Consider the following 69,241-nt stretch of genomic DNA (forward strand, 5'->3'; position numbering starts at 1 on the left):
AACATTCCTCCTTGCTCTTCGGTGCATATTGATTCAGACCTATCTGTACGTAATTTCAAGTGGAATGTGCAAACCAATGTCTGAATCCTTCTCCAAACCGCGTGCAAATAGGTCTGTCAGATCTGTCCATACAGAGAGCGAACACAATGCCTCTATGAAACATGCATGTACTCCATCAAACAATACACGGGTGTGAAATTCAGCATAGGATAGCTGACAAGACTAGGAAGACAAGACTGACAAATGTCAAAGGTCACGGACACGACGCTTGATATATCATGTTTAATGCTATAACCATGGTATAACTGCTCTGAAAATGCGTTGTAAAGCGCACAACCATATGGTATGACGGTATTATGCTTTTTGATGGAACAGCCGGTCAACATTTACTAGCATCTTCATTTGTACCGGCGTGCTATTTTGATTAGTGCAAAGCAACTTGGAATAGTTGTACTGAAACAGACTTAAAAGAGACCGGAGCGTCTCAATTAATTAAGGATTGCAAAGAGTTCTATTTGCTCATTCTGTGGAAGCATCAGCCGCCTAAGCATTTGTTCAAACATACCACGTTATGAAACCGGGGGAAAATCGATCAGCTCTTTAGTTTCGATGTTATATTGGCTAAGATTCAACTGATCTGCTGTCTGTCGAATGTCTTCAACTCATAACGAATTCCGTATGGAAAGCTCCAGGGTAGATCCGACCCACAACACTTTCGTCTCGCTTGGGAGGCATATGTAATACTTGCAAGACAAAATTTGTCTCAACGTTACTTTAACGGTGTTTTGTTTTTGCCTTTATTTTGATATTCAATCCTTTTTGCTTTATATATTGCATTTGAATTCAGTTAAAACGGTGTGATCATTCCTACTTTGGCAGTCTGTTACTATGATCAATGTCGTTCGCCATTTTCGAAAAACACTGTCTTGAATGTTAATAATGGAACATATTATTATACAAGATACAACAACATCCTCTCGACACATATATATTTTAAATTTTTACATTCTAATATCAAATATTCCTTGCAGCTATTGCAATTTCCTGATCAGATTTATAAACACTGAAATATCGTCGGCACCTAAACTCACACCTGCTAGTATTTCTAACGCTCTCCATTTCTCAGTTATGTTATCAAACCATCATACATTTTTCATGTCTTCTGTATTGTCTGAAAGTATATGCCTCCCAAGCGAGAATACGCCGTCAACTTGCGCCGTGTTTTTTGTTCATTGGCTGCTTTCACAAACGAAAAAACAAAACACAAAGAAAGAAAGAAAGCACTTTTTTTTTTTTGCCGCGTGCGTTCTTGGTGACGGAATAGAAATGAAGTAGTCTTGAGAAATTTGGTCTTTCGCTTTTTGCTTGCACCATTTCGGCAAATCTCTATTGAAAAGAATGCGACGCTTGTACACGGAGACACTAAAGGATGGTGTCAATGTATATTTACGCTAGAGATCCTGGGTTGGACCAACAGTGAAGGGGATAAGGAAGGTACATACTTGGGAAGAAAGGGATAAGGACGGGAAGAGACGAGATAGAGAGGGCATAGAGAAAAGGATAGTTCAGGTGCGACGAGAGGTGTATAGTTCATTTCCTTCTCGTCCCACCCCGTGAGACGGAATTAGAGTCCCTCTTCAATCGTGCCACTGTATTTCAATCAATACCAGCTCCGAGTAACACAAAAGTGGTGTTTAATCTATGTTTACCCACCTCCTATTGTTGCGCATCCACGTGCAAAGGAGGCTATACGCCTTTCTCACCGGGTCGTCCCGCACGTAATGCTGTATTCTTTCCTAGTGGTCTGCTACCTTGAGGAAATCTTGAGGTAATATTACAGTGTCCAAGATGGGAATATCACAAAATGCAAAGCTTCCGCTACCCTCCCCATCACACCCCCCCCCACAAAAAAAAAAATGACCCCATGATGTCACACATAGAAAATATCAACAGTAAGGAATGTCATTGATTTCGAAAATATATGGCATCTGCACGTTAATGACCGATTCCTTACACATTATCATTATGTGTCTGTCGTAATAAGAAGAGAAAATAACAGAACCATACTTACAAAAACTCAAAATTAAATTAGCATTTAAAGTAGTCAGACAATAAATCTAAAGATAATCTAAACATAATTTCTTTTAAAAAACCCACACTTTGAAGTTCTCACAAAATGATCATAACGTTGATACGACTGAAGCGAAACATGAATTTTCATTCGTAATAATACTTATAATCATATATGAGTGACGGATATATTTAGAAAGCTTGTCATTAACTCTCGGCTAGGCACAAATCCCAAAAATCATGTTTGTATAGTGTCTACATCAAATTTGTCATTACGCCTTCATATTCTTCATGAACAAAAAGAATTTATGAAGATATATATATATATTAAAAAATCTATCATCGTGTCTGGGCGATGAATCGATACCCGAGTTTTGTTTTTGTTTTTGTTTTTGTTTTTAACACAGAAGTCATTAGTCTCTTTCCGCTGAGGTTTTCACGGTAGACAATGAAGCTTTAACTTGCATTACAAGGAGCTTATTATTATTAAACCTTGTCGGACAAAAGTTGAAATTTGTTCGTTGACTCAATGCACATGATGTCTCTTGTCACATTTCACAATTACCTTTCTGTAAATTTAATCTGCAACAAGGTGTAAGTTCATATGTAACGCCGTACTGTGTTTTCGCTGGTTAGGATACCGTCGAAAAACAGTCGTTCAATATTTACACCCATGAGCTTGAAAAGAGGATTCCGTTCGTGCTGTTGCTACGATATTACGTAGTCTATATAGAAATGTCCGTAATGTAACACAGTCATTCTATATGCAGTATAACAACATGTGTGGTATATTATGTTCGAACGCATACAATATAAAATTGATAAATGGCGTACGTTTCATGGGACGCGACAAATTTTATTGGTAAGTTGCGAAAGAACGCGACATGGGCACTTGACAAATTGTGTGTGATAGATGTGGCTTGTTATTTGGAACCTGCCTAAGACTTTACCCTTCAGGTGATTGATGATTTTCGCTCAAATAATTAAATGCTGCATAACATGATATCATCTGCCGATTAGTAGCGTGAAGTCCAGCTTTTATTACACTGGAAGTAGGCAGCTAACTCTGAACTTTGCGTCAAAACTACATAGCCTGCCTAGTATATCAAGCCGAGCAAGGAAGTGGGGGGGGGGGGGGGGGGAGGTCGAGTTCAAGGAACCTAACTGGGTCGCGATGAATTATTCATGGTAAGTCAAAAACGAAATTGGCCCGACAAACACTCTGATCAAAATCACATGGTCATGTACTTCATATACAGAGCGAGAAAGAGAGAGAGAGCGAGAGGGGGGGGGGGGGTCATATCTGGAACAAGATAGCGTCACCTATGTACGGCTGACGGGGGGGGGGGGGAGGGGAGGGAGTTACTTTTCGCTAACAATCCAGAATTTATGACGAAGAATGCATGACATGTGAAAAACATATTCGCAAGATGGTTCACGTTGCAATTTTCCGTGACGACAGACGAAGGCGGAGAAAATTGCAGGCCTGAAGTCGAGTTCTTGCCTTTTCGCCTCCGTTTGTTCCTATATGGAGCTACAAAGCTCCACGGTTTGTGACAGCTTTTCTCATATTCGCTTCGGGGCAAAAATGACATAGACATAAAAACTGGAATGGCTTCCCCCTCTCATCGAGCGTGAAGAAAGCCTCCGATCAGCATAAATCATGTCAGACCCAGACGGTAACCTTTATGATCTTATGTGACTTCAGGACAATATCTGGCGGAAAAACGTGCCTAAACTGTTGCCAAGTTGAAAAGTAAGTTACAGGTTGTTTTCCCCGCGTACTGGTTTGTGGATACTCCACGTCAACAGTCAGAATGTTCGTATTTTATTATTTTTTTTTTCGGGGGGGGGGGGGGATGAAAGGGGAATGTGTTTTTGCTTCACGTACACTATACCATCGCAAAAGATCGTAAAGTAAATGTCTACGGATATGTCCCTTGTAATAATGGAAATGGCGCCTTGCCTATAGTAGTAGAACTAAAACTAAAAAAAAAGAAAGAAAAAGAAACAGCATTAATGACCAAAATATGAAATGAATTAACCTGATGACCGATCAGTCGACCAAATATGAAAGTGAGCAAATGTTATCATTTGAACGCTTTAAAGTGACTAATGAGATTTGATATTCAATGGAGGCGTGTGTAAAATTCTCATGGAATTCGAGAATAAAAGTTCGGTTAATGAGTGTAGCTTAGTGTCAACCTGTTGCACTTTCGTCTCCAAGACCCTAGCCACGGCATACATTGCACTCCTGCGTATAAACGTGAACTTTCTCTACCCCCAATGAGGAAATTCCTTGGCTGCTCTGATGGGTCAAAAGTCGGAACCTTTATAGACACATGGGCCCGAATTCACGAAGGTGGTACAATTAAATGAAACCATGGTTTAAACCATGGACAAAAACCATGGAGCGCCAAGTGTCGCACGGAATATTTCGTTACGAAATTGGTCATTTCGTCGACAAAATGACCGTTTCGTTAACGAAATTATCATTTCGTGGACGAAATGTTCATTTAGTTTCAAAGTGTTGTCATTTCGTTACAAAATAATCATTTCATCGACGAAATGACTGATTTCGTAACGAAATATTCCATGCGACACTTGGCGCTCCATGGTTTTTGTCCATGGTTTAAACCATGGTTTCATTTGTACCACCTTCGTGAATTCGGGCCAAGGAGTTTCCCAATACTGGCCCAGGTACCATTAATAAAAAAGTATGGTTTGATCTTCTTCTATTACTATCATCTGACACTAATATCACTTGAGAAAACTGGAACAACTTCATGCTTGATGATTAGTTTGAACGTTAAAAAAATCGTCAACCATCAACATCGTAGCAACTTTGTTCCTATTTTCTAATAAGAGATCCGAAATCATGACACCAACTCTCGCCAAATTGAGACTATACAGAAGTGGATATCTTTTTTTGTTGAAATGTCAGCTTCCATATGATTATTTTCATCTTACAAACTTCCCTCTTCAGCAGTTTGATTGATAGGAATGCTGTGTCTGAAACTGATTCCGCGAATTCCCAAAAGTGAACGAATCATTTTGGAGACACAGTTCAGATTTCAACTATACAATTGCAGTCGAGATCAGCGATTATCATCGGAGCACTGCATCTTTTGTTATTCACCGGTATCCCGAGAGTGTCATTTGAAGCTAGGTTCGTTGGCTTACATTTCATTTTATGTCATATACGAGAATCTCGGCAGAGCACAGTTGGTAAGATTGAAGAAAACGTTTTATTATAAATAGTTTCATAATGGCGTCGTAAATTTTGTGACAGGCTTTCTTTCCTGACGTTCCGAACGAGCTGGTTAAAGGAGCGCAGGTTCAGTGATCAGACATATTAAAAGAAATTGAAAAGTATCATATTGTATAAGCAAATATTTATGTTTTATTTATTTTCACCCTTTTCTATCTTAAAGTGCTTTGAACTTAACAGAACGAAAGTATAACAACTAAACTGCAGCAAAAGCATGGGGTATGCCTAGTGCCAAGCGTGTGTTTTTGACAAGGATATCGTATATGCATCGTAAATGCATATCAGTAACTCGCTATCTTAAATTTCAGTTGTCTCCCTCGTGGTGGAAAAAGCTTTGAATATTAGTTTATCATATAGGGCCTATATAAACAATCCTTGAAGACAAGATGCTTCAAGAACACTTGTGCTCCTTTTACTTTGAGCAGGAAGGATATCTCAAGAATGTTAAGGTAGGACCGCCATAGGCCACATCACGGCAGCACCGGCGACTCGTAATTCGAAACATACTATGAAACACTTTCCTTTACATGCCAGCTATATATACCGGAAATACCCTCGCTCTCATTTCATTCCATCTGCCATCCCTAAGTGGCACATTGTTTGCTGGAGTAAAAATATAACTTTCATTTTATCGAATGTTCATATATCCGACGTTGTTAGTACAATGATTCAGAATGTGTTATCAAACTATCCATCCAGACAATGCGAATTTTGTAGCCCTTTCAGTTTATATGTGTGTCTATATACATGCACACGATAATAGATTATGAAAATACAATCGTTTTTTGTTGATCACTTCACAATACCATATAGAAAATTAAGCATCGTGATTAGGTTGTTGATAAGTAATCGTGACGTAGAAACTCGATACCAGTTTATCAGTGGAGAGTGTTGTCTGTGCACAATGGTATATCATATATCCTGAAATCATCCAGTGAAAATATTGTCGCCAAGTGGTTCATGAGGTATATGTAGGCCTGTAGATTGTCTTTTAGATAGCTTTCCCGTTTCTTCACTTCTTTCTTGTTTCATGAACTTCACTGTTGACCGGTAATTTGCTGAAACCGAGTTGGGATTGCCTGCACGTTCGCTATGACCTTTGACATCGGCCTTTCACACGAGACGTCGTTCATCATATAGGCTACATCTGAACTAGATTTCTCCATTTGTCATTTTCTGTTTTGGCTCTTTTCCCCCTCAGCGAGATCTGCCAGTAAAACGAGAACACAAACAAGGCAGAGTTTGGGGAAAGAAGTTTATTTTAGTGGTCGTGAACGTGAAATCTGACATTCATAATGCCGCACGAAGTGCACGTAAATGTGACTGTTTTGTCATACCTGAAGATATTGTCCACAGATTCATGGAAGTGTGTAATACTTATATGGTAAAAATAAACAATTTCAAACAAAACAAACATGTCAATTACATCTATTGCTGATGAATACATCTTTCTGCCTAAATCACAAACATGATGATTATGCTGCTTTTATTACCTTCTAAAACACTACACACTAAAAAATAAAGGTTCAAATTTGCACCCTATTTGTCCCTATACAAGCACCCTGGGGTGCACATTTGTACCTTTTATTATACAAGTAGATAATTAAATATCTTAATATTTACATTCATACCTACAAAGATGCGGACATATCCATTAAAGTGTAAGTTTGATCTTACGAGTAAAACCTTGGTACTCGTGGTCCAAATGTTTAATTCACAATGTATTAATGTTTATGGTGCATGTTTGCACCCTCGATTAATAGCACAAAACTGAGGGTACAAATTCGCACCCCTGGAGGTTCAAAATTCAGCGTATTGCACCTCTAAGGGTGTAAATTGCTTATTGCGGTGCAAAGTTGCACCCATTAGGATGGTTGTATAGGGACAATTTTGGGGTTCAAATTTGAACCCGTAGTTCTTAGTGTGTAAGGTTTTTCTTACACGAATAGTCGAGTAAGATGCCATGTGTGCAGACTACCATTTTCTCAAACATCATGACTCTAAAATCTGTACACCGTGTATGACTAACATGAGCAAGCAGGGAGCAAGATATCTTTTCAGGATAACTAACAAAGGTGAGCGGTATGTCCCCGTTCCCCGCGGTCGTGAGTTTGATAATGTAAAAGTCGATATGCACAACACCGACTTCTAACAAATGGCTTAGACGTCAACGTCACGTACAAGACATCACAATGTCGATCTGAGAGGGTAGATAGCAAAGTCGTGAATTTATCTGATCCCTGCTGGGTCTGGCGCTTTCTCGCCCCATCCAAACCGCCGTCAGATGTGTTAGAACAGTAAAAATGCTGCTTCCATTCGTCGCGTACTTTGGCGCGTGACATTTACGTCGACTGAAGAAGGAAAACACCGTGTGACATCACACATTTACGAGTTCACCTTTTGGGAAAAGTGCAACTGCAGACACCAGGAAGAAGTTACCATACTTTTAATGAGAAGAGCAATGTCCCATGGGTGAGAAATCGGGCGATTGGATAAACTTTAACCCCTTCATGGAGGTCCTTGCTTTTGAGTACTGAATATGATTCTCAGCAGCATTTTACTATAGGTTCCTATAGGTAGAGCAACATTTGCTTGTCTCTCTTTTGCCGAGGATATGAATTATACCCCACCAAAAATTTTCTTTGAAATAAAAAAGGAATGACATTAGAAGAGGAAATCAGTAAAACTCGTGGCAAAAAATGGCGCATGATGTTCCGAAGGTTCATTCTTCCGAAAATTAGATAAGGTTCAAAATTCCGGGGGTTCGTTATTTGCTACTTTTTATTCATTTTGGCACATTTTTGGACTATTGAACCTTCGGAATAAAGAACCTTATAGTTCATTTCGGGTTAACGATCTTTGGAATAACGAACCTCATATAATTTTCGAATTGACGAACCTTCGAAATAACTCCATAAAATGTTCGATAAAAAATCTCCTTTTTATTTTTGGAATAACGAACCTCTTAGGTATAGGGAATTTGTGTGATTCGGAATAACGAACCTTATGTCATTTTCAGAAACTTCGAAAAAAAGTAACATCACTCGTTGATAGTTAATAGGCCTACTCTATTTATCACACTCACTTGATTTCCACTGACGAAAGCGCAGCCATCTTTGTATAAAATGCGCTTAGCCAAAATGTACATAGTTATGACTGCATGGTATCTTATCACCTTTGACACATTTGACTCAGGCTTTGAAATTTGCCGAACCTAAGGTCGGATCTCATAATAGTGAATGCGGAATGAACTGCCTCCTTAAAAAAGCTGTTGAATGCACGCAATCTCATACAGATATTATATTATTCGCATTCAATCTCAGAAAGCCGCCAAATATGATTTATGTACGTCACATGCCGTACGCCTGTTTAACCGCTGCCAGCACACCCCACGCAGCGACCGCTACCGTGCCCGCGGGAGCACGTTGTTTAAAGGCGTTGTTACTCATGTTTTCTGATTGCCACTGATGCCGGAACGTGTCTAACCTTCAAATAACAAACATGAGAACAAAATCACAGATCATTAGACTCATACGTTGTGTCCCTTAAAAAAAAACGCACCACGGATGTTTCCTTGTGGAAGAGATGAGCGCGTGTATTCCATGTCTAATTGAGGACTCTGTATTCATGGTATTCGCAAGCAGCAAAATTCCTTTAACTAGGAAGATTTGATACCCAAATCTCATCTAACAAATTAGATTCGTTCGTGATTTACCACTTAGGTCAGCTATCTTAAAATAGAATGTAACAGTGAAAGACATTACACTGCATTAGACAAAAAAAAAAAATGATTTACGCTAGATGCCAACGAAAGGGTTTATAGTAACCTCGTCTACAGCCACTATGTCTATTTTCCAATTGGTCTACTGGCATATCGTCTATTACCGATTAGTCTAATATCCATTTGGTTTACAACTCGTTTTGTCCAGTACCCATATTGTCTAATAGTCACTTTGCCCACTACCCGTATTGTCTAATACCCAACTCATCTAAGGAGCATTTCGTCTACAAAACAATTGATCTAATAGCCAAATCGTCTACACTCACAATGTCTATTTGCCATGTCGTCTAATATCTATTTTGTCTACTACTAGTTAGTCTACTCCCACCTCGTCTACAAGTCATTCAGTCTACATTCACTTTGTCTAGTTATCATATCGTCCAACCCTTAGTTTGTCCATACCCAATATGGTCTATACCCATCTGGTCTACTCCCAACTCGTCTACTCCCAACTGGTCTACTACCAACTGGTCTACTCCCAACTCGTCTACTCCCAATTGGTCTACTCCCAATTGGTCTACTCCCAATTGGTCTACTCCTAACTGGTCTACTCCCAACTGGTCTACTCCAAATTGGTCTATACTCGTCTATACCCAATTGGTGTACTCCCAACTGATATAGTTTTACTCTCAACAATTTACCCAAACTGATCATTTCCATCTGGTCATGCTAATAATGAATATACCACTTTGTCTAGTGTCCAGTCCGTCTCACTGTCATGAACTATTCATATCAAACCCTGCCCTTGATTAGCACAAAAATCAATATTAGACTATTCTAGTTGTTACGATGTGGGCGTGTATAGTTGGATGGATTATTATTCTTATGATTGTGTATCAAAGTTGAATGGATGGAGTGTTGAAGTTTGGACATATAAATGCTTATTTAGGGTTCCTCGCGAAACGTGTATTGAGTACATTGCAGGCAAGTAAATTATTCATCTTAGTAGTAGCTATATATTGGCATGAATCATATTTTTGTGTATATGTTTCAACCTTTTTTGGTGCATTTAACCGTTTACATACATCAGTACGTGGCAGACAGAATAAAAAATACTGATAATGTACTTATAAAGTGTTCCTTTTCATTTTTACCATTCTTATGATTGTGTATCAAAGTTGAATGGATGGAGTGTTGAAGTTTGGACATATAAATGCTTATTTAGGGTTCCTCGCGAAACGTGTATTGAGTACATTGCAGGCAAGTAAATTATTCATCTTAGTAGTAGCTATAAATTGTACATGAATCATATTTTTGTGTATATGTTTCAACCTTTTTTTGTGCATTTAACCGTTTACATACATCAGTCCGTGGCACACAGAATAAAGAATACTGATAATGTACTTCTAATGTGTTCCTTTTCATTTTTACCATACTTATGGTTGTGTATCAAAGTTGAATGGATGGAGTGTTGAAGTTTGGACATATAAATGCTGCATGATTGCTTCTGATATAAATTACACATAACACAGTAAGTTCACAGTAAGTTTTTCACACTGTGACATTATCTTTTTTTCCTAAAAAATTGTCATAATTAGAACATAAAAATTTAAACCAAATGGGGCACCAAGAGTGTTCAACCTATTTAACTGGGAAAAAAGAAAATGGATGAAGTAAACTTAAATAACAAAAAAAAAAAAAATATATATATATATATATATATATATAACTAGTAGTAGACCAGTTGGGAGTAGACTAGTTGGCAGTAGACGAGTTGGCAGTAGATATGGGTTGGCAGTAGACGAGTTGGGTGTAGACCAATTGGGAGTAGACGAGTTGGGAGTAGACGAGTTGGCAGTAGACAAGTTGGGTGTAGACTAGTTGGGAGTAGACGAGTTGGGAGTAGACCACTTGGGTGTAGACGAGTTGGGAGTAGACCAATTGGGAGTAGACGAGTTGGGAGTAGACCAATTGGGTGTAGACCAATTGGGAGTAGACGAGTTGGGAGTAGACCAGTTGGCAGTAGACTAGTTGGCAGTAGACTGACTGGTTATTAGACTAATTGACTATTAGACAATGAGTTGTAGACCAATTGGGTATTAGACAAAATGAGCTGTAGACTATTCTATTCATAGACCTTATGATTACTAGACGAAATGGTCAATAGACATAATGGGTGTTAGACGAAATGTGACTTAGACGAATTGGACATTAGATAAAATGGCTAGTAGACGAAATGACAATTAGACTAATTGGCATATAGACAAAATGGTTGGTAGACGAGTTGGTAGTAGACGAAGTGGGTTTAGACGAGATGGCATTAGACTAGGTGGACAGTGGACAGGGTGGGTGTAGACGAGGTGCCAATTTACCAACGAAAGCATTCGGAAGAGGGTGGTATGCAGAATAGACATTTGAATCTTATGTTTCAGTATACTTTCTTCGAGAATTTGTCGACGACATTTTGCCTGTTTATAATTAAGAGGATAACAATTAAAAATGGTGAATGTGTTACTCTGGAGTGTCAGGATGTAGGTAACAGAATATGACGTGTATATACTAAACGAAATAAACGAGAATTCCAAACATGTTTGTACGCTGCGACGGATTTCACGGTCATCTTCTGAGCAGTCCGGAGATTTCAGAATGAAAATCATAGGTAGATCCAAAGAGGGCCCTGTCCCATCCATATCGGATAAGAAATGAAAACACCTAGAAAAAAAAACATAAAAAGCCTTGACGCTAAAAGGCACAAAACGAAGATCCTGTCGGTAAGACGAATATTCTGCGACTATCCCCCCCCCCCCTCTCTGATCTCCCTGACCATGATGAAACAAGTCCAGATGGGACAACGTCGAGAGACTGTGCCTTCGCGTAAACTTTCTCCTCAACTCGCTCTTCCATTTTGCCTGGTCTACATTGGCGAGAATCGAGTTCTGGTGATGCGGACTCCGGCACGTCACAGCTGGCTCGGATCGAGAAAGGTCATCTTTAAGACACATGCATGAATGTGACGACATATCACCGAGAACTCAAGCAGCGGTAGAAACTCCGTTTGTCAATCTGGTTGCCTTGGCAACCACAATGTATTTATGCCGAACTCTCACACTCTCCGACAAGCTACACTTCAATGCCAATCGGCAAAACATTTAGCTTTTGCTTCTTCTTTTTTGTCTTTTGTTCACCTGCGGTAGTGTTCTCTCTCTCTCTTTTTCAACTCTTTCCCCGCCCCCTCTCTCTCTTCAGAAAAGTACGCTAGGCCAGTTTGCTGTGTTTAGTATATATCTTATGTTAGCTTTTGTTGAATAATCATTATCTGATAAGACAAATAATAGCATCAAGTTTAGAAAAACATACACCGGGTCCTTAAATCTATTAATTAAAAAAAAAAACACAAACAAAAACAGAGTAGAGTTTACAGATATATATATATTTTTTTTGTGTGTGAACTTATCGACAGTAGATATGATTGTTTAAACAGAGACATCTGGATAACATTGGCAATTTCGTGAAATGATAAATAATTTGTCAGATTTTGTCCCTAAATCGTGGAAAATATGGTTATAGATGATTAAGATATTGGAAAATTCGGGTAAGTGTGGTGTATACGTGACATAATCGCCATCATCTTTTTTGTTTTTGCTTTGTTTTTGTTTTTTGATAACAGCAACTCCTTTCTTTTTTTCTTTCAGAATTGATTTATTTGTCATATTTTGTTAATACCTACTTCCCGATTTTACAGCCTGTACCGGATGAAATTCTTATTTATCTGCTTTATTATTTCAATTTGTGTAATCGAAACTGGTGTTGTTGGGTATATAGTAGCCAAAGAGAATATAATCTCTTTCATAGTAGCTCACTGTAGACTCACTTACATCGCCTCTGTGTGATACATGTCAAGTTTGTTCCATGGATGAGTTAGAAAATTACGGCAAACACTCGATGTCAACATGTGACGAAATATTGAAACATTAAAGTTAGTGAAAAAACAACAACATAATTTTGTCATATATAGGTAATTGTCGTAAGTCCCTTTAGAAACACCACATCAAAACGCATTGATGGGCTTATTGTTGACAAACAGATAGCTGATGATAACAGAGTTATAACAAATGCCCGCGAATCTCTAGACTCCGAGTCGGTCACGTTGCGATTTGACCTTACCCAGTCGATCGATTCATCACAGCCACAAACCCTATTTGCCAGGTGTATTTTACGATAATACCCAACCTGCTGTCCCTCCCCCGCCCCACCCTTGTTTTGAACTGCTACGCAGTGTGGGGTTGGGCGCATGCATGGCTGATTGAACACACTGAAAAATATCCGTTGTTCAAATTATGGATGGGCACAAATGTCATCGTGAATATAAATATCTCACACACACACACACACAAAAAAAAAAGCATAATGGCGCAGACACGAAGAGCACCAGAACAGCATGAAGAGAAATCAATCTTAGACTGTTCCTCATACAGTAGAAGCAGTGGCGTATCTAGGGGGGGCAAGGGGGGCACGTGCCCCGGGCGCCACTCCTCGGGGGCGCAAAAACGAAAAAAAAAAACGAAGAAAAAAAAAAGAAAAAAAAGAAGAGAAGAGAACAAGAGCAAGAACAAGAACAAGAAAAAAACTCGCCCGGAAAGGGGGGGGGGGGGGCAGAAAACCAAATCAAACAAGATAAAAACAAAACATGATGATGACGCGGGAAAATGACAATGTTTATTATCTGTGTTCACACAAGAATTCCATGTTCTGTAAGTAAGCTGAACTACAAAAATTTTCGGCTCGCTCGCTGCACTCGCTCGCCAAAACTTATATAAAAAAGAAGGTAAGAACAAAACGTGATGATGACGCGGGGAAAATGACAATGTCTATTGTGTTCACACATGTCATTTTATATTTAGCAGGCAAAATGTTTCACAGAGCAGCGGCTGCAATTTCTTTCGTTCTGAAGCGATCGCCAATTGGATCAAAAGAAGGCGCCAACGGTTTCGAACAAACGGGGGGGGGGGGGGGGGGCGCACAAAACCCCAAGATAAGAACAAAACGTAATGATAAAGCGGAAATATACAAATTTCGGCTCACTCGCTCGTACTAATTTAGAGTATTTGTTTCAAGTCCTCAGTTTGTTGGTATAAATCGTTATCTATATTATAATGTCGTCACCATATCTTGATTAGAATTGTAACATTTAATAAGCAAAAAATGACAAGAATTCCATGTTTTGTAAGCTGAAATACAAAATTTTTCGGCTCGCTCGCTGCGCTCGCTCGCCACAATTTATCCAAAAAAAAAAAAAGAGAGATAAGAACAAAACGGGATGATAACGCGGTTATATACAAATTTCAGCTCAGTCCTCAGTTTGTTGGTATAAATCGTTATCGTCGTCACTATATCTTTATTAGAATTGTAAGATTTAATAAGCAAAAAATGACAAGAATTCCATGTTTTGTAAGCTAAAATACAAAAATTTTCGGCTCGCTCGCTACGCTCGCTCGCCAAAATTTATCAACACTCATTACATTTAAATCAATCTCAAAAGACCCCTTTTAAGTGCTTTAAAAAGCATATCATGTGGACTTTGTTTAAAGTCCCTACCGGGATGGGGTTGGGGTTGAACACTTTTTCAGAAATTAATAGGGGCGCAATTTTCGCGCTTGCCCCGGGCGCCATTTTCCCTAGATACGCCACTGAGTAGAAGTCTCAACAATGTATCGTAACTCGCAAAGATACCGTCAATGACGACATCAACAACAACAACATCAACAACAACAACAACAACAACAATAATAATAATATGTCTGCTTTTTAGGAGTACCATCTTTAAATCCCATACAAACTTGTAAACAGAAAAGAACTTGGAGAGCGCAGAGCTCCGACAAGCAGCTGTTCATGTCCTCCTTTACTGGGATTTCTAAAAAAATATAACTTCCTTGGCCGAGACAATTAATGAGGGTTTAAGAACAGACGAAGTACAGTATCATCAGGATAATCATAAATTCCATACGAAACAAAGATTTTGTTATGGAAAGATAAGACACATCAGAAATTTATTCATGAAATTCAAGAATGATGTCGGTAGTGTTCTTACCTTACTTCATCAAATTAATATCAAATTTTGGACGAATGTCCAGTCAGAATTTGTCATAGCAGTGCAAATCATGGAATTTGGCCATACCCCCTCACAACGCCACATTCAAAATCTGAACAAAAATTTCCAAACAAACAAAACTAACAAACTAACCACTGTCATGCTGACTGAATGTGCAAGGATTTTTCCGCGGGTCGACTGCTTATGTTTGTTTTTGGGCATCACGCACTGTCGTTTGCCGATGAGGGCGCCCCATAGAAAGTAGCGTGTTGGCAGCATAGCAACACGTCTCCTCGTCTGTCGTTAGCAGCTTCGCCATGAGACACGATAAAAGTTTTGCTGCCAGACGCAAACAAGTTTTCGGGTAGCCAAGAGACTCTTTCACTCACAGGATAAAAAGTTCATGAAGCACTAATACTTCCCATAAACATTTCCCACGCTCCCCGACAGTGACAAGGCGCATTATCATGACGATATTTTCATGATTACATCGAACTTTCAACAGCTGTAGTAAAGTAAACCTCTTCTATCGTCTAGGCGCTCGATTCATGATTTCTTTGGGGGAACATTTTCTGAAAATTGTTATTTTGATCCAGATGGCAGTTATCATGATCAAAAGTGATAGTCAAGCATTTAGCTATCTTTACTGCTCATGTTACTATCATGAGGTATTTTTGCCTTTCATTTTTGTTTCTCTTTATTTTGGTCCTACGTTGCATCCGTGCTCCTCATATTTACACTCTGTTCATTTGGGACCTACGCTTAACAAGCTCGCTTTTAAGTAGGTTCCGTCATATTTCTTTAGCGTTTTACATAGAACCAAACGTACGATGATTGACCACTATATGTTTTATATTCTTACATTAATTTACTGGACATCCAAGCCGGATATTATGATTCACTATGTTTTTATTATATTTGCTGTACATTCCTTCATTGAGAAGTATGAAAATAAATTGAAATTGAAATTGAAATTGAAAATGTAGGATATTGTTTTTTGCCTTATTCAACAATCCCTCCGTGTTAATGTTAATGTGCATTAAACCTTGTCAATGAATGACTAGATAAACTGATGTATTTAAAATAGTATAGATAAACAAGAAGTGTGAGGTATTGGTTTGTTTTTTTCTATTTGAGTTCTTCCATTGACTCTCTATGTGTTGTAGTCACTATTCTGCCGTGTTTTCTTACAACCGTTTCGAAACCGATATAATATGCACCTGGAAAAAAAAAAACTCACAGAAAAAATTGGGTCCGCGGAAGGTTTTACCTTTTGGGGGTGGGTGGGGATGGGGATGGGGTAGGGTGGGGGATGGGGTCAATGGTCAATGGTCAAGGTACCCCCACTATCGTTATATGTTTTGTGTGTTTTGTTTTCTTAATTTTTTTTTTTCGAAACCGACAAGTGTATGCACCAGGAAAATTTTTTTTTTTTTTTTTTTTTTGGGGGGGGGGGGGGTTATCCTTTTGGGTGGGGATGGGCTCAATGGTCAACGGTCAATGTACCCCCACGTTTTATGTGTTTTGTTTTTTTAATATTTTCCCCCAATTTTCCGACTTTTATCTTTGGTAGAGCCAAAAAATGTGTGTGTGTGTGTGTGGGGGGGGGGGGTGGGGTGGAGGGAGTGTTGCAGCCCCCGCAGTCCCGTTCCGCCCTCCTGAAAAGAGTTTTGTATCTAATCCACATGCAAATGAGTGGAAGCTGTCTTAATGAATAAGTTAAAGGGATCGTATAGTTTTGGTTGAGACCTAATTTCAAGTTTCTAATTTTTTTTTTTTTTTTTTTTGGTGAGATAATGAGAAACTCTTATGAAATATGAAAGAGCATGTAATTCTATGAGGAATTCAACGTTTATTTGATGAAAATTGGTTTTGAAATGGCTGAGATATCCAAAAAAAAAAAGAGCGATATTAATAAAGTGTGGGACCCACACTTTATTACGGTTGCTTTGTTTAACTTTGTTTTTGGATGTTTCAGTCATTCCAAACCCGATTTTCTTCAAATAAACTTTGTATTCCTCTTAAAATGGTATGCTCTGTACTATATCATAAGTGTTTTCTTGGTATCTCGCAAAAAAGTTAAAAGCCCAATTCTCACCTCCACCAATACTGTACTATCCCTTTAAGTGAGTTCTGTTGAGTAGCTTGTGAAATATGGCCTGTTGAGTAGCTCGTGAAATATGTAGCATGTTCAGTAGCTTGTAAAATATGTGCGATATCATAATTCCATAATTATTCCCAGACTGAGTGTAGGAGGCTTGTTAAAGCTCACTGATTATTACACTGTACAAATTGTACGATCAGGCTATGCGAAAATGTTCACATTTGTCGCATTCCTTTGCAAGGCCCTTCTGGTGTCAACACCCACCCCCCATTATCTAGGTGGCTATTATATAGTTCTTAGAAAATTATGAAACTGACACCTCGTTTGGCAAGGAATCTATTGCATTTGGATTTATCTCCTTATTATTATAGACGATGTTAGAGTTATCAGTTCCTCGGCATATCATATTTCAGTCGTTGTACAAGGACTAACTTGTTTACTTTTCGGTTTCACTGTGGCAATTATAGCAATACTTTGATTTGCATGCGATCTTTCTTTTGTCACATATTTTCAACTGCAGTCAACCATTGTGCTCCCATGATATATGGCTCCGCTATTTAAAAAGCGATGATTCGTGTATCGTTCACAGGAAAAACCCACAGTGTTCCATTTCGCGCCCGTGTGTATGTGTGTGGTATGGCGTCTTGGGATGCATGCCGTGTTATACCAACATACATGTATGTGGCCAGATCAGAAAGTGGCTGTGTCAGGTACGAGCTACCGACTGACAGGGCAAATACGTGACAATATGCGGGACCTGGAAATTTCCTCCCCTTTTATGCTAGGCTTGAATAGCTTAATGTTTACATGGATATGTTACATGTGTTCCCCGACGGATCTTCATAAATCTCGCCAGATTACCAGTGTGACGCAGACCCTCCATAATAGTCATTTCTCCTCAGGGGCCGGCTTGCCCCCACTACTAGAATCAAATGGTAAGGCTAGAAAATCCCGACAAGTCGTGTGTATCGGAAAGAAAAGCCCGTAAGAATGGAGCCTGGATTCCACCTGTCATATCAAAATGTCCCTCGGCGATCAAACTTCAAAGGTGTGTCACCACACAATGTCATGATGTGTTTCGAGAACTCGTCTTTAGGGAGCTCCATAATGTATTCACTCTGTCGCTCGTTTGGATAGATCAAACTGATCTCCATGTCGAACAGATTTTCTTGTCCCAGACATGCCAGAGAAGCAGCGTTCATGCTGAAAGGCCGATCTGCGTGGATTTTTAACATGACTGTAGGCAAGATCTCAAACGGGCTCTTACTTGTGAGTGCGGGAAGGTTAAAATGTGTTCACCTTTGATTTAACCCTATGCGTGTCTCCGGGAATATCTACACATGAACAAGTTGTCTATTCTGGTTTGTTGGTTGTTTGTTTTTGTAAGATTACATGGCTTTCATAGGCATGGGTAATGGTGGGATTTCAGGATAACATGGTTTAAACCTACAGTGAAAGCCTCAATAGAATGAAGTCTTAGTAAAAGCCTATATAAGAGAAAATAAATACGTTCAATTGTCCCTCAAAACAATTATTGTACAATTGCAGGTTTGATGGTATCAGTGGGTTACCAATGCGAATCATTAATTAAATAGAGACCCCTTTTTAAAACACATCAGTTTTGATTGCAAGTTATTCTAAATCATTGGAATAAATCACAAGCTGACAAGCATAATTCAACCGAGTAGATTTCGTGATTGATGAGTCTGTGTGTATGTGTATGGGTGTGTGTGTGTGTGTGTGTGTGTGTGTTTAATTCTATCATTGATAATGAAGGCATGGAGACAACTACATAAATATTCAGACTTATCGACAGTCGATTTTTATTTCTCAATATTCATTGAAAGCACTATTAATTGAATCAAACCCTTGCCCTTTTCAATAGGCAAACATTTTTGATAAGAACCATTAAAGCTTTCTCTGCTTTTGGCAATTTAATGTGATTTCCAGATTTCATGAGAGGAAGAAAAAACATGATTATTGTCTAATGTGGAATTTTGGCCAAAAATAACGCGAAGTTTCGCTGTTTTAGACGGTATTAAATCTAAAAAGATTTTCTTTTCTTATGCTGATACATGGAGATCCAAAAATTGTTCTTGAGGTTTTCAGGTAGGAATGTATTCGTACGTTCATTCCTAACATGAACTAAGCAAGCCTGTGATTTGACATTTACATCAAGTTTTGATGATAGCATGAGCCGTTTTGTTGGTGAAAAGTTTTGCACCATCCCTATGCGATGAATCGCGGCACAGTGTCATGATCAATGTTATGGTTTGGCTTTCGTGTTGATGTACCAGGTCTTTTTTTTCTGAATCAAATAACAGAAAATGCTGAGATTTGTGTAGGTTAGCTTTACCACCAAAAAACAACGAACGAACAAACAAACAAACAAACAAACAAACAAACAACTTGCCTTCTATTCAAAGTCCGAGCGATGAATCAACGGACATGCAGGTATGAATCAAAGCACTTGCAATCGGTATCCTCTTCCCACAGTAATACTCCATGTTTTCATGTAATTATCATTTCACCATTACATATACCATACCATTCACCATTTCACCATACAGGTTTAAGAGTCCATCACTAAGTCTTCATGAACAGGAAGATATGCCGTGTAAAGTGAATGATGGCATTATCACTACGTGGGGTCTATACGTAATTTCAAGTTGGTATAATTATCACAATATCACTCAAATGCGGTGACAAATACGCCTTAAAGTTTTACCTCGTCTTACCATGCTTACCATTAACTTCCGCCTTCGTATTTTTAATACAACGACATGTGGTGTAACCATTGTTATATTTCATTATACAGCTTTACAAGGACCAATCACTGTGATAAAGTTTTAGCATTCATCTCACACGAACCAAGTTCTTTCGTTTTTCCCCCAACAATATGAGTAAAAATCCACCTATTACCCTATTACCGGATCAGATGGGTGACAATGGAGGGGAGGGTGGAGCCACAGGTAGGGATACAGTTGGTCTCATTTTCTTATCATCGTCATGGCATAATCATCATCCCCATCGTTACATTCCACATCCCGGGGACTCGCAGGTGAGCAACATGACTGCGGATTAGATGTCATCGATCCACGGGAGTAAACATGACCCCAAATGTTTGGCGGGGTCAGAAGGAGAGCAGGGGGCGAGGATTAGGAACCTGTAAGACGATACCGCGAAGAGACATGAGCAAATCCAGCGTAAACACGTTTCCTCCCTCGCCCGCTCCCTCTTGAGGGTGACATTGTCAAAGAAAAAAAAGAAGACAACAGAAGCAGTCCCCCCCCCCCCCTCCGAAAGAAAGAACTTACAACATGAAAACCAGATTCGGTAAGACTGATTCGACATTTCGAAAATCTGGGCATCCGGTTTATTTGGGAAGCACTCATCGCCTATTATGTTCTTCGTTTGCTCGTAATTGAAGACGAATGATGAGGCAATAAATGTTTTAGGACATTTTTAAGATATAATGTTTAGTGTATGGTGTATGGTGTGTGTGTGTGTGTGTTTGCTTTCATCAGTAAACATTGATGGTTGTATGTGATATAAACTGTCTTGTATCCTGATCGAGAAATAGGGATAGTCCCCCTTTCAATCAATCTCTTGCTATGCTCTGTATGAACAGGGCCGGGCAGCGGAACCGGGGGGGGGGGGGGGGGGGGGGGGGGGAGGGGGTGGGCGGAGGGCCCGGTCCCACGTTTTTTTTTTCAGGAAGTGTAGGGTCTGACTTGTTGTTGTTGTTGTTGTTTGTTTGTTTGTTTGTTTGTTGGTTGGTTGTTTTTTTTTTCATTTTGCTTGTTTGTTTTGTTTTTTTGTCAGCCGGTTTTGGGAGGGAAAATTGCAGCAAAATCTGTCAAGACCTTTTTTGTTTTGCTTGTCAGCTGAATTGGGTGAAGAAGTGGCAGCAAAATGCCCCCCCCCCCCCCAATCCTGAAACGGATCTCTGTCCCTGTTCCCATAAAGTCGGCCCCTCACTTTGAAAAACGTAGCGTCGGGTCCTGATCGATACAAGAAAATTGATATCCGTCTACTCTCCACACTTTAATATCGTCATTTTCCCCCCTATGATATTCGTCGTTTGAGAATGGTAAGATGTGAAGTGCCACACGAAGCCAGTATTAGTGAACAATTCTGATTGCAGATATAAATTCTCGAAGAATAAAGCACAGCTTTTGGTTCTTAGAGCAGACACTAAAAGCGAATAAAGAGTCTAGTACGTAGTATAACATCCAATAAAGCACATGACATGGCACCAACGTGAAAAGCCAAGTAAATTGCCAACCATTCAATACGCAGAGCAAAATTGCCATCAATGTTTTGCTTGCGAGGTCAGTGCAATGTCGCCCTCTATTGATGATAAGTGAATAATGATGTAAACAAGATGGCGAAGTGTCAGTGGTGAAAGTCGTTGGAGTTGAAGTCCATTCTGCATTTTCATCCGTACTTCGAAGCCAGACATGACGACAGTACCATCCCAACGCAGGAATTAGATAGGATGCAGTGTACAGACGTAATTTTGCTGCAACTATGTCAAGATTGAAGTATACAACTCCAGAAATAGTCGTCGATGGAGACAGTGGCCGCGGCGATGCTGACTGGGTATCCGAAGCCAGCGGCAGCGATAATGTCAGCGGGTGTGTACATGTATCACTTGGTTGGTTAGGTTCGGTGTATGTACATGTAGGAGCCTACACAGCTACCCCACTGCACTGCGACTTTACCGGTATAGGAGCCTAGCTAGCTTTACATTTCTGTTGGGGGATGGATGGGAAATAGTTCCTTTAATATTTACACCACCCTACCCTTGTTAGCTTATGCACAGATGCATGCAGGGTCATAGGCTTCATGACTTGATATGTACTGTGACCTCTAAAAAGGGTTGTTTTGTTGATCAAATGAACAAAGTCAAAGGTTAGTTTCAATGATGCATTTGCCAAAATTTATGAGACTGCTGTTCCCCCCCTGTTTTTATCGCTGTTGTCTGCATGCGTCATAGCCCGTGTATACTTGTTGCTGTGGCCATGGCATCAGTGGATTTAATAACTATCACTATGTATGGGTTAGTGTATAATGCCCACGTACTGGGCTTTATGTTGTGTGGTTTGCTTGCACAGGCCAATTTCAGCCACCACTTAAGCAGGAGCACCGCTTTAAGAGGAGGAGAACTTGTCTCCCGACCCTTTCCGATTAAATGATGACCACTGTACAATGTATCATCAAATGTTATTCTAATAACTCTGTAAAATTAAATATACATTATAGGATCTCTTGTTACTAATGAGATGGGATGCTTTTGCATGTGTGTCATTTTGTACTTTTTCCGGCATTGATCACCGGATTTTACTTTGCAATTTCACCATGGTGGACATTGTCCCTTTCTACCTTATACCCATCACAGAATAAGACTGTTGTCATAATCTACATGTAATGTTCAGTTCAGTTCAGTTCAGTGACATTTATTTCCAGCAAATATAAAGTGTACTCGGGTACAGATAACAGTGCAATCAATTTGAACATGCTAGGGTCATACAGTCTCTATCTCGAGAAGTAAAGAACTTGTGACAAGTGTACCCTTTGTGGTATCATAGTAAATGGAGATACAAAACTGAGGCAAAGACAAAAAACAGAGACAAAGACATGCAAATGTACGTAGTAGACAGACGAAGAAAGAAACAGAAAAAGGGACATACCTGTACATGCATGCACTAACAGGTCTACATTGACATTGTCAGGACATATTAAAAGCATCGACTTACATAACAATAACAATGGGGACATAGGACATAACAAATGTGTAGTGTACTGGGATGCTAAGGGCATGTTAATAACATGGACAATGTACAACAATAGTATTATGACCCTTCTGATGTTATGAAAATGTGAAGCTTACATGTACTGTAGATGTATACAAGCACCTGGAAGTTCATAATAGGGCAAGAGATTTGAGTTCTGCCAAGTGCACCTTGCGTACACTCCATGTATACAGCCTGTATGTGTTGTGAATAATTTCAAAAGTATGTTTCCCTCCAAATGAAAGTTGAGAAAGTGAGATTCTTAACCCGTTTAGGACGGACTGATTTCGCTACAACACGCATTTCCAATTTGTACATGGTGTACCTGAGTATGCTCAGGACTCGTCTTTAACGGGTTAAGGGCAGTTTTGTATGCTTTCCTTGATAAAGCCATGTTTTCTCATCCCTCTCTCCTACTCTAGTGGCTTGGAACCAGCCTGGAGCAGCTCTGTGGACAAAGCTTCAGGAGAGCTGTTTTATCTGGAAGCGGGGACTCCAATCCAGTCTCCACGGCGACCGGATGAGGGAGTGTCTCCCCAGAAGGATGCGTCCTCCTCTAGAGCAAACAGGAAAGCCATCAGCCAACTACAGAAGGTGCTGAAAGTGAAGAGCAGGGAATCTTCTCCCCAGTCCTCCCCAAATGGCAGCAGGTTCTTCTCCAGAACCCCGCCCGGGAGAACTCACAAGGGTGCGATGCCGTCGTCAAGTCCGCATTCCCCCGCTGGCACGGGCAAGGATGTCACGCTGAAGGTGGGCACTTCTCCGGGCAGTGCCAAGGACAGCATTAGCACTCGCCTGAAAGCGTGGTTGGGGATAGTCCCCGGCAGGGGATCGCCGGAAATGCTGTTGAGGAGCGGTGAAATGAACGGAAGAGCACATCACAATGGAGGACCAGTGAAAGGAGATGATAGACTGATTGTAAAAGGACTCTTGCCAAGTGGGGCTGCCATGAAATCTGCTGAAATTGAAATAGGTGAGTACTTCTTCACTTATGTGTGACATTGCTTGTATGTAGTCACATATATGTAATTTTAATAATTAAAATGATGTTCTAATTTATATGATTCATTTCAAACAAAATATGTTTTTGCAGTAGAAGTGCACTTGTAACAGAATACAAAGCGAATCAAAATTCATACAGGTACAGGAAATCTTGAACACAGTGTCTAGAAGTGCACAACAGAAAACAAAGCGAATCAAAATTCACACAGGTACAGGAAATCTTGAACACAGTGGCTGGAAGTCGCACTGCCAAGTTTGATATTGCATAAATGTGCTTATGCTCCATTTACACCATGTACACACTGTGTTCCTGGCGGCCACGGCAGCCCTGTTTGCCTGACTCGTAGTGCGCTGTTGATGGATGAGACACTCTCCTGTTTCCCCCTCCTAGTCTTGTTCATTCCAGTCCTCCCCCCAAAGAACATATAGACGCTGTTTTCACAGTGTCTGGTCAGGCTAGACTATCAATATTTTCCACCATGTCCTGCTACGGACCACCTCCAAGTTTTGTTACAGCCTAGCGCTATCATGTTTTGTTGCATTCACCCTGTTTTGTTACGGCATACAAGGTGCCTCATTAATACCAGGACTGCCGTGGCAAATTTGTTGACAGTTTAAAAATCTGGCACGGCATCCACAGCAATCATGGCCTGTCAAGTTTGCCAATCCCATCTCACCGCGTTGTCTCATGTCCACAACGTTTTGTCCATGGTGGCCTGAAACATGAATGCTGTGGCTGCCGGGAAAATGGTGTAAAGGCAGCATTAGCACATTGCGTTCGCAAATAGAATGAAATATAATGAATGCATGCTTAGACAAGCATGTTCAAGATGTATGCAGAGGTCTAGTCCATGAGTTTTACAATACCGTACATCATGGATTTGATTCAAACTGCCTTTGGGAATGTATGCCTGTTTGTTGGTACTATTATCTACATTTTGTAAGTCTGTTTATCACACGCATCATGAAGCATTTAAAATACATCTACCATTCATTCTATTATTTTATGGCATACTAATGCTTCATTGGAAATAAAAGCATGGTGCCTGAGGAACCAGTTAATAAGAAAATATTCAGTAGCCACACTGCTCTCCCACTCATCAACATTACAGGAGTATCTCTCTTTGTGTACATACATAAGATCATGGCTTGACTTTTTATTTGTGTCAGTGCCTGCAGTCATAAAGCTTGTATTCAGATTCAGATCTGTTTGTAAGAAGTACACAGATCTTTTAATAGGAACCTGAGTTTTATTATCAGTTTGAACTTTGACCAAATATCTTTTTGGTTGCTAGATCGTAATGAATGCTGAAAAATATGGCAAACTGCAGAGTATGAAGATGAAAAGGAGAGGATACAAAAAAGCTAATGTAGCCATTTTTAGAGTACAGAGCAACAAAAGAAGCCTTTTATGATTTTAGTAGCAAGTATGTACATTGTAACTTCAATAACCATTACACATCTGTGAGTAAAGTACAGTGTATTGATTATGGCTTATGTAGGATATCAAAGTTCCCACAATGTTCTGACTTTACACTTATGTTTGCTCAAGATTGAGCCTTGTGATATAATGAATAAGCAATAAGGCAATCAATAAAAATCCTGTGAACTTGTTTCAGTTAGTGATTAATTGCCATTAGAATTCAAATCAGGCCTCTAAACATATGATTGTAGAGGAAAAGTCCTCCAGCAACAACAGCATCTACAAAATGTACATTGTATTGTATTCATTCAACCCACAGTAGATGTGAAGAACTTGTCTAAAAATTGAGTCAGTTGATCTACATGTAGTGTGATGATATAATTTAAGAAGTATGATTTACTAGTAGTTTTGGCAAGGGGATAGAGCAATAACAAAACATAATGCACTCTTCGTAACCTTACACTGTATGACATTGTATAGTAAAGGTATGCTGTATAGTGTGTACATACAGTCTAGTGTGTGCCATATCTGAAGGGAATGTTTAGACATACATAAAAATAGAAATGTAATGCCCATGCAATTCAGTTTTGATGGCATGTTATTACTTATTATATTCCACATACTAAGAATCTTGCTAAAGGATTGGCCAAGAGCTGATCACGTGATAAAGCTTAGTTTTGCCCATCACATCACCTGAGAAGAAAAGTTTGTTGCACTCTATGATGATAGTAATTTTGTTTCGCTGATCTCTTAGTCCACACAGTCCTAACGTGTGATATAACTTACAATTTTGAATACGCGCGAAATAAAAGTGTGTTGCACTGTGGTCTGTCATTTGACCTGGGTCAAGTGATAGACCACAGTGCAATGCACTTTTATTACGGTGCCGCGGTGCGCGGAGCAAATTCATTGTTTCGTCATCTACGCGCATACGTCTAAAGTAAACAACGTAGCCTAAGCCCTATAAGGACACAACAGCTTAGACGGTTTCAGATGTGGAATAAAATGGGAATATCTATGACCCTAGATGTGGAATATAAAGCAAATAATCAACTTTTGGTTTCAGGCAATGAGACAAACTATCACTTCCTCGGCAATCTGAATGTGTATGCTATCTTTCCTCTGCTGCGCTTCGGAAAGATAGCTACGTCCAGATCGCCTCGGAAGTGATAGTTTGTCCCATCACCTTCACCAATGTTGATTATTTGCTTACTGTAAAACAGTCCAAAATTTTTACACATACACTTTCAAGCAGAGTGGGATAGTGGTATGTGTACATGTACAGCTGTACTTGTGCATACTACACTGTATGTTCATTTTGAAAACAAAAGAAAGGGACATTGTTGAACTGCTGGTTTCTGCCATTATGTACAGCGTATAAAACATGATTATGTATAAAAGAACTGCTCCAGATGATAACAGAGCAGAACATTAACATTCAAATTGGTAGAACAGTTCTTGCTTTTAAAAAAATTCTTAAAAAATAATGTTTGTTCCACAAACACTGAAAGCGCCATTTAAATGTTACTTTGCATTTGGTGCTGTTTTTGTTTGTTTCCTCATGAACATTTAATGTAGATTTATCAATCACGTCTTCTTCAATCATAGTGTAGATCCCCCCCCCCCCCCAACAAAATTTTGTAACTCGAAGTGAGCACAGGGGGCCTTGAGTGGAGCCATTATACCAAACAAAACAGTCATTGCACTATGACTGGAATGTGCTTTGTGATCAAATATCACTTGAAAGCTGGCAGTGCACGACTCTGATGACATGGTCACGTATTCCAGCAAACATTCATGGATAAGGGTTGATGGTGGTTGAATACAAGTATATCAGTGCAACTTTTCAGTATTTGACAAGGGTATGGAAAGCACCAGGGGTTAAAGGTTATCCTGTGAAGTGTGAATTAATGTGTAATAGACTGCCAGGAATGGCAACTATGTGAGCTCAGATGTCAAATCTACAAAGTAGGCCTACTTGTAACTAGTGAAGACTAGGACCCCGTTTACAGTGCGGGGCCGGGCTCGGCCGCGGCTCGGCCGTGGCCGAGTCCGGCCTCAATTGCGCGGCCGAGCCTCGCAATTTTGTCCGTTTACACTGCTGGGCTCGGCCGCGCTTTTGATTCAAACCTTTCAATATTTTGTCGTAGTGGCGCTCTGCTTGTAAACAAACGCAATTTGGTATTGTCTGGTTTTCAGACCCTTTGCCGAATGAATTCCGTGGCGACGAAGTCGCCGTTCGGGCAAAGGCCTTTGCCGAAGGAAAAAATCCTTTGCAGGACAAAACCACCTTAAACTATACTAGTTTTCGACGTTGAGGGGGTTAATATCCTGAATAGCGAAAGATACAGGCAGAGGGTTTGGAAGCCAGACTAAAATTGGCCGCGCAATTGGCCGCGCATTTGGCCCAGTTTGCGTTTACACCAAGAAGAGGCAGGGCTCGGCCGCGGCTCGGCCGCGGCCGAGACCACCTCCAGAGCGAGGCCAAATGCAAGGCCAATTTTGGCCTCGCATTTGGCCTTTTGTGCGTTTACACTGAAGCGGGGCTGGGCTCGGCCGCGGCTCGGCCACGGCCGAGCCTCGCACTGTAAACGGGGTCTTACTGCCTGCATTATCTAGCACATATTTTCAGTTCTGCCTACAAGTACAATGTAGATGTCATAAAAAAAAAAGAATTGTAGTACATGTACAATTGTACATACTAAATGGTACTTCAGTTGTATTCTATGCTATAGAGGAAAACGGCGTTGTAGTGTGGAGGAGAAGGAAGAGGAGGAAGTGTTGGTACATACAATACAATGTATGTTTACATATATTTTCATTTGTATTAACCTACATAACAGTGTAACTTGATAGACTTTGGTTTCACCCATGGTAGTGTTGACATGTTTATCTACATTGTATTTTGTATTCTCAAATTATTTTGATTGTTCCAAACAAGGCACACTGTATGACTTGTTATGAACATGCATATAAATACAAATTGTAACTGTCAAATTAGACAGTGTAGCCAAAAATTTAAGGCTTTACATTGTACATTTTGACACATTACAGACATTGTGTGCATATACATCAAAGATGTAGGCCTATTTGGAGTAAGTGTGAGGAGCGTACACCTTAAAAGTGCAGTGGGACACTCACTGTGTAGGTACTGTAAGCTTGAACTGAAACAGAATCAAACCCCAGAAGACAAAATTGAGCAGAGTGCGGAATGGCACTTGAAGTGTTGAGTTACAGTGTATGAGATTCCTGATTATGTTGCTAAGGTGGAATCTTGATGACTGTTACAATGTTGTGTAAATCTAAAAGTCACAGAAGGGAAAAATCCCATGACATTTCATCTCACAGAAGCACTGTACAATACCCTCGGTACAATCTGTTTTATCTTGTTACAAAACATTACTGTAAAGTTGAAAATTGGTGCAGACAATTGCAGTGTAAAGTACACTGTGAACAGTCACTGCTTGATTGAATGCCACTCTGTGTGTGTCCATTCAATACAAAAGGCAGCAGTAGCTCAGTTTATTCACCACTCAGCCATTTTGAGGTCTAATGCACTGAGCAAACTTAACCCTCTATAGGGTCATATTTGTACAGCCAGAAGGCTTGATTTGTGTCACATAAAAAGCCAGTGTACACGATTATACACTACCAGTAGACTCTTATTTTGGTCTCTCACTGTTACACAGAATATAAACACACACTCATAGTATACATGTACATGTATAATGCAATGTTTTATAGATCTCTATACACAATAAGTACAAGAATTAAAGTACATTGATAACAAAACCTGCTGGAAATCTATAACCAGTGGCCAACAGAAAGTTTACGTCTACCTCACTTCCCCCAGTTTTAATCCTGATTGCTCAGAGGATGCTTTTTATCACGAGTACAGCATTGTTTCAATGTAAGCTACAAATGTACAGTAACTGGGTTTTCTCTGATCCATATACATAGTGTAACATGTACAACATCAGAAGGAGTCAAGCCTGTGACACCTTTTTATAACTGAGAGAGTGTTCAGTGCTCTTGATATATTTGTGCATAACAACATTCTTACATATGAAGATGGTGTAATCATTACAATTTACTTTCTTTTCAGGAAAGGTTCATTTTAATACACAGTAGAATTCAGTGCAAGACGTATGTATAGTTTCTCTGTGCTCTCCACATTGCAACTTTAGATAACCTTGTGTATTTTTTCTGTTTAAGTAGTCTTTGTTGAAAAAAGAACAGTGGATTTATGAAAATTTGATCAGTCTTGGAACCTTCTACAGTAATGCTACATTTCAATACACTTTTGACTTCTCTCTCTATAGGTGATTGTATCTCATCAATCAATGGTGTCCCTGTAACCTACTCCTCAGTGGAGGCTGTTCTAAACTCAATGGAACCAGTCAAACAGGTGAGTGGAATTTGTGACTTCCCATCATGTTTGTGGTTTTTATGCAATGTACATTAATGATATGAGGCAAAAAGAAAAAAAAAAGTAAAATGGAACATTGAAAATGCATCAAAGATATGAAGCTTTTTTGCCCATGAAAGATCTGTAACGGATGTCATCATTTATGTGTACTCTTTTCCTCTAGCTGCTAATCTTCTAGAAATGTTAATAGAATTAATATATGTGCAGGTGCTGTAGTTACTAGGAGCATATTAACTGTACATGTAAATTAATCTTCCCATTGAAAACTCGCTGCTTTCTGCATTTGAAGCGCCTTTGCTGATGTTTAATATCTGGAGTCCTTCCTGTTGGATTTATAAAGCCCTTTCCTGGCGTCTGAGCTGCAGATGTGATCTGATTAATTGAATTTAGATAGCACCCAACTCCAAAGGGTCTTGCAGTTTGCATTGGAAGGTGGTAAAGTAATGAGGCAATATGAAATTCAAGTTTAGATAACTTTGGTTTTTTTTAATTATTCATTTCAGGTCAGCGGTAAGAAGCGGTGATGGAATATTGTAAAGTGGGGTAACTTCCACTATAATTGAGCAAATTGCTCCCTTTTTCCATGCAAAATCCATACCAATACTCGCAAGTGCAGATGTACATTGTACATGTATGAAACATCAGCTTGCATAGAATATCAATGGTTTCGCAATTTTTGCATGTAGAAAGCACACATATCCATGCTCTTGTTCATCTTTAAGTGAGTTAATCAAGGACTTTGTTGTGTTAATACCATAGTACACAGGAAGCTATTCACTCTGTTGAGTTGTTTGATTCATCACACTCTGCGCAGGTGAGGCTATTTGTGGAGCGAGCCGGCAGCAGGTCTTCTGACGGCATTCATCCCTCCCCTCTCCTGGCCAGGCCACCCAATGGCACCCTGGTGCGGATGCTCAACAACATTGCTGATGCGGGAAGCAAGCAGCAGCTGCAGCAGCATCCTGTTCAGGGCTTAGAGGAGAACGTTCCTTCGGCAGTCATGTATCTCACACTGGTGCGCGACTCGGACGACGATGATGCTCAGGTTAGTTTGATGCGACTTCAAGCAGATGGGATGTGATTGACACCTGTCAAGTAAAAACAAACATTCACTATTCTGATGGAAAAATATGACTGCCATATATAGCAACAATTTGCAGTCAAACATTTCTGAAGTTTGATTCTGCAGCTGACATTTAGGGCACACTTTTAGCACAGGTAAATTATTTTGATGGAAATTGTCATGGAATGATGAATTGTGAGTATAATATATGCCATTTTATTAGATGGAAAGCAGAATATTTGTGCAGCCTGCATCATCAATACATATTTCCTGCGTACACCTTTAAAACTGTATTACTATCCTGTATAACATTGTAGGATAGAGGAGTTCAAAAGTACAGTCCAAGCACAGAATAGTCATGATGATATGGTTCTTTCTTTGTTCCTGTGTCAGGAGGTGCTGTATGTGTATCCCAAAACGTCTGCTTCTTCCAAGCTAAAGGACATCAATGGTCTTTTCATCACCCTGGGAGATATGCTCATGAACATCACCGGCAGTAAGATCACATGGTGAGACAATGGTACCATCTTTATACTGGAGTTTATATCATCTGTGGATAGAAGGTTAACAATGCAGAGACAAGGACAGAACATTATGGAGTCATTGACCTCTGAAACATTGCACTAAATGTGGCACTGCGAAAAGGCGTTAATGCCTCTGACATATGTAATTATGCATCTGGATTTCAGATGTACACATTGTAGTATTATTGTTCATCTTGTCAGCAAGATAATATGAGAACAAAGTAAGAGTCCATATTATTGTCCTAGTTTATGTATGAGCTGACACCAATAGAGATGAACTAACTAGATAGATGTAGGGTCAGAAGTCAGTGGTCAATATCAAGGGCCTGCTTCATATTGTGAGCAATAGCTCAGAGAGTATTTTATCGAGAGAGTAATGCATTGAATGTTGGAACAAAGAGTAAGACAGATTAGCAGTGTGTGCCGTATAGATTTGAGCATACAGCAATTGTTGTGGGCATGGAAGGAATTGATTTGATAAAATTCTTACATATAACTGTGTGTAAAACAATTGGAGGAGTGTGCAGTATACTTGACAAGGTATGTTACAGTCATGTTGTCTTATAGTGCAGTGAATTGATCATAGGCAAGAATAGTTTCACCATGTCATGCGTGTATACTCATGAAAATGTATGGGACAGACACATTCTGATATGTATAAGTACCAGTAACTGAAATGATACAGAGACTGTTAACTTTTGTGACTCCCATATAGTTTTTATCACTTGATGGTGGGAATGATATATTCCAGGTCTTCATATGAATAAGAAACATTGACAAACCTATCTTGCAACCACCTGCATATTATGCAGGTGGTTGTAAGACAGGCAGACCTGTATACTATACAGGTCTACAGTAGTAGCAGTTCGTATCTAATTGTTACTGTCAAGATTACCTTCATGGTAACTGTGCTATGGCATATGGCATATATCACTCCACAAAGCCATATCTCCTCAGCTGCGTGCAGTCATGCGACTACTGACAAAACAAGTCATCAGGTTCAGTGAGTCGAGGCGAATGTGCCACTGTTTACACAAATGCTGGAGCCAATAGGAGTCCATGTTGTTGTGAACAGCGAGTGAAATTTGATCACTTTGGGGAATAGCCTGTTGTATGTGACTACTATGTATGCCAATACAGGTGCTAACATATATAGTAGACCAGCCAAACCTCAAAAAAGGCTCTAGATAAGGATTCGACGGCATTTTTTGTTAATGCTCCGTTCTCATGATGAAAGTCTTGCAAAAATACTAAGGAATAGCGTACGGCCGGATGTCAAGCGTATTTTTGCCGAAAAATGTCATTTTTAGCTCAAAATTCAGAAGCATATCAAAAATCACGATTTTTATTTTTTTCTTGCATTCAATTCATATTTGAAAGATCTTGAGTTTCAGTTGTCCCTTTTCATGAAATTGCAATTTAAATGTGTTTCCTTAGCATCTTAAAAGGTCATTTTGTACAGCCATATATGGGGCTCTCAAATGTTTGGGTGTTGTTTTCTCGAAATAATATTCACAGATTAATTAACGTTCTGCAAAGTTTGTTTTTCCAAGCTAATTAGATGATCTTCCAAAAGTAATTTAATGTTTTATAAAACTACAAATGCTTCTTTAATTGAATATGTCAATATTATTTCTAGTTTTCTTGAAGAAATTTTTACTTTTAATAAAATCTCTGAACATGTAGGAACTCAGAAAATGCATTTTCGAGCATTTTCCAGTAGCCCCGCGCTGCTTGTGTGCGCGCAAATGCTGAATACGTGTGCGTAGGTAAAGTCTCTCGCGGGACTAGAGCTAGCTGCATATGTTTCAGTCGTTGAGCTGGAACCGTGGTGACTGAAAAAGGGACTATATTTCCTTTGAATGTAAGTAAATTAGTAAATAAATACATAGTTCTTTATTGCACTGCATATGGGAAGTTTAAAATCTGTTTTGATCTAACAGTTAGATATACAACTTTGATCTGAGACTTGGTAAATATCAAGGTTCAAGCGCTAGTAGAATCTAACGTTAGGCCGATGTCTTGTGACTGTATTTCGCACCGATCCCGTGGGCATGCCTACCAACCCCCGGGCCGCCACCCGACAGTGCCGGCGGTGCTTGTTAGTGGAACACCGATTATTCCGCAAGGCACGTCTTGACACGGTGCGAAAAGAGGTCTACACATTTATAGGTCTAGGCCTACGTCTAGATTTAGGTGTCTTGTTCGTTCTATCGAGGTTTCTAATCTATGGCCTCATCACATGCAGTTAGACTGAATCCTCGTCTAACGTTAGGTCTAATCTATACGGTTACACTCTCTCCGAGTCTAACTGTCGACATTAGCTATCGTTAGGGGTTACTGTTATGTACGGATAGCCTACGCCTGTTAATGCCAAAACAATTATTCAATCGGGCTAGGCCCTAATCACAATGAACTTTACCGTTAGCACATTAGCAGAACACTTTGTATAACGTAGTCACGTAGACAGTACAGGCCCACTACTACTAACGTTAGATGTATTTGTAGGGCTAGAGCCAGGTCCAGGGCAAGGGACTGTAATCTATACAGAAGTCTAGATCTATAGAGTCTAATCAAATACTAGACCTGTATAAAATCTAGCGGGTCTGAAGTATAAATAGCTGGCGTCTAGAATTAGGAATAGGATCTAACCTTAGTCAAGATCTGGGACACTGATTCTACCTAACGTTAGAGGTTTCTAATTCTAGTAACCTACTAGATATCTACTAGGCAGTTTTGTTGTAAAGACCCAGCTAACAAGGCCTAGCTAGACCTAAGTTTAGACATCTAGAGGTTCTAAAATCGATGCATATATTATATATCTAACGTTGGGCTAACTTTGATCTAAGTAAAAGTTCACGTTAATTAGATCCAACATTTCTATCTTGATCTAACATTAGAATATCCTAACATTAGCTCTAACGTTAGCAGTCTCTACAGCAGAGGTCTGAGGTTGACTCGATCCACTCTTTATGGTACTGTAGACCTACATGGGTTTAGAAAAAGAGTCTAGGATTTAGGCCTAGGTGTTTTATAAAAGTGAGTCTACAACCAAGTGATCTTTCCATTCGAATATGCCCGAAAGAGAGAGAGAGAAAGTGTTCAGTCCTGACTGCCAACCTCTCCTAATCTGTGAATCATTGTACTCTTCTACTAGTTTACAAATAAGGTAGATAGTCAAAAAGGAACTCTTTAGAAATGTCCTTACTCATATAAAGTACCAACTTCTTATGTTAATGTCTCATAGAATAAAGGTTCATTTGAAAAAAAAAATGTAAATATTACATTTTTAATGGATCATTTATACCGACTCACTGAAACCTGAATATCTTTCTTCTTCTTTTTTTAAATTTTCAAAAAGCTAAAAAAAAAAAAAAAAAATCGCATCTCAGTAAAAGAGATACAGTATATATCTATTGTTATAATTGATTTGCATGGGGAATAAAGAAAATTATGTCAATGCCAAGATGCCTTTTCAAAACAAATTTCAAATTGATTTTTTTTTTTGTTCACTGTTAGCTTATAATGCTCTGCTTTAAAGATGGAAAAAAAATTATTTGAGTCATGTTGATTTCTGTTTTCAGCTAGATGTACCAACAAGTGGACAGACTGAGTCTTGTCTTCAAACTTCGCCAGAGAGAGACATATCCCGACTTGCCAAAATCTAATTGTAAAGTCTGAACTCTTTCTACCTACAACAAAGTGCAGAACAACCAGATGGTAAGAAACGATAAATGTCTGAAATACATTATGGCGGTCTAATTTCAAACATATTTTAAATACGAAGTTACTAAGTGCTTCATTATCAAATGTATCAGTTAAGTGCTCAGTTGAAAATAATGACAAATCTAAATACATTGAGTATTAAGTATTCCTATTCCATTTGAATAAGTTGAAACAAGCATGTTTTCACTTTGACAGTTGCATTACAATACAATGTACAAGTACTTTGCAAACAAAGAGAGGAGAAGAATTTTATATCTCCATTTATATACAAAGGGGAGCAAATCTATGATCAAGTGTGTATTCTTGGTTTTTTTTTTTTTTGGTATATTCATTGCATGTTCTATTGTAGAGGATCATATGAAAGAATGGTATTCTATCCACTGAAGAGGAGATGATATAAAAATCAAACATAAATGTAATCAAGTAAGATATTATATGTAATGAAATATTTCTCAACCATGTCAAATGGAAATGGCCGTGGCACAAGTGTTTAATGTGTGCACAGATGAAAATACGTCTGTAGTCTCAAATCAATTTACTTTCCATTATTATTATGTTGCGTTAAGTATGATGTAAGGGTAATATGCTGTGATGTATTGTTCTTTATTTTTATCAAGGTGTCAGCAACAAATGGACATGCTGAGTTTGAGATCACATCCACTAGAGTGAGGGGGAGATAGAAAGATGTCTTGACTGCGATGAGCTCACAAGTAAGTGTCAACGATTTGAAATTAGGAATATTATCTCATGAATACAAACCGATTTATGCAAGGAAATCATATCCTAATCCACATACAAATGAGAGCATGATAAAATCAAATATTTGTGCACAGGAATTATAGGTGTCAAGATGACTTCCATCCTATATAATTAATTTTCAGTAAGATATGGCTTCAGAGCATCAAAGATGATAATAACAATGACAAGATTAATGTATTACATGTAATACAAATTAATGTTGACAGTGACCTGAAGATCCAAAATCTCATACTAAGGGATTCATGAGATCGTGATGATTAATTCTAATTCATAATGAATGTGTTTGTTTTTTGTTGCAGTATAAGTATCCTGTTTCACTCATAAAAATGATAAATTATTTAAGTTTTTGTTAATTATATTTTCGACCAGAATTAGCACAAAGTGGACAAAATGGACCCTGCAAACCACAGCCAACTACGGACAAGAGAGAAGCAGAAAGAGACAGATGTCCTGACTACCAATTTCTAATCTGTGCATCCTGTACCCTATTTCGAAAGGAAATACGGGAGGTAAGCAATAATGCATGTAAAATGTAAACCCCAAATAGGTTGGAATATTTTGTCAAGCCTTTGACATCTTGACCAAATTTTTGACTGTCGATCGTTCATTGGGCAGAAAATTAATGCATGATTTGCTAAATGAATGCAGTACTGCATATGCATGTAGTCAATCACTCCAACAACCAAGATTCACATGAATTAGCTGATTTTTTTTTTTTGAGCCTCTGTCAAAGATGATTGCAGGAGTCTTTATGTTGTTGCAGTCATCCATTCACACCGTGGCACATCTGTCCTATAGATTCTCGTCTTGCAGTAACTTAACATGTACTCAGCAGATCATCTTCAAATTTGGTTTTATACAGAAGAGATGATTACCTGGGCCTTGTAGCATTTTAGTTTCTGTTGTGATTTTGCCGCTGATTGTAAATTACATGGAAACCCTGATTTCTATTGACTGTAGAGCATTGCTACCATGGTATTGTATTTACCTTTGGATGGCAAAGTTACCATAACCTCTAAGCAATTTGACTTTGATTAGGTATGAGAGTATTGATGTGAAAGGTCACCGGGTTATCATATGCACGAAAGTGTTGAATGTATCCAGTTGCAGTATCAGGCAAGCACTACCTTGAAATTCTTCTGAATGGAATCAAAAGTTTAATGGACAGAATTGGATATTTGGATCATGAACGTTTCCTACATTTTATATTTCATTGTGTACTCACGGTTAAATTGATGTAACAATGTAGACAGATGTAACACCATTCTTTTCTCTCTCTCTCTCTCTCCAGAAACAACCCTGCTAGGCTATCCGGTCCGCATCCAGATTCCGTATGAAGGATGTCATTAGAACCTGAACTTCCATGTGGAATGCATCCATCTAAACTTCTCAAATGTAATCACAATGTGCTTTCAGGACTATCATATAAGTTGAATACAGCTATATATATATACATATATATATATATATATATATATATATATATATATATATATATGTACATGAAAGACATGTGTATATATTAGGAATTTCTACTAATCCAGATTAAATGCTTCTTTTCTAACCATTTTTGTTCTTTTTTTTTCTTAGTGATGAAGTAAAACAAGGTCTGATATCAAAATGTGCTCAACAGTACTTGGCAAACAGAATTTACAATATGATTTGATACAGATCTACTTCCAATTTTGATTGCAGCATTAAAGGGATGAGGGATGGTCTACTTTTGGTTGAGATGGGGGCTGAGATGGAGATTTTGTGAAATAATGAGAACCCTGTTATGAAATATTAAAGAGTAAACAATACCAAGAGGAATTCCAAATTTATTTGTTAAAAATTGGTTTTGAAAAGGCTGAGATGTACGAAAACAAAGAGGTCCTAATAAAAGGTGGCACCCACTTTTAATTATTATTCTGTGTCACTTTCTTAAAAATTTCTCGGCCATTTCAAAACCAACAACTTTAATCAAACAAACTTCAGATTACTCTAAGAATTTGATGCTCTTTCATATTTCATAAGTTGTTTTTAATTTGCTTGCAAAAAGTTAAAGTCTGAATCTCCATCTCAACCAAAACTATACCATGCCTTTGAGACTCACGGTTACAAGCCGCATACTAGTAGTTCATGGAAATTGATCCTCTTATTTCCTTTGAAGCCCAAACGCCAACATTTTAATCCTGTCAGATTGGAATGTCTATTGTTTTTGGTTTTATGGGGGGAGTCAACAAAAGGGAAGTGAACTTTGCCTTTCTTCATCAGATGGAGGAAAATATATGACATGTTGGCCAGAAAAGAAAAAGAAAACTGCATATTGAAGTGCTTAAAAAGAGAAAACTTCACAAAGGAACAGTTCGTGAATCTGAAGGGAAATAGCACAGAGCATGTTTTTTTCTAGTTTAAGATATGAAAGACATAAGTAAAAGGTTCCAATCCAAACACCAAGTACAAGAAGTAGTGAAAAGGAATATGATCTGGTCAAGATGTATGTTTTGCCAGTTGTTTTTTTTTTTTTCACATGTGCCGTAATTGTCATGATGTTGGTAATACTGCAATATATGTTAGCTATTCAGGGCCCCAGCAATGTATACTGGTACTTAGAATAAGGGAAAGTATTAGAGGGTAGCAATACCCACGTATTTTGGAGAGGTGATTTCTTTTTTTTTTTCTTCTTCTTCACGGAGAGACAAATACTCAGTACAGATATCTTATCACACTGGTCTGCGGAACACAAAAATGATATCAGACTAAAAGCAGAATCTTAAAAATTTGGCAGTCACCATTCTAATTTAGTTGTACAGTGACGAAAGTTCAATGCAACAGCGTACAGTCATAATTAGCTAGGATATGTAACCACAAACTGTGAAAAAGATAGAGATATTGAAATATTGCCTAAAGAGAAAGTTTTGCTTTTCTTACTGGTGTAACGTTTGTGATGGTGGACACATAGTATATGTCACATTAAAAAAATGAGTTTATCAATGCAGTTAATGTAGTCAGTGCAATTTGTATTGTTGATTTTCAAAGTCTTTGGATGTATGTCACAGAGATTTGTTCATGATAAAAATTTTCACAGAGGACTCATTCTCTTTTAATGCTTTTAATCATTAAGAAGATTGCTTTCAGATGGAATTTGTGTTTTTGTTTTTAGATGTCCACAAATCGAGACTGAGGTTCTTATTTATATTTTGCAGGATTCAAGCATGTTCTTACTGTGTATGGTATTTCTATCAGAATTTTGGTAACCAGCAACATTGATGTCAAGTGCTGCTATTCTAGTAAATGTACGCTAATGGCAAATCATTATTTAAAAAAAGAGAAATTGTCCCGTTTACTGTTTACTGTATTTCATTGTGTGTTGATATAGTCCGTGAACGCTGTTTGAGACGGTGGTTGCGGGCGTGGTGTGCACATTGTGTAGTACGTTTTGTTGGTTGACTGGGAATATAGAGTGTTGGTGATAACTGAAATGATTTTTTTTTCACAAAGATGTGATAATATAGAAAAAAAAAATCGAATTGCAAACAAACAATTTGTTACATGTCTGCTCCAAGGACATAGAACTTGGCTAAGGATAAATATAATCTGTACTATAGACTAGATAATTTAACCGACTTAATGATGGGAAGGGGAAATGAGGCTGTTATTGCATTGTACGCATTTCAATTCTAGTTCTTTTTTACTTCTTGTTTTCTTTTTTGAGGGTGATATTTGCCTTACTTTTTCACACAAGTATCTGGGGTACATTTATAATATTCTTATGTCGCCGAATAAGTGTGCGTTCCAAACAACGTTCATGTAAACAATCAACCATCATAAAAGAAACATTTAGTAAGTCTTCGGGAGGATAGATCAAAATAAAATGCAAACACCTCGCCTTAGAACATTACAAAAGTAAAAGTGATTTCGTGCCTATCCCTTGCAGGGCTGCGTTTCAGGGCCTGAGAATGCAAACTATATAGCATTGTATTGATAACCATGAATTCCCAAGCATTCTCGGGGGAAGGGGTGAGTATGCAGGATGGGAGATTTGGTATCGTAATTTTTCCCAGTAAAACGTGATTTGTTATCACGGTTTCCATGACAACCATTTCCAAACAGAGTAAACAATTCATATATAACTCTTAGGTTTCATTGTTAAACATAGATTAGTTAGATTGATACATTTTTCACACACACACACACACACACAAAAAAAAAATGTTTCAACACTTGTACGTTTTATAATCATGAATATTTGAAATTTTCAGGGAGTGACCTAATAATGATCAGTTGCCATGGTAACAACACTAATGACCACCCCTCTTTGTATTTTTTTTTTGTGTGCAAAGAAGCACATTTCAGTCATATCAAGGTGCCACAAAGGGTTTTTGCAGTCAGCTATTCAACCTGTCCATTGACGTCGCCGATTATGTAAGAATATACTTACACGCACTATACCATACACAATATATATGGGCCTACGCTATACATTCGATTTTTCATTCAAAATGCGCGTCCAGTAAAAATACATCGTCCCATTTAGGATAACATAAAACGAGTTATCTTTCGCCTTATCTTATAATTTCTTTGCTGCATAACATATCAGAACATATATTATATTTCGAAAAAATAAAAACTTTTGAATAGATTGATTTAGGTAGTGTAAAAAAACTTTGAAGTATTGGTAGATTTTACAAAGTACAATTTTGAGTAAATCACGGTTTATATTTCATTGCGCCATATATGTGCGTGTAATATTCTACATTCAAATGTATATTAGTCAGGTTCTAAACTTGAAATGGAAGATAACACATTTCTAGTTTGAAAGGTACTTATCAACCATTACTTATTTCGATAAAAAAATAAAAATCGTGATTTTTGACATTCTTTCAAATTTTGGGCTAAAAAAGGCATTTTTTGGCAAAAACGCGCTTGACATCCGGCCGTACGCTAAAATTCAGTATTTTTGCAAGACTTTCAGCTGGGAAACTTAGCATTAACAAATTTTGCCGTCCAAAGTAAAAAAAATCGTCTTGGCTGGCCTACTAATACAGTAACTTGACTACATGGGAATATGTATAAAGGACACCTGGACAAAGACTTCTGAGGTTTCCAAACATCAAAGCCTCACCAAGATTGTTTAAATTGCTTGATGACAGAATAGTTATCTTTTTTTTTTCTTTTTTTTTCTTTATCCTGAGCCAGACCAACTAATCGTATGTAAGCTGATATTTGTGAGTTGAAACGCTACAGGAGTAGGTTTCTATGTCTTGTCATTGAAATGTTACTCAGGAAGAGAATAAGTCTCTGAATAGTTTTTCACAATTTTAAGTTAAGTTTCTAGTAATCATATTGAATGGTGTATTTCCTCACAAAATTAAAATAGCATTGCTCATTTCTACACCGCAAAATAATTGTTGGCTACAGTATATGGTACATTGGAACTGGTTCAGCATCATATGGTTATATTTAGTCATTTTCTTATGGATTTTACTTCACTTCCATTGTGTTGTCATCTCATAGGGAACTTCTCTCATTATTGTTACATAATCGTACATCAAATATATTTGTGTGAAGAGGATATGTTTCTCTCTTGATATCCATCTGCCTGATGGTAGGCTCAGTGTGTGAGATTGTTTGTAGAATGTATTCGTTTGCGTCATGGTCATTTCTCTCTCTTCTCTTTTTCTGTCTTCAGTACATCTCTAGAAGTAGGCCAGGAACTGGTCCATGTTGGCTACTACAAGTGGGGCTCAGAGCTGCTGGTCCTGGCCCTGCCTGCCCGGTTTGCCTCCAAGCATGTTGTGCAGTGTATGGTACAGCAGCTAGCCCGCCTCCTCAGCTTTATGTTTCTCTATCTCAACAGGTAATGTCCCCAGCAAGCCCAGTTTAATAGATCCATGCATCCGTCTTTAGGCATTACAGCATTTTGTTTTCACTGTTTTTTTCAACCAAAAATGTAACACTCACTTTTGAAATTTATAGTTTTTAATCAGTTGAAGAATGCTGAGGTTTTGTATTACAATAGCATTTGTATACAGCCACAGTCAAATGTATGATTTTGCTCTGTTCATGTGTAAAAAGAAAAAGAAAAAAACAATCTTTTTGATTCTAAGGTATGCAAAGTGAAAAGTTCTGCATGCAACATATTGTTTGTAGACAATGATATGTTTAGATTGAGTTTGATGTTGATAGAAAAAAAAAAAAATGATGAAGAGGTCAATGATGTTGATTGTGTTTGCAGCACCAGTAGAGATTGCAAGGGTGATGTACATTGATAGAGACAATATTAATTATAATGTGGATGACATGGATGTTGGCAATGTAGTGATCTTTGGAAAGAGCAGTTGTGAACATAAGTCTTGATACTCTTGAACTTTCCAGAGCTTTTTCTGAAGAAGCCCACTGCCAGAGGCTAGACCACTTGTTTGCCCTCCTGTTACATCGTGTCCTTGTGGACCGCAGCCAGCAGGAGGCAAAGAAGAAGCACAACGAAGACATCTTTCTTCAGATGCTCCCGGGTGTCAGGTGGCTCAATCTACCAGATCAAGACAAGGTAAGTTGCCCATTCAGTGTTTGATGGGGGTGATATTTTCAGTGAAAAACAAATGCTACCAACTTTCTCAAAAATCGATTCAGTAGGAAGACACTAAGGCTCAGTTTCTTTGGTCAGGAAACCAAGGTCAAAACTGGACTGTGCCATTACAAAATTTTAATCTAAGAAAATAGTGTTTAAACTGAAAGTTGTACGCAACAACAAATATTTGGAAACTGATTTAAAAGTGAAAGCTTGGGCAGTGACATGTTTCATTCTGTAGAACTTTAGTCTTCACTCAATGCTACATTCGTGGATGATGCTAATTATTATTACATCATATTTCCCTGTTCAGCTCAATGTGGATTGTAGCCTGAGTGAGCTGGAAGCAGCTGACTTTGCAGACTTGGTAAGATTGGTTTTCTCACCCTCACTTTATATTCTTCAATTCCACTGTTTATTTGAAAGTGTAGTTCTCGAGATATTAGGTCATGGCAGATCACATACCCCCCCCCCCCCCTTTTCAAATTCCATTACTTTTTTTTACAATGTGATATAAGTAGAAATCATAAGGATTCCTACATTTCATATGAATTAAAAAAAAAAAATTATTCCATTCTTTTTTCGATTAGCTTGAATATGTAGATGTCTAGACATGCAAAAGTTGCTTTTGTTTTCTGTATTTTGTTGTGACCAGAACAGAAAATGCACTGTATATTGTGCTGTTTCATACATTGACTGAAGACTGTTTGGATATGGAGATTAGATATAAGTGTTGTCATTTAATTAGGAAAGAGGATGTAGAAAAAAAATGGTGATTTTGAAGTTTTCATAATGCAGATATTTGTTGTCATGTGCATTGTGTCTACTGGGTGAATGCGACTAGAATTCAGAGGTTTTATCCAATAATACTTGCTTACCCTTCTTTATGTTGTTTCCCACTTCCTGTTAATGTGTAAATGTCAAGAAAGCATATGAGAGTATTTCTTGGAATCATTCATTTCATAGATTCATTAATTGTGTGATAATACTCTGTTGTAGAGAGAGCATTGGCTGATTGGACTGTTTATTGGAGGAAACGTTGGTGTATCAATTGAAACATGACAGCCAACGTGGTAACCATGGAAATTGCTTCTAGTGCAAATGTCAAATGGGTGAACGAGCAAACATTGTGTTTGTCAAGCATGTTTGTATTCTGATAACACTTTCTGACTCTGATGGAAATGATTCATTACTCTTAAAGGGGAAGGCTAGTAACTGATCAGTGGGAATCAGTGGAAATGCTGGGAGATGATTGTTCCAATCCTTATGGGATTCATTCAAGAGTTCATTGTATATATCTATTGTTGTGTGAAAATGATTTGCTTCAGAACGGTCTCATATTCAAGTAATGTGCAGATTAATGCTCCATCACTGACCAGGGACGCTAACCTGGAAGCATTAAACTGCACATTACTTGAATATGAGACCATTCTGAAGCAAATCATTTTAACACAACAATAGATATACAATAAACTCTTGAATGAATCCCATAAGGATTGGAACAATCATCTCCCAGCATTTCCACTGATTCCCACTGATCAGTTACTAGCCTTCCCCTTTAAATTGTATTAGGCATGCATTGATGTAATGTATGATACAATGGAACAATGATTTGTTCTTTCTTTTCTCCCCAACCTCTTCTCTTTGCAGTGTGACAGACACTTTGATTACAGGCGGCCATATGTCATATTAGGATCATGTATATTTTACAAGGTTTGTTCAGACATTTTTCCACAATCTGTATTCCCATCTCATAATTCTTTTTTTTTCCTCTCTCTCTCTCTTTAAAACAATGATAGTAATGTGATGAAATGGTCTTGACTACCAAGGTTTTCTTGTTGTTTTTGTTTTGTTGCTTTTTGTCACCATTTGATGTGTACTGGTAACTGCTGATTTACAAGTAGATCCATGTAACTATACTGTGTGAAGGCTTCTTTGCAAGATGTTATGTGCGGTCCTTACAGATGAAGGAAGCCAAGATTTTTGAATCAGCATGTAATATATGTCAGGTGTTGTGTGTAGCCATAGCAACTCTTGTTTAGGCCAAGGTTCCTTTTTATACCTGCAGTATGATTCCATGTTCTACCTTCTTATGTACATGCACTGTATGTCTATTTTAGGGTGTAAGAGCCTGATTTCAAAAGAAAACAAAATATTTGTAAATGTATTTCATATTTAAGACTTCTGCAAATTTCTGTGTGAATGAGGATGCTGTGTAACAGATTCTGCAATCTGTAGATTGAAATAATGCTCTTTGAAAGTTGCTTGAATCTTCATAAATTACTAATGTTACTCTTCTGTGTTAATTTCTATCTTAGATTTTACTAGACATCACTAATCATTGATGACAGTGTCTCAAAACTGTAGCAAAATGCAGCATTTTTAGCTTCCATCACTATCCACTACTGTTACCAGTTGCTTCTTTACAATTTATGAAGCTAAAGTGTGAAATGCATAGCACTTTACTTACGTTAGGCTATAAACATGCATTTCCCATGTGTAGACACCTACCTCAGTTTACTTGGGACTAGTCTTCAACAGGTTAATGTTGTGATATGTATCTTCCCCCACAGGGCTACCTCCTTGCCAATCACTTGCCAGTGGACGACCTCTTGGACGTCCACCTCTACTGTCAGTATTACAGCCTCAGCTCCCTGTCCACCCAGCAGGCTGTGGGTCAGCTGGTCATCTGGAGAGAGGTGTACCCAACTCGCCGTGTCCAGCCAATCACGGCTCCCCACCCTAGCTTCACAGAGCCCCAGGGGAGGTGGTTCCTCCTCATTGTTGGTCTTGTGAGTTAATACCGCATTGAAGTCAATAGCGAGTATACAAACTGGTTTCTATGACCAGAAATATTGGCAAATGATGCTGTTTGCTCATGTTTGCCACAGGTGTCTAGCATTAGTCAGCAAGCGGTATCAACCGGACACATTTTGCCATATGAAGAAAAAATAGCAGAAAGTGAAGATAATTACAATTTTATAATGGAATGCAGAAGGAAGTCTGACAATTCTTGCATTTAGTTTGTCCCGAGGTAAAATCACAGGCTAAGTGTAGTTGATAATGCTCCAAAAGTGACTCCACATAAGTGACTACCATTAGATTGTGCAATGCTGGACTGTCATTAGCACTAACGACTCGATAGCTTTTGTATTCTACTGTGATGGCATCTCATGCGTATCCCTAGATGAAATTTCAACATAGGCATCATCTCATAAATGTTGGTGGTAGAATATAGAGCAGGGGTACTGATTTGTTATTCCTCCTTTTTGTTGATAGCCCTATTAAACTGTTCATTTAGAAAACAAAATTTGAGACAGAAATACGCATGGAATTTGTTCATGTATACAAACTGAAAAGTAAAATGACCAGAGTAGCCTGGGAAACTTGTGGAATGTCCAGCCTAGCAACAACTGGGATTTTAGTTATGAGATTATATTATGGGAAGCAGTTTCATTAAATTCTCTGGCATTTGCACAGAAACATCCAGTGTTTGACTACATGAAGAAAAAGGAAGTATTTAGTCAGTGTCGTGATAATTTTCTGATGTATTAGTCTATGTTAATCTGCTTCTCCCATCAGAAACATTCTGTTCTCTGTGTACTGCTTGAGGCCGGTGGATGTGCAGCTTCGTAAGTAGTTCTCTTGTATTAGTGATCAGAACCTAGTTGGAATGTTTCCATCTAATGATAACGTATTTGCCATGCTACTCATTAATTGTGTACAATCTGGCAGTGTGCCCATTTGTGAAATAGGAAATCTGAATCAGAAATAAATATTCTATCCCATTGTGGAAGTACAACAACTAAGCTAAAGGAAATGATACTGAACATATGAATTGTTTTGGTGTAAACAAAAGTTTGGTCACTGCATGTATACAAGATTTGTGTGTTTGGATAAGAAGTTTTGTCATGTGTACTGTATTGTAATCAAGGCCCCAACACTCATTTGAGCTTGGTATACTTTACAAAAAAAAAAAAAAATACCAGTGTACCTCAAGTTCTCGGATCGCTAGAACAGTTTTTGTGACTATTGAAGCTGAATTACATTATCAGTATTGCATATGCTATCATTAAACCATTGAGGACGAGTCCTGAGTATACTTGGGCAGGTGTCTATGGGAAATGTGTGCTATAGCAAAATCAGCCCATCCTCAACAGGTTAACCAAAAGTTATGACAATCTATTTCTGTTTGTTGTAATAATGAAGCAGTTGCTCTTATGTGGGTTTTGTGATGAACTGAAAGTCATCTATGAGATAATATTATACATATTGTCAGGATTTTTTCAGTGTTTTGCAAAGTGTCATGTGACTTTCTATGCATCATTTGTAGAGCTGAGGGTGTAGTGTATCCAGATGAGTTCTACGTAGATCAAGCCAGAGCAACTCTCCTCCATCTAGAAACTCTCAATGTCCCTTCAGCCTGTGAGGAAAGGTATGTAGCCATGTGACACTATTCACATCATGGGCATCTGGATATTCATTGATTGGTTCATTGATTCGGTACCACTGCTTGTGGGGAATTTCGATATAGGGGGAATCGGATAAATTTGAATTTAGTTTGATGAAGCTGTTCTAGCGACCACATCAATGTTTATGTAAATGCATTGCTGGATAACAGGGGAACAGCGCTTCACACCTACAATGTAAAGCTTGAAGAGTGTTTTAGTAAAGCGGTTGCTTCTGTGTGTCTACTCTTCTTTTGTTGCTTTAGTGTGTTTAGTTTCATCAGCTTTGAGGAGAGGGATGAAAATATTTCACCACTCAAAATTTCTAATATATTGTGATTTTTGAGGCATGTTTAGTCAAAGTTTTGCCACTTTAGCAATTTACTTTTTTTTTTTTTTTAATTTCCTCTGCCCCATACGATGTATTATTTCCAGAATTATGCATTATCATATGCTGCTGAATTATTCAATCAAGCCCTTAACTTATACTCTGTTCAATATTTGAGTAAATGTGATTAAAAAGGATTTTTGCCTTGGCATTTATTTTGTGATTTGAAAAATTATCATGACTTCTGCATACCTTTTTCCCAGATTAAAAGTGCCACCTATCCCTGCCCTGTCCTGTGCGGATTGGATCTTTCCCTCCCCCAGAAGAGGCAGCTTTGATGGCAGTGTCCCCCCTAGACCTCACCCAGACTCCCCCATGCTGAGCAAGCTGTACAGCCAGTCGCAGACACCACTGAAGGGTGAGCCAAACTGTACAATGATACACCTTCTGTATTGTGCAGATACTGACTGGTGGTGGAAAATATCATGGAATGTATGATCAGATAGAGAGAAAGATGAAATGAAAAGGTGGAATTCTATTGCAAGCAGCAAATGTTCTTGCTGTCGTCTATTACTTCATCCCCTGCCTGGCAGAAGGCGTAAGGCTTGCACGCTTGAGGGGGAAAAAAAGGATGATTGCGTCATGTGAAAGGGCTTTCAAAACCATGTATCAAACTATGTCACAAACCAAAATTTATATTTTTGGTCAATTTCATGGTACCACCCTTTTGCTGGGCAGGTGACGAGTCTCATCCTGCCCTCCCCCTCTTTTGTGGTTTATTTCCTGTAATGTATATCGGTCTGCCTCTAAACTTTGCATTAATTTTCGTGTATGAGAGTATAGGTATTATCTGTTGTAATGGTCCAGTTTAATCACGTACTGGTTTGGTATTTTAGTTGCCTGCTGTCCATTGTCAATTCAGTATAGCCTTCTGAATATTCTAATTTGGTGGTAACAGAAATTAATCATGCGTGAATATTTGTGCACTAAGAATGGTGTTGTACTCTTATTTTGTTCCATGGTGCAGGTTCGCCAGGTAAGAAGTCCGAGAGTCCCCACACCTCCCAGAGGCGATCCGCCTCCCCGACCCCACCAGTCTCCTTCCTCTCAGTCAGCCCGAACCCGTCACGAAAGCACCCTTCCACCTCCAGCCGCACCGAGTCTGACAACGACAGCGACTCCACCAGCCCCCACAACTCGAGAACCAACAGCACGCAGTCTTCCCCGTCCGTCAGCCGCCGCAGCGAGTCCAGAAAAGAGTCTGATGCATCGGCAGGCTCAATAGGAAGCAGTGAGATGTATAGGGTGAGTGCAGTAGATCAAGTATGGACAGAAAAAGCATGAAAAGGCATGTGTGCCAGATCTAGATCTATGCAGCAGAGGAAAACCTAAGCATCTATGAATCAGGACAGTAGATTGCTTTACGGGACACTGTTGATAGAAAAAGGAAAGATGGCAAGTGTTGGATACAATGAAAGAATGTGTAATTGTAGGAGGAAAAGTAACACTTATTGTCTTTGGTGTTAAAATTTTTCTGTTTGCAATAATCTTACAAATAATCTTATCAGTATTCTGTTCTTCGGAGAATATATACATTTTGTTATTGTGATGACCAAATCATGTGCTTCATATGTATGGTAAAGATGTTTTCATTTGCCTGTTCTCATTTGCTGCAGGCTGTCAAAAGAGGGCGCCTGATCCCTGACCCTTATTCCATGGGGGTCATGAAGCGTGCACTGGAGGAAACAGCATCTCCAGATTACTTCACTGCCACCAAGTAAGCAGACCATGCAACTACCTCCTAGGCCCCATTTCATAAAAGATGTTAGGATGGCTGGAATGGCAACTTTCAGTAGCAACAGCCAAACAGAAAGCTGGATTCTTGTCGTTACTGTGACAATTGCCATTTCAGGAAGAGTTGTTATCGTATCAACTTTTTGTGAAATGGGGCCCAGATCTAACAGCAGTTCAACCATTATTGAACATACTTTACCTCAGTCATGTTTAAGCTGTCCATTTTTGTTCAGAAAACGATGCGAGTCAATCAGAGTAGGCTTCAAGATAAATTGGATATTTTCCCAAGATTTTTGTTAAGGATCATAATTTTATTTATGTAAAAGACAGAGTTTTTCTGTGTGAAAGCCTTTCCCCAGAGTTTACTGATGAGTAAGTATGGGTAAAAGAAACACACATAAACATACGGCTTTTAAACATGCCTCTGACTCGATGCATTGTTCATATGAGGACAGTATCAAACATAGTAGTAATATGAACCGTGGAGCCTGTTTTACGAAGATGTTTGCAATTAATGTATCTTACAAAAATTGCAGTTACTATGGCAGCAGCTAGGAAAGAACCAATTGTTTCTGAGTTTAAGGAAGACTTTGCTGTGCCACACAGTAGAATTTGTAAAACTTAGTCTAAGTTTCATTTTATTGTGACTTTTCATTGTCTGTTCCTTTTGACAATGAACATAAAAATACATTGGAAATAAATAGAAACTAGACTGTTGCCATTTTGATTAACATTTATGAGGGCAATTGCAAAGTATTCAAGGGATGGAAACAAAGTTGGTGTGTCAAAGAAATTTGTCTAATGATCATGTGTGGTCCTTTAACCTCAGGCTGACATCGGGGCGAGACAACACCCTCTTCCACTACGTCCATCTTGACCCCGCCACGGGGATCATCATCACCCCTACGAGGTCGGACATCGCCTTCCTGGGTGGGGTCACCCACTCCCAGCTCCTCCAGAACTTTCAGCAGTGCTGCAAAGTTGTCCGTCAGCAGCTGTCCCTGCATGCTCAGCTGAGGGTAAGGCTGATGCCATGCACTTGAGTGGGATGTGGACGTTCACATGGGATGTTTTAGATACTGTAAAAGTGGAAATTTTGGGGAAAAATAATTGGTATACGCTCGGTCGGCTAAGATGTAATTTGCATGATTTTAATTCTGCGGAATTAAAATGTAAAATAGTCACTGTGTTACATGTAACAAGCATAACATTTTGCATGCTTTTATTTTCGTGCTGGTTTCTTCTTGTGCAAAATATGCAAAAATTTCCTCACTGCAAAAATTTCCACTTGTACAGTACATTTATTGCAGACTTTCCGTGTAATTTAAACCCTCCCTCAGTGAAACGTGGTGGTCTCATTTGGAAGTGTATATACTGTACTTTGAAATAGTGGCTGGTGTGTACACTTTCTGTAAATGAGAATTGCTGTTATGATGTGATATTATGCGAAAAACAATCCCCAAACTACAAGGTTACATTGATATGGAATGGTTTTTTTGTCTGCTACTGTGAAGCAAAATATACTTGGATAATTAAGGAATTTGTGAGGGTTTGCAGAATATGGCAACTGACATATTAACCTGTTGAGGATGGACTGATTTTGCTACAACATGCATTTCTCATAGACACTTGCCCGAGTATACTCGGGACTCGTCCTCAACAGGTTAAGGATTGATAAATGCTGGGGTGGTATCGTGGATAACATGTATCAAATATGAGTAAGCTTACAGCTGTACTTTGGAGTGTTATTTGACAGGCCAAGAACTTATTTGTGCCAGGAACCTGTTTAAAATGACTATACTTGGACTTGCATATTACCACAGTAATAACAACCATCAGAGTCAGATCCCATTTAAGTGAGTATCAGTGTCTTAAAGGGGAAGTTCAGGCGATTTTCATAATTTCACCTCATGTAGTACATAAATTGACAGCTCCATGTTTAGATTTATGGAATTAATTGTGGTCCTTGAGCAGAGATACCAATTCTCTTACAACCAAAACAAATTACACCAAACAAGATAGCAGTTACACCATAAGAATGCATGAGTCGGGGCTCACCATAAGAATGCACGAGTAGGAGGCTCACATATTTCAGAAATGTAGCAGTGCAATTCCAATACAGTACCGCTTGCTTAACAAGGTTACTTGCGTAGAATTTATGTGAGCTTTCTTCTTTTGTTGTGCTTCCTTGAGCCCCCACTCATGCATTCTTATGGTGAAGCTGCTATGTCATCATCCATGTTCATTGTGATTTGTTATATATTTTGAAAACATTCTCATTCCTTATCCCAATCATTATAAATTCTGAAACTCCATACTCAATATAACCAATATGTAGTTGTGCCGATGTAAAAGTCTGAAATTCAGCCGGAGTTCCCCTTTAAAATTTTATGTACTTGACATATTTTACTCACAGTCCAGTGATCAGCTGAGTGGGAAATCCATCACAAGATGCGATGCACTCACCATCCTGAGAGAGTTTGGGGTCTGCTTCCGATGCCATCCAGAGAACTGGCCTGAGAAGAAGCAACCTCCAAGCATGAAGTACTGGGTCACAGGGTGAGTACCACCTATGCCCTTTTGTTTTCTATATCACCAGCAAGTTGTAATGAGATGAGCAGTGAAAATGTTTAGGGTGTTTTGCTTTGTTCTGTTTAGTTTAGTTTTGTTTGTTTTGTTGTCATTTTGGAGGGGATTTCTTTCTAGCATTTTTTTTTTTTTTTTTTTTTTTTTAGAGAGAGAGAATGTTTAAATATTTGCTGAGTATGAGAATTCAACGATATATTTTAGAAAAAATGTTTGCGTAGATATGTAGTACTATATCTGTAGTGTAATTTGAAAGTATTTAGTGTATATGAGAAATCAAGGATATTTTTGACAAGAAATGTTCGCATAGCTGTATGGTAGTATCCAATCAATGCATTATTGAAACCAAGATACTTTTAGCCATTTAATAATCAAGGTTTGTTGTTGCTTGATGTTTTGGTTTAGCTCGCGTCAAGAAAAGTTATAGTGACTAGCTTATATTTGCAATACGTATGAGGTATTGTGCATTAGACAAGCTACTGTAAAACATGATATATTCGCGGCATGAATTTTTCGCGAATTGGAGCCGAATGCCTTTTTTGCGGCATGAAATTTTCGCGAACTGCCACTGGCATTCAATGCATATAGTGTAGACAAGAACTTTTGCATGCATCTTAATTTTGCGAATCTTGGCGCTCGCGAAATTCGTGAAATTAAAATGCACGTGAAAATTCCTCGTTTTACAGTATATGCTGGTGTTCCCATTGAAATGTAAGTAATATTTCCCTCATTTTTGCATTCTGGTAGTTGCTGAAATGTGACAAAGATGGCACAGTTGTGTTGAAAAGGAAGGCTACTCAATCATACATACTAATACAATGTGCAATTCAAGTTGTAGGTTATTGCCTCAGGTATGCAGCTGATAGACCATATTTTAAATATCAAGCTAAAATTGTGTGTTTTAAATTATGATGGGGCATTTGATTCTGGTTGCTTCATATTCAGGAGACTACTGAGGGGGCGGACGGAAACCAAGGAGTGCTACGTTTGTTACCATGACAGCACCACGCAAAATGCGGTGGAGCTGGCATTCAAGCTAGCATTCGGTGTTGGTCCATGAGAGTCAGCAGTGGCCCTCGACAGTGTAGGCAGGTGATGGTTAACCATTGACATGACTGCCCATGTGGGCCAGTGACAGGCAGTATAGGCCAGGGTCAGTTGGCATAGGCCAGTAACGGGCAACATCATTTGTTGGCAGTCCCTGTTGGCCATTGACAGTCCACCTCTTGCTGCCTTGGTATCAACTCTCGACGATTTTCACCACTCGTGTGCCTCAGATCAACTGCACAGCAAAAGTGTGTACTTTGCATTATTGGACAACCCACTTTAAGTGGACCTTATTATGCAAGCACAGGCGCACGTATACGGTGACGGAGACATTGAACTTCCACTTTCAAGATCACAAGAGGATAAGAGCTGTGGTTTTGGAACCCGCATGTCAGCAATAGCACATGAATGTGTCTAGTATGAAACTAAGAAGAGCACTTCGTAAAGAGGAGAAAACTTCTGTATTGGTGCTTGGAGTGGTGCTCAGTTTCCTTGATTTTCTTTCCCCTTTCTGTTTCCATGTCTGTCTGACATACCATCTTGAATGTAAGAGGGTGAGGATGTGTGTTCATCGCATAAAATGTATCTCCCGTGAAGTAACATTTCTAGATGATTCATGGGAAGAAGTTACAGTCTGATGATTAGGAGTCAGAATACAAGGAAGTAGTATTTATTTTTTATTTTTTAGTTTGTTAATCGCAGAAGTGCTGTTGTTAGACACTTGCCACTTACATGACTTCATAAGTATGAATTATTGATTTATTACAAAAGATGATGCCATTGTGAATTTGACAGTGTCTGGGTTATTTAACGGATAGTATACCACCACGTGATGCACACTTGGTGTATACTATCGCTTTCATCCAAAATTAATAAGAGTTACTTGTGATATCCATCACTCAAGTGATGCTTACTGTTATGTTTGAAATGTGTTCACTTATATCTTGAATTGAAACTCCGCAAACCAAGCAAGTGGATGTGTGGTCATTTACACCTTGCTGAGATTAAATTCTCAAAGGCATTAAATGCAACTTGAGTGAGAAATAAACATGTATAGCCACAGCAGCACTCTCTTGAAACATGTCTGTTAGTCATATAAATCCAGTATTGACTGGCACCTTTTCTGTTTTTGTTTTTCGGGAATTATTTTATTTTGTATACCCAGGTAAAGCATTTTTGATTTAATCAAAAGGAATCCCCCCCCCCCCCAAAAAAAAAAAAAAGAATAAGAGAAAGACTTAGAAGGAATTGCAATGGCATAATACAAAGACAGAGCTTATTAACTTTCTGAGTACCAATAGTCATGATTTTAAATGCACATTTAATAAAAGGATATGTTGTTTTATCATTCACTATCTTGATGATGAAGGACTTCACCATACACGAGAAGTTACGGAAGTGTTTGTGTTGCATAAAAATCTTTTATATGGTGCTAGTGATATGTTTAAGCTTGCAGATGTAGGCAATACAGTAGTTTCCATGGCCAGTTTTCCGTGCGTATCAAGCTGCAGATGCATGGAACTTGACCGTTTGTGACTCCATTTATATGCTTTCTGAGAAGAGATAAAGAACATGACTTTTTTTTTGTTTTGTTTCACAACGACCTTTTATATGTCAATGTGATACATTGTTGTTCATGTTCATTCTATGGAGGATGTCTGTACACATTTTTCGACTTGAGAGAAGAGATCTGTTGGCTAGAAATGAAAACTGAAATTGAAATTTTTTCCAGGATGAGGGGCAGGTCCAATTCCAAATCACCGAGTTGTTTTATTTATGGCATGATGATATAACCCACCAACTAAATGCAATTAACCTGGGTTTCATTTACTCTGAAAAGTGCATGAGATTCATGTACTTCTGTATGGCTGCTTTCCTTTATTTCTACACAGTATGGCCTCTGCTTGATTACTTTAAAGGCACCTGTTGATATTTGTGGTGTACATTTACAAGTGGATGCTGTTTGAAAAGTCCATCTTGATTTAGTTTCACTACTACAGTGTTGTAGAAGTGAGCATTGTCAGTGAGGTGTCCATGTTGTAAAGAAAATAAACTGTCATCCAGATGTCAGGGGCATTTCTTTAAAGAGCATTGAGAACAAAGGTAACAAAGTGAGATGAGTAATACCTTGTAGAATTTACAAAATGTCATGCTGCTGATATGTCTTGAAGGTAAAACATAGTTCTCATATGCTTGCAGAAACTGTCGAATTTTGCTCTAAAATGGACACATACATGTATGCATAGGAAATGTATGAAATAGCACCGTGATAACACAATTTTAGTCGGAAAATATGAAATATTTGCCAAAAGGTACCCTGACAGTATTGATGTCTGAGATTGCATTGCATTGCAGTTTTTACATAATGTTATGTTATCGATAATGGAAAAATTGGCCATAGCAGTCGCCATTGAGCTACTGCGCAAGAGTGAATTCTGTGCAGCTTGATGGGAAATGCATCTGCTATGGCGCAATCAATCATCATGTAATGTTCTACCTACCTACATGTACTACAGGACAGATAGGGCTCTTCAGATATAAAAGTCAGGTACTCAGATCTAAATTATTTTACACTCTTGATCTCAAAATACTCTGAAACAACTCATCATCATGGCAAATCGCATCAGTCAGGCACATTTCTTGGTACTGGTATACCCTTTTGATATATAGGAAACAAATTCCGAGTGGTGGAACTTGGAAGATGAATTTTCAGCCCTTCTGAGAACTATGTGTTGCCTTTAAGCTGAATACTTTGCTCTCTTTCATTCAATGCGATTCAGTCAAGGAACAATACTTGTGTAGCTCCCATCAAGGAGTAAGACTGAGCTCACATTGTACAACCTTGTCATAGACCCATATTTTTGTTAATCCTATGGCAGAGATAGATGTTTCAATTCACCAAGTATACTAGCAAGATAGATGGTGTATACAGTATATGATTTACAACATGTCTATGTTAATATTGTATTGTATGCTGAAATTTGATTTATATACATGAATACTTATATTTTATTACCATGATATGGGATTACACATTTTGTCCCATTATTCACAGACCCATAGGGTTGAAATAAACACATGAAGAAATATGTGTTTTCTGTGATGGATTGTAGGTCACTACAAGTATTACTTATCTAGACAAGTAAGAACAAGCAAGAATTAATTTGCCCAAGTTATATAGAAGCAGTACTTTGCACACTTGGCAAGTGACATTTGTATGGGGATAAAATGGTATCACTTATGTGTTCTGACTTATACATGTAGTTGTCCGTACCTATAGGCAGGGCTCGACACTTACGGTGGCCCGGGGGCCCAGGGCCACCAAAAACGCACGTCGGGCCACCAAAATGTCAGAAATGAAGAATTTGGTGGCCTGATCGGGCCACCAAAAAAGGTCGGATATTTGCCTTTGGGCCACCAAAAATAAAAATTAGTGTGGAGCCCTGCTATAGGTCATGATAAGACTTGCACTAATCATGGCACAAAATTCTTAACCTGTTGACGATGAGTCCCGAGAATACTTAGGCAGGTGTCTATGGGAAATGTGTGTTATAGCAAAATCAGTCCATCCTCAATGGGTTAAGCAAGAGGTTTAAAGCACAAAGAGATACTCACAGTAACTAATTGGATAATCAAGCGTAGTACTGTGGTAGTCTGATTCATGTATGGCAGAAATGGTTATACAGAACAGTATAGAAATATTTATAATAAGATAAAATATATGGCATATAATTTCTCTTTTTGTCATACATGGACTACAACTGTTGTTAGATTATGTGTGCGATAAGTAATATGGACAAAAGAAGCAACTCGTTTGTGAGAGGATCAGTTTATGCTTTCATTACTGATCATAATATATAAGTTAGTTCTATACAAATCTAATGGGAATATAGTTCAGCACATTGGCCCAGCACCAGCTCTTCACATTGTACCATTTTGATATTCCTATAAACACATGAATGGAACTTGCATCCCCCCACCACTGACCCTGTCCACTGTACTTGATACAGTGGACTCCACTAATAACAAAGTCCCCCAGACTGGCAGTTTTCTTTCGTTAATATTGAAATTTTGTCATAACCACACAAATAAACAATAAAACTACATGGAGGGGATAATGTTGCGCCCTAAATTTTTACTTCATTATAGCCGGAATTTCGTTATAACCGTGTTATAATGGGAGTGCGCTGTACATGGTATCTTCCAAGTGATATTCTGTTTCAATAACTGGTGTGATACTGAAATGGAACAGTATACTGAATGGCATGCTGCAGTAAATTGTTGCAATTTGTGTATGCAGTTACTGATAGTTGATTTTCTTTTTGCCCCCTGCTTCCTCCTGTAGACAGGGAAAAAAGGGGGGATACAACTTTATGTATTGAATATCTAATCAGATTTGAAAAGGAAGTGAAAGTAGAAGTACTGTTTGCTAGACTGCTGTTGCAAACATTCCACTCTAACCAAAGACACATACTATGATACTTTTGTGCTTTTGTTTTAATATCTATCTTACCTGAAGAACTTTTTCTGTAGCCTTGTGCCCCAACCCACATCTACGCTTACATGTATATGCACACACACACACACACACACGCACACACATAACATAGGCCTCCATGCATATACCCGCCCAGACGTGGTTATGTACATATGCAGACATAATTCATTTCATATTGTATAATTGAATGTTACTGAAAAGCTCAGAACATTATACAATGGGCATTGTGTTTCTTCCCACAAGAAAGACTTGGGCATTTCCAACTTATCCACTAAATCTAACCCTTTGGGGAAACACACACACACACACACACACACATACCAACAAAAAACAAAACAAAAACAAAACAACAATAGCAACAAAACTTGAAAAATATAAAGATATTTTTTCCATTGATTTTTGCTTTGTTTACAGTTTATGATAATCTTAACAGCAACAAGCCATCAGTCCTGGATTGGAGCTGTACTATGTCAGTTGTGCAGAACATGCATTGTATATCACATTACTGTCTATTTTTCACTAATGGAATACTCTACCTACTCACATGCGTACTGAGATTAGAGGTTGTAGCGCCGTGTGTATCATGACTGGACACCTTATGTACTGTTTATCAAATTATATTTCTCATTTTATTTATATCAAGTACTGATTATGATATATCATGTCACTATATATATGGAGAGAGGTATAATGAAATTCAATATTATGATAAACCACTATATCACTGTGCCGCCTTCATTTTCTTGTGCACTGTTTACTGTGAATGATGAGAGTGTGATGTCATAAATGAAGATATTGAGATGAGAATTTGTTTACCAGAAACCGATTCATTTTGTGTAAGATTACTGTATACGCCATGTATTTAGCGAGTCAATTTTTTTTTTTTTTTGTGAATTAGTACCGCCCGATGATTTCGTGAGTGTTGCAATTTGGGATCATTGCCAGTATAGTAAGAAACTTAGAAATATATGTGTGCATGTTGCTTTCATACATGTATTGAAATCAGAGTTAATATGTTGATGTATTATTAATTTCACAAATAGCATCTGACTCGCAAAATTCGCAAAAAAACAAGAACCTTGCAAAAAGTATAGCGTATACAGTGAATCAGTTATAAAATGTTAATGGGGAATTAAGTCTTGTAAGGATATGTGATGTCTTTGCATATTGTGTGTGTGTGTGTGTGTGTGTGTGTGTGTGTGTGTGTGTGTGTATTTTTGTTTGTTTTTGGAGACTGTTGAAAGCAGAGATATCAGTGGAATTCAAAAGTTTTTTATCTTTTAAAGTTTTGATGCCGTCAATGCTGCATGAGAAGACTATTACAGTTCATGATGTCATTTTGGACAAAATATAAAGAAAATAGGAGAATCCTACAAAATCTCATTTTTCATGAAAAGTACACTTTTCATTGACTTCTTCATTTTATTAAAATCAAGTACTCTTTTATTGTGCTATCAAGTGAAAATATGTTGATTTTTTTTTATGATTAATATTTTTGTCATGTTGTCCAAAATGATGTCATTTTGTGTAGTAGTCTCCTTATCCAGCGATAACAGCACCAACATTTTAAAAATTCATAACTTTTGCATTGATTGCTTTAAAGCTCAGTAACAAGATTGAATCCTTAGAAATAGCAATAATAAAAAAAAAAAAATTAAAAAAAATAGTAAGAATGATACCAAAATAATGTAGTTCACTGACGTAAGAGGACTTCAAGCTGGTGGTGTGGGATGCACTTGCGAGACACAGTACCACATAAAACACGAACAAAAATCAAAACAAAAACATACAAACTGAGCAACTGAGCAGAGTCAGAATACCGCCATCTACGGCAAATGCATGATTATAACGAAATACAATAAGCCAGTCCGGAGATGGCTCATGCGTATGTGCACATGGGTACAAATGACCTTTCATTTTTCTCAGTTGGTTAGGCACTTCACTTGCTTGATTCAAAGCGACATAATGCGTCAATTTGCCCAATATAGCAATTTATGGAACTCGTATTCAAACAAAGAATGAACCTGCGTAGATTAAGTGACCAGACTGGTTCGTCAATCAACACTTTGGGAAGCATCCATTTCATTGTGCTTTTTTGAATACATTAACAAACTTTTTCTGTTTACATTGCCAACTACCAGGCTTGCTGTCAGCTGGATGTACTGGCAGGCACCATTAATAAGGATTACATGAATAATCATTGCATCACAGATGCTTATCTCAGTGAATTTAAAAACCAACCTGTCTCTCGGTACAAATGACCTTTTTCTGCTCATGCTCAAACTGGAACCCTGAACTGGCTTAGTCAAGAGGTTCTTGGGCTGCTTGGGTACAATTTTATACTTGATGTGGCTTGGTGTGCTTGGAGTGCCGATTTTGGCACAGAAAACGCCACATGGTTGTAGGCCCACACACTGTCTAAATTACCCTGACACAAAATGGGTTGGGTTGACATGTCAACGAGTCTATTCACTTTAAAGGGACATTCCAGACGATTTTCATAATTTCACATCATGTAGTACATAAACCCACAACTCCATGTATAGATTTGTGGAATTTATTGTGGTTCTTGAGCAGAGAAACAATACTTTGAAAAATCTTAAGCAAATTACACTGAGCAAGGATGATGACATAGGAGGTTCACATATTCCAGAAATGTAGCAGTGTAATTCCATTACAATACCGCTTACTTGCGAGTTCACCTGTGTATTCAATCTATACATGCCTTCTTCTTTTGTTCTGCTCCCTTGAGCCCCAACTCATGCATTCTTTTGGTGACTCTGCCATGTCATCATCCTTGTTCATTGAAATTTGTTCTAAATTTTGAAAATATTCTTATTCTTTATCACAATTATCACAAATTCTGAAACTCTGTCCTCAGTATAACTAATCTATAGCTGTTCAAACGTTCAAATCTGAAAATCATCCGGAGGTCTCCTTTAATGTATACGTAATTGATTATAATATATATCTACATTTTTCTTCTTATATTTTTTTTGTTATTTTTGTTAATATTTTATGTTTTCGAATAAACAATCACACTGAGGGCAACCTTCCAAGCGAATGGTGTTCGTGATGAGTGAGGTCGAGGGGGCATTCAATATCAGAGAAAAGGATCCCGGTTTAATGACGTCCATTCAGCTGCGTATAGTCTACCCAAACAAATTGTGCTGAAACCCATTCCGCATCACACTCTCTCTATAAAAAGGCCCTTGAAAAAATAAATGCAGTGGAAACCAAGGATACCGATCACTTGTAGTTTATGTGGTATATTGTGCGAAATCAAAGGATACCAAGAAACGTGTAATCACTTGACTACATCAAATCATAGCGAATTTTGCTGTGATATCGCGTTTGTGATGTGACAGAGACATTTAATTTTGTTTTGTTGTAGTTTCTGTGCAATCAAGTAGCCAAAATTGGAGTTTCCTTGAATGAGTTTTAAGGACTTTACTTTCTCGTAGAGGATGTGCAAAAATGTAATACACCGCGTTTATAAAAAGCAGACTGTTCTTCTTTTTCAAGTTTCTTGTTCTGCTGCTGTTTCTTCCTCTTCTCCTCCATCTTCTTCCTTTTATTTTTGCTTTTCTTATTCCTTTCCTCTCCCTCGTTCTCCTCCTTTTACCCCCTTCTCCCCTTCTGCTTCTCCTGTTTATCCCTCCCTCTCCCCTCCTTATTCCCTCCCCTCCCCTCTCCCTCTCAATCAATCAATCAATCAATCAATCAATCAATCAATCAATCAATCAATCTATCAATCAATCAATCAATCAATCAATCAATCAATCAATCAATCTACCTATCTATCAATCTATCTATCTATCAATCAATCAATCAATCAATCAATCAACCAATCAATCAATCAATCATTCAATCAATCCATCAACCAACCAATCAATCAATCAATCAATCCATCAATCAATCAATCAATCAATCAATCAATCAATCAATCAATCAATCAATCAATCAATCAATCAATCAATCTCCCTCTTTCTGTTTGATAAAGAACGAATCTCATGTTCACCTTTTTGTCTTCGAGTCACGAACGATGCATGCCGTACCCGATAACTTTAAAAACATGAGAATTTGGCAACAGCCTCAGACATCGTTGGTCCTACGATACAGTCGCATAAAGATATCTAGAACAATCGCACCAATTAAGTTGCAGCGATTACTTATGGTTGCCAGATGCCTAGATAGTGCCATGATAGCATTTGGAATAAACGCAGTTGGCAGTCTGAAAATTTGAGTAGATGGAGACCTGTGTGCATGCATCTATAATTTAATACTACTAGTACTATTGCTGATTGGAGAAGTATTACTGAGGACAAAGTTCGTGACGAGGTTGTGCTATTGACCCTTTCCTCCCCCCCCCCCAAAAAAAAAAAAGTAGAGGGAAGCAAGGTTCCGTGTTATTTAAGCTATTGAAAAGTTTGTTTGTTTGTTTGTTTGTTTGTTTGTTTTCGTTATAGGTGATTGAGAAGTTTTAGCCATATAAATAGACTAATATCCTTGAGAAGTGTAAGTTCCTGGAAAATGTTGTTTGGAAATGCCCATTGGTGACGACTCTAATAACGAGCGAATGACCAAAATGAGGCATTTCTGAAGCTTCACATCAGTAGATGCAGTATATCTAGTTAACAGGCGTCTGCATGAAGAGTCGCCATAAACCAAGAGAAGGCAAACTAAGGAAACCTTTGTGAAGCTCCTGCAGTAGGACCCTACCCTAACATATCTTTCATTTTGTCCACTTTTTTTTTTTCTCTCTGGTGAATTCTTCGATCTTGCGTTAAACTAATGTTTCATCTTGGGAATGATTTTTAGCCTATAGAGGTTTATCAATGTCAAAACTAATGTGTCATCTTGGGGATAATTTTTAGCCTATATAGGTTAATCAATGTCGAGGTGAAGGCCCTACTTTTAATCCGTATTCACATTTCAGAACGTCTCTTCGGCAACGAGTGAAGTACAAAGTGTAACGTACGCATGGGGGGGGGGGAGAAGGGGAGGGGTACTTAGCAGTCAGCCTTAAGAAATATGGTCTCATGGTCGGCCATGGCGTTAAACATCATTATGTACGATGTTATGCTGTCTCATTCATATTTTTGTCTTTTACCTTCCTCTGCGGCATTGTGTGAAGTGCATATTCTTCTCTTTGAGGTGGAGGGGTGTTTAGCAGTCAGCCTTATTGCCCTCAAGGTCGATCATGCCGTTTCAATGACTCTTGCTGACAATCATTGTGCGAGATGTTCTGCCGTCTCATTCATTTTTACCCCCTCCCCCTCCCCCCCCCCCCCCCCGTCAATAACTGCATTCTCCACAACTATCACAAAAGCACATGGAATACCACGTGCAGTCAACACAGACCCCGACGCTATTCATTTCTTTCCTTTCTGACAGTGTTGCTTGCGGCAAGGTATTTCTTCCCTTTCAGCTGCATTATCAACTGATTTTGGCAGAGTCTGCTCTGGATCATTAATCATAGACGACGCTCAAGTGTACTGAACGAGAAAAGACTGATACAGATAGATACGAACAGGACAGAAACAATATTGAAGCTGAAAATAGAAACTTACTATAGTTACTCTATTACTATAGAGAAAGCTAGAGAAATAGATTAAACATGCATCTCTTCACGTGACTTAAGCACAAAAAGTCATAAACTGTTGGGAGGAATAAATGCTAGTAAATTATAGTAACGGAGAAATAACAACAAATTAATGATAATGAACAACAATAATACTACTACTAATGCTACTTCCTCTTCACAGGGCTGTGTTTATCATAGTGCAATTGTTGTTGCTATTGATGTCGAGTTTCATGAACTACAGATATGTAGCTTTGTGTGTGTGACAAATCTATTTTACTTTTCCCCCTTTCGTACCATTAATTTCCATTGGGCGCAGCTTCACTGAAAGTCGCATCATGCAGTTCCGAATCTAGATTATCATAATAATTATATTCACGCTGAAGATAAAATTAATTCACTTCTCTTCAACTTCTGCCATTACCTATAATGCTTCTACTGCATCATGTCTGCCTCGCTGTGTACAGTTTGTAGTAGCAAGTGAATTTTAATAAATTCATCAGTCCAGAATATGGATCAGTTATGAAAATGAAGAATTCTGAACGTAATGAGCTCTATGTTGTAAGTATGTGTGCGTGTGTGTGTGTGTGTGTGTGTGTGTGTGTGTGTGTGTGTCTGCATGTGTAATGGCCCATCTTACACCTAGAGGAGACAAAACTTGCGACAAGATCGATTTTTATCATGTACTATACGTGTAACGAGGAATCGCCAGAGACGGATACGAAAATACCTACGTTTTCAGCTAAGTTTAGAAAATCCTCCTTGGGAAACAATTTAGGGTCACCAGATGTCAAATCGGATAAAGGAAAGTCTACGTGCGCCAGTCTCCAGGTAAAACATTAAAACGTACCGGGTCTCTCGGGTTTGTCAGTGGTCAAGGTTGGTCAGTCGTGGCGTCAGAGACATCTCATGTATTACATAACAGGTTATTCAGCCATACAGGCCTTTGACCATCAGGTCTGCAGTTATGAAAACCTTCCCCTCTATCTTTCACCTTTGCCATTCTTGAAAAGAAGTGCCTGTGAGTTTGAAAGGTCGAAAGGCGATATCAAGTTTACTCGTATCCTATAATATTTTGGCCTAATTAGAGGCCGGGCTTGAGACCGAGATCATTTTGATATTACAAACTATATTTTTTGTTATTATTATTTCTTTCGCTTTCACTTGCAAATAGCAAAATATTTTTTGAAAACAAATATGATCTGCCAGGGGAAAAAAAAAACCCCACGGGAAACATGAGCGCTAAACATACTGGACAGCAATAATCCATATTAATTTTGGTGATGATGAATAATCAGGCAGACACATATTTTAATAAACAGACGACTAATGAAAAGTATTTATAATGTACTAATGTTATTTGAAAAAAAATGTAATCATCTACAGGGTATACTACCTTTGTTTAGCAAACATTTCCCGCACAAAATCATTCAGTGAAGTTGAATTTAAAGAAGACAAATAACTTGCTCAGGAGGTTGACATGGCTTTGCTGCAAGAGAAATCAGTTCTGACAACTTCGGATAAATCGGGAACAATCATGGGACGTTTGTCAGTATACGATATCTCGACACAATTCCAAGGAAATATTTATTGTTTGGAAATCAGCCGGCGGGGCGCGAATAATAATTGGTCTAAACGCTTCGGCCTTCGCATGGTGACACACGTGGGACTAGCCCCTTGGACCTGGACCAAGATCTGCCAAATATCTCGGCAGAGTTCAAAGCCAGGTCATTCCCGTTCCTCCTCTTGAATACAAGGGGATTATCCCAAGAGCTGCCATCTCGAAGTGTGCAGCTAAGCCGGCGATATCGCTCACTGAGTCGCGGAAGACGGCCCGAGTTCAGCTCCAGGTCACGTTTGTCTACAGCTTTGCAGGAGAATCAAAAGGTTAATCGAAGATGTCGTAAGCATGCCAGGAAAAAAAAAGAAGATATAGATGTATATAAAAAAAAAGTCTTCCAAGTTCATGTGGAGGTCATGTTAAGAGAGAGAAACAGGGAGGGGGGGGGGAGGAAGGAAGGGAGAGGGAGAGAAAGTAATTGAGCTACAAGCCGCACATGTCGATCAGGTGGACCGGAATCTTTTGAAGACATGATTGCTTCCTCAACGACAAAAGGAGGTATATTCACGTCTTAAGGAGATAACAATAGGCTTATTGCTAGAGCGTGTAACCACATGCAGTTGGGGATACAGGAACATCAACAGACTCTCTGTTAAGATTAAAGGTCATTATCCGTATTCGAATTGAAGAAGGGAGAGTTCTATCAAAGTCAGGGCCTCGGACGATACTGAAAAAAGAGGAGAGATTAAGCCAATTTCTCTTGAACAGAAGACCTTTTAATACTCCCGACACTGCCCGAGACGTCGCACTTACGTCTTGGAGATTAGAGTGTTCGTGTCATTGGAAGGACATACTACCATGGGATGGAAACATACGCTATACATAGAATTTATTTATAAATGTATTGCCATCATTAATTCATATCGTTATTTACCTATGTTGTCATTGAACGACATTATAAATTCTACAGTCATCACTCTTTCCTTGTATTTCGTATTGTGGATATTGTGGATATTGTGGGTATTGTGGATCTTCATTTTTGTAATAGTTTTATTTTGAATATGGTATTGACATGGTTAAAAAAAAATACCACTAGTGTTAATCTGGAATGGAGAGAAAAACTCATGGTTTTTTACATTATTGTAATCATACAATCACATTCAAATTGGACCGTTCCAGTGTACTCTTCACTGCCGTTTCTTTGTTGCCTTTGCAGAAAGGAAAATATAATGCACTAAATTCATAATCAAGTTCTGTAAATTTATCAGCATTTAAAGACTCTTTGTCCAAATTTTGTCCTTTTAACACTGATCTGAGCAGCTTACTGTTTTTTTTTTCATTATTTCTGTAATTTTGAAGAAGCATGTATAATGTTGTTGACCGAGAAACGGACAAGCTATACTGTGAGTCACCATTAACGACGAATACATGTCCGTAATCACCCTAATTTGTCAGTACAATGTTTGGCATTAGTTATGGTTCGATTTTGTCTGCCGCCGGATGGCAGTAGTCGACTCGTTTGATAATCAACAGTTTGGTGCCAAACTTGCGACCCTTGGTACTAACGACTCAAAAAAAGTAATAGGTCCTATAAGTTTCATGTACAAACGTTTTCCATTGATTTCAGTAAATTGATGTCATTTATATCGACGGTGCGAGCCCTACAATTTACAACGCGGAAGAGTTACATAGTATCCCATTGAACTATAGATGAGTAAGTAAAATGGACAAATTAATGTGCACACATTACCTCACCAATAGAGTTTCTACAGGAAGATACAAAAAGGCATTGAATTGTCTGTATGTATATTTGTAAAACTTTGTTATCGAAGACGGATGACAATGGAAATTCTAAAAGACAATCGCCTTTAGAAAGCTGAGGAAAAGTCCTCGTCGACTGATATAAGTAATTTGAGTCTTTCGGTTTCACATGACCAAGGACAAGAACGAGATGGTTGGTTACCTGCATGGTTGTTGCCTACGATTGTGAAGTTTAGGATCACATCGTGCTGTGAATACTTGTCTGCATGTGCTCATGATGTGTGCGTGTGAACATATTCCTACCTTATATGTTTGTGTTGGTGTATTTCATGTACTATATAGTATACGTATAATATAGAGATGATGTGTATATGTCCTAGTGAATAACATAAAGAGGGATAATACTCATAAACATATTATTTTCAGTTCTGTTATAAGACCGATTTGGTGTTTTTTTTTTTCAGTCGTCACCAGATCACAGATCAACTTTCGACGAACCTGTTTTGCTGTCAGCAGTGCATGAACAGGTCAACTGCAAAGGCGAACAATTATAGAGATATTTGCGTGGCGTGGGCAACACATACACACAGAGACAGACAGACAGACAGACAGACACACACACACACACACCTACAAACAAGCATATACACACAAACGTGCATACAAAGCGGTGTTTTTTTGAAAAATTATACATCTGGCATTTCTATCAACAATAATTTCGGCGGCGTCGCGTCGCAACACAGGACCTGTTACTCTTTCTCTTCCAATTCTTCAACCGGGCGCTGCCGGCAGCGGTGATAATTGAAATGCCGCATGTTTGCCTGATGACCTGTATTAAATCTTTTAACCTAAATTAATCTAGCGTGAAAAAAGAAATAATATTCTCTGGCTGTAATTCAGCTGTGAGGAAAGTATAGAGGCTCGTTTACAGTTCAGACGGAGGATAAAGACAAATTGAGATCAGATGCTCGGCGTTTTCTCGCATGCGATCCTAACATAGAAAAGCAAGTAAGACGTCTGAGGTGCCGGTACTCTGAAGGCAACGAATGGAGGTGCAAACAATGGCATCTTGTCACAGAAAGGTATCTGCTCTGAATACGCCTTCCACTTTCCCTTCATCGAGGGCTTCGTCGTCGCTATCTTCGGGGTCGCCGATGCTGTCTACGAGGTCCCTGTCGGGCGGAAGGCGAGAGTCAAGGTTGGTCATTAACATCCCAAGCCACTTGTTTGATTCGCATCATAAATGTGAAACTTACACTGCTCTTTTGACACAATGTATTTTCATGAAAAAAAAAAACCCGTTTTGTTTGTTTGTTTGTTTGTTTTTCCTCTTGGCACACAATGCTCCTTGACCAAGGCGAGTCAAAATCAATACGCACGACTTGTATTATTCTGGACATCTCTGCATTTCAAAGTGCAATGAGTTGGCCCTACCGAATGTTCTTATGAGGTGAAGGGATCGTATAGTTTTGGTTGAGACCTAATTTCAAGTTTCTAACTTTTTTTTTGGTGAGATAATGAGAAACCTCTTTTGAAATATGAAAGAGCATGTAATCCCATGAGGAATTAAACTTTTATTTGATGAAAATTGGTTTTGAAATGGCTGAGATGTCCAAATCAGAGCGATTCTAATAAGGTGTGGGACCCATCTTTTATTACGATCGCTTTGTTTTACCTTGTTTTTGGATGCTTCCGTCATTTCAAACCCGATTTTCATCAAATAAACTTTGAATTCCTCTTAAAATGGTATGTCCTGTACTATTTCATAGGTGTTTGCTTGGTATCTCGCAAAAGGTTAAAAGCCTAATTCTCATCTCCACCAATACTGTACCACCCCTTTAAAGTTTTCTCTACGATTTAGTGATAGCTTTCTAAAGCGGCTGGTATATAACCGAAGGTCTGCAAAACTCTCGTCGTGTGAAACTTACATCCATTTTTTGAGTCTTTGTGAGTACATTTATTTATTTATTTATTTATTTATTTATTTATTTTTATTTTATTTTTATTTTTATTTTTTTTTTTTTTTTTGGGGGGGGGGTTAACGTGAAGAAGCAACTGTGTGCGGAAAAAGGCAGTCATTTTCGCCTGCTCTGTAACCAAACATGTGGCGCCATTGTACATTTGAAAACTATTAAATAAAGAAGTAAACACTTGTTCTTTATGGATATGAAAGTCAAGTTTGCGGAAGAGAACGATGAAAAACAAACGACAACAATGAAGGGAATGACATTACATTAGCAGTGGGCAGCTGGGTAGCTGTCCAGAACTGAAAGAAGGCGCAACTGTCGTTTATACATTGTATAATTTCTGTCAGTAGTGACTTTGTAAGGTTTAAGATTTCTTCTCTTCAATCCATGCCATCCACCATGTTTGATGGTGTGGTTGCAAGGAGAAAGGTAGTTGACCTGAAGCGGTGGCACGTATGTTCTGGGAAAAGACGTTGAGGACAAAAGGCGGATTTCGGGAAATCTTGGACGCACGCCCGCAAAGCAGGTAGCGTGGAAATCAAGGATAATCGGTTTCTCCACCATTTCGGAGAAGATAATGTAAATGGAGACCTTGAATTAAGGATGGACCTCGATGTAGGTCCACTAGTTCAGTAATGACAATGTATGTGAGTGTGTTTGTTTGTTTGTGTGTGTGTGTGTGTGTGTGTGTGTGTGTGTGTAGGGGTTAGGGGGAGGAGCACCCGACCGCTTTAACAAATTTTTGTGGCATTTGTGGAAGACAACTTAGTTCGTTACCGTTAGTGAACAATTATAACAAACAACTCCTGTTCAGTCAATTCTTCGAATCTGTCCTTTACTGCTGCATGGCAAACAGGACGAATAATATCTTTGCACATCCAGATGAAACGAATCGGATTTGGAAAACAGATCATTATGACAAAATGCGATCTCATGGCTAAAGGCATGCAAGTCACTATTGTTTACTCTCTTTAGTGTGTCACCAAGTCACCTACAATAATTCTAGATAAGCTAGCTTGCGAAGATGTAAACATAGTCTTGATAATGAAAACAAGTGAAAGACTTTGACTTTCACGAATTACACATGTGTAACCATAGGCCTAGATACTGATCTTGGATAATGATAACTGTATTGT

General features: G+C 38.5%; 1 protein-coding gene and 1 long non-coding RNA gene across 3 annotated transcripts; both read left to right on the forward strand.

The window, feature by feature from the left end:
- The first annotated feature begins 21,763 nt into the window (after positions 1-21,763).
- On the forward strand, positions 21,764-53,187 carry LOC140234867 (protein inturned-like). The gene is made up of 18 exons (XM_072314914.1): positions 21,764-21,894; positions 23,475-24,025; positions 29,800-29,885; positions 30,721-30,951; positions 31,363-31,478; positions 41,653-41,820; positions 42,339-42,510; positions 42,845-42,898; positions 44,182-44,244; positions 45,105-45,323; positions 46,114-46,163; positions 46,865-46,966; positions 47,571-47,725; positions 48,335-48,612; positions 48,984-49,084; positions 49,931-50,120; positions 51,518-51,660; positions 52,633-53,187. Exons 1-18 carry the CDS (start codon positions 21,788-21,790, stop codon positions 52,745-52,747), a joined length of 2,901 nt encoding a protein of 966 aa, XP_072171015.1. The 5' UTR covers positions 21,764-21,787; the 3' UTR covers positions 52,748-53,187.
- Positions 33,289-37,373, forward strand: LOC140235506 (uncharacterized). 2 transcript variants are annotated; one of them, XR_011901693.1, is made up of 5 exons: positions 33,289-33,357; positions 35,078-35,213; positions 35,837-35,929; positions 36,348-36,487; positions 37,270-37,373. It is a non-coding gene; the product is annotated as an uncharacterized lncRNA (long non-coding RNA). The 2 variants fall into 2 exon arrangements; XR_011901692.1 differs by lacking the exon at positions 33,289-33,357 and having other exon boundaries at positions 34,912-35,213.
- Positions 53,188-69,241: the final 16,054 nt, after the last annotated feature.

This window comes from Diadema setosum, chromosome 11 (assembly GCF_964275005.1).
Source record: "Diadema setosum chromosome 11, eeDiaSeto1, whole genome shotgun sequence".
Lineage (NCBI taxonomy): Eukaryota > Metazoa > Echinodermata > Echinoidea > Diadematoida > Diadematidae > Diadema > Diadema setosum.

Excerpts from the sequence above, each read along its gene's own strand:
- LOC140234867 (XM_072314914.1), top strand. The coding sequence starts at position 21,788 with ATGTCAAGATTGAAGTATACAACTCCAGAAATAGTCGTCGATGGAGAC. Across the intron at positions 30,952-31,362 it reads CGGACGACGATGATGCTCAG|GAGGTGCTGTATGTGTATCC; the intron begins GTTAGTTTGATG and ends TTCCTGTGTCAG. Across the intron at positions 31,479-41,652 it reads ACCGGCAGTAAGATCACATG|TACATCTCTAGAAGTAGGCC; the intron begins GTGAGACAATGG and ends TTCTGTCTTCAG.